Raw genomic sequence first — 72,089 nt, 5'->3', positions numbered from 1 at the left:
CATACGTGAAATATTAAAAAACATCTATAATCATAATTCTGAACTCATTTGTAAAAACTGAAACAGAAGTCATCACATAACTCTGACTGTAATTGAATGGTATCACTGTAGAACACAGAATAATAATCTCCCTGAGCGCTGCACACTGGAACTCTGTTCCTCCTGGAGTACACACTGCTGCACTGACTGTGTTTTTGTGTCTATCTTCAGGAATCAGAGGAGGGTGTAAATACTGAGAGTCTTTCCTCCAGAAAATCTCCATCCAGTCGACTGTGGCAGCTCACAGCTCAGAGTAACTGTGTCTCCAGTAAAGACTGTGCTCTGAGACTCCACTCTCAGTCTGGGTTTTACTGCTGATATGAAATGATGAAGTCAGTTAAATATCTGACATTTTGTTAGAACACAGTGTTAAAACAAACCTGAAAATGGACCCAGTTCACTCTGTAGACCCTTCATTGTGTTTATTGAGGTGCTATAAACAAATCCATCATTGGTAAATTATATCATTTGTTCCTTTTACATTTTAATAATGAATACATGCTCATACTGTCCTGAGTGAAAGACTGAACTGGAGTCTATTCCATATTTGTTTGTTAAAATCTTATATACTACTCTATCAATTTGTGGAAGGGATATTTTTCACTCTTCGACCTAAACATTTCCTCTTATTGGTATTTTCCACTTTGTGGCTGTGGATAAACATAGATCAGTGGTTCCCAAACTTTTGCTGCAGTGCCCCTTTTATAGATGACAATATTTTCGAGCACACACCCATACTCCAACACACACACACACACACACACACACACACACACACACACACACACACACACACACACACACACACACATCTAATGCTTCCAGACTCCACTGTAATTTAGTTTAAACTCTGAAATTCATACGATAAGATACACTTTACTCTCAGATTCCTCTGAGGTTTGTCTTACATCACAGTGGCTCCAATAACAAAGAAGGGGCTGGGAGTGAGAGCCATTTCACACACATCTACAAACATCTTACAACATGTTTTACAACAACACAGGACAATACACTTAAAAACCACACCAGAGATTCCCTTCATACAAAACCATGTTACTACATATGAGCAAATCTATATAGATCACACTTTTATTAAGTTTCCCACTCACTGAGGTATAAACCAGCTCCTTAACCTATTCAGTCTCGACTTCAGGATTCTAAAGCATCTATTTTAAGGCAAATTGTTACAAAACTACAACTTCTGTTTACAAACCTGCATCTCCTTGATGAACAAAACAAAATAAAGTCTCAAATCACATTTACAGTGGAATTATTACAAGTGATGTGCATTACTCCTCTCATACACTTGCCTTGCTGCACCCCCTTTCAAACATCTCTGTGCTCTCCCTAAAGGGCACCCCCCCACACACACACACTTTGCGAATCACTTGAAGCAGCTGTAATGAGATGAACTATGATGCTGTGAAAAAGTCAGCCATGTGCTTAAAGAAGGGGAGAGTCAAGCAATTAAATATTTAAAGAATAAAAACTTCTAAAAATGTTCTGGACCTGATAAACCACCAAACTGGTCTCTATCAGATAAACAACACTTAGAGAAACACTGGGTAAGATTTGGGTTTTTGCTGCTGGGGCGCCCCCTAGTGTAGTTCATTTTTACAGCACTTTACTGAGATCAGAGGTGGAGTGGTTTTCTACACTCCTCCAAAAGGTACATAGTGCAGTTTCTGCAGTGCTGAGCCTAGAACAGTAATCACAGAGGCTCCTAAAAGACTAATACCCTGATGCTAGAATAGATTTGTATATTTATAATGTACTTCTAGATTAATAAATCATACTCTAAACTGTAATAAAGACATCACACACACCTGGTACAGTTAGTGTAACAGCCTAACTAGTGTGTGTGTGTCTGTGTGTGTGTGTGTGTTACAGTTATAAACACTTGCATGATACAGATTAACTTCAGAGATTTGTTCTCCTTCCACTGTGGAGATTCACTGAGGGGGATGTCGTCCTTATACCACACACAGTTCTGAACTCAGGTTTTTAGTAAAATAGAAATCAGTAGCAGCCAATACATACCTCTGACTGTAACCTGGACGGTGTCACTGGAGTAATAAGAACTGTCACCTGGCCAGCGCGCTGCACACTGGAACTTTGTTTCTCCTGGAGTAGACACTGTTACACTGACTGTTTTGATGCGTCTATTTTCAGGAATCAGAGGATGTTGCAAATTCTGAGACATTTTATACCAGTAAAACTCCCATCCAGTCCAATATGGCGTCTCACAGCTCAGAGTAACTGTGTCTCCAGTAAAGACTGGGTCCTGAGGCTGCACTTTCAGTTTGGGTTTATATTCTGTTGATATGAAATGATGAATTACAATGTACAGTTTTCTTCAACATTTGTCCCCTGATCAAATGACATTGTTAAACATTATATCATTTCCTCTTCATGGACTGAATTTCTTTATATTTTAGTGAAAAGTAACTAGTTATTTGTTAGATGTAAAATATTGTACATGTTTTTTGTTTTAACATAAATATAGCAACATGCGATATTTAGTTTTTCTCTGTAGTGTGTTCCATATTTTCAACAAAACAGCTGATTTTTCTCCTCCAGAATACAACCATTTTAATAATTATAATTAATTACATAATTTTACTTATTTGTTTAAAAAGACACATACTGAATCATGTATTATTAAATTATTAATTCATTAATTGATTAATTTGTTCATTCATTGTTTGTAACCACAACCCTAAACTGTCCAGGGTGTGTTCCCACCTTACGCCCAATCCATCACAGGGCAACACACACTCACACACTCACACCTATGGACACTTCTGCACAACCACTCCATTTAACAACATGTGTTTCTGGACTGTGGGAGGAAAGCAGAGCACCTGGAGGAAGCCCACACAGACACAGGGAGAACACAACAAACACCTCACAGACAGTGACCTGAGGTGGGGCTCAAAACCACAACCCCAAGCCTGTACTAATCAAGTGATGATTTTACTCTGGTTTTGTCTGGGATTCATTTAATTCATTATTAATAAAAATGTATTAACAGAATGATCCGTTTTAAAGTAGTCCGTTTCAAAGGATGACAGTTTCTCTGTTTAAAGATCACAAGTACCTTTGTAATGTATATCGTCACAGGAACAAAACCTTCTGTGCAGAAATTGGCACAGCTGCTTCATATTTTTTAGCACATTTTATCACACCGCTACTATTTATTATTTTTTATTTATTTAACAAAGCAGAAGGATTTAAACTATATATTATATCGGCACTGGCTTGGGGTCTCACAGGAGAGCTCCCAGCATGCACTGCGGCCACCCCCGGTTTGTAGATTTAGGGCTAATTTTAGGGTTTATGTTGCAGTTGGTGGTTGTTCATATCAGGGAGGGTTTTCTCTTATGTTTTTGTGTGTTTGGGCGTGGTGTGTAGTGAGACGTGTTGTTGTTTGGGGGCTCACTGTCAGAATGAAGTGTGGTGGTTGTGATGTCCCTGAATCTGGCTACAGACCAAGTCTAGGCCAAACACAGCCTGTTCACTTGTGCCATTTTGCACTTTTTTGCTCTTTTAAGGCACTTAGTAAAACGTTGCTTGTTACAGCACGTCTGTGTCTCAATATCATCCCAGTGTCTGCCAAAATATAAATATAAACATTAAAAAATAGATGTCTATAAATGTGGAAAATGTACACTAAAACGTAAGTTATATTTCTTTAGTGGGTTTAGCAGAGGGTCTCCAAACTGCTGCATACAACTGTAAACAGTCACCGAGGCTATTAGTAATTTATAATAATTAGTAATGAACATGACTAATTACTAATAATGTAATTATAATGTCACTCTACTGTCCTAAAAGAATGAAAGTTTCTATGACTCTGAATGTTTCTGTGTTCTGTTTCTGTTCAGTCAGTCTACACTTCAAAAGCTCTCCCTAAAAAACCCTGAAATTTGATTTCTGATTTTTCTGCACTGTCAGTGTTAGTATTAGGTTCAAATACAGCCACAACTCACACTCCTCTCATAGAAAATGTACATGTTGTAACTGGTGTGGGAGTCTTCTTTTCATTTATTTCACCACTTAATTTCTCATTTATCCTATTTCTTTTCCCTCCATTCATCCACAGCAGAAACATGTTTCACACCAGCAGTTACAGCTAAAGCAACATTTTCCAACTGATTGTATTTATCAGCTGAATCTTTCAGATGTAAGAATGGAGAGAGGTTCACCACTCTGTAAAAGACTGCACAGACAAATAGTGACATAATTCCAGAATAAAGTTTCTCAGAATAAAACAGTAAAGAACTTGGTGATATCATCATCTTCAGTACATAAGTATCTTGAGTACGAGTGTCTTGAGTCTGAAAACTAATATGGAATGGCCATGATCTTTGGACCCTCATATGGCACTGTATTAAAAGAAGACATGATACTGCAGCAGAAATCACTGCACGAAATCAGGAACACTCCCCAAAACCACACACACTCCATCCACAAATACAAGTTAAAATTCTACCATAAAGAACAGAAACCATATAAAAACAAGATCAAGAAATGCAGCTGCCTTCTCAGCCCAAGAGCAGTTAAATTGCAGCATTTTGGAGGCAACAAATGGAGGTAAATTTGAAAACTTTCCTGTGGTTAAACAAATAATAATTAATTCCTTTTGGAAATCATGGAACCTTCCAGACTGAATGGAGAAGGGTAATCTGGCTTGTGTTCAGCACAGTTTCAATAAAAATACATAATCAGTTAAATGTATATTTTTTTAATTTTATAGAACAATATAAGTTCACAGTTCCAACATTTGTCTTCCATTTATGTTATTTCTAAATGAAAACAGGGTTTAAATCATTTGCAACATTTTACATGTTAAACCTAGTAGTTGAACACACTCCTACACAACTACTCTGATTTATTGTTGTTTTCCAGCCCTGAGAACTGTGTCCTAATCTGCTGTGTGGAGGTCAGTAGTGTCACCAAATATGGTGACCAACAACACAATCATCATCATATTTTAATATTTATTTGTGTGTGTGTGTGTATTGTTTTGTTTTCATAAACAAGAGGGAATCTGAACTTTTCTGCTTTTCAAGTGGGAAAACTCCATTTGAAAACCTGAGGCCACAGTCCCAACCTCAGAGCAGTTAAAGCTGTTCAGTGACTACTCTTTTATCCCATTTCAACACGGCGTGTCCACTGACGCAGGACTAATAAAATAGGCTTTTGATTCAAAGTTGAAGACAGATGTTTGCAACATTTCTGACCAAACAGCAGCCAAATCACCACAGCTTTTATACATTTTAATAATAAATTTAGCCAAAGCCCAAATAACTCAATATCTAGATTCAAATTTTATTCAGACAGCAGTCAAATCAGTGATAACTGAGTGGAAGTGTGCAATTTCCCATCTTCAGACTGTTGCATAAATCCTTTTTTTGCTGGAAGCTTGAATATTATGAGCTCTCAGCGTAAGTGTAATAATGATTCTCTTTGATGAATTTTTGTATGATTTTTCTTGCAGTTTTACACATCAGCTACATTCCATTATCAGGATTTATGCCTGAATTTATCATAATTTCTGATCACCGTGCAACAATAACACCACTCCAGGTTTCTATTTCTAACAATTTTAACACATGACTAAGCAGATTTTATAAAGCTTTTGTTAGAAAACAAACCACAGAGCTGGCTATAATACATTTACACAACAAATCTATTGATTTTAATTGATACTTAATTAATCATGTTAAAGTAGTCTTAATAAAGAAATTAATTTAGGGTTCATCTTGTTTCATATGTTCTTGCATGAACTCTCACATTTATAGCACTGCTGGAGCTTATACTGAAGCTGTGTTACAGTCAGTCTGGGTGGTGTTAACACACTTGCTGGTTGTTTGGTCTTAGAATGCAAGCTTGTTCACATTGTAGGCCACAGTCCCTCAAAACTCTACTTCAGCTCTGGGTACAGATTTTGTAACTAAATATTCATGGAAGAGAAAATAAACCTTCTGAACACAGTCCAAATGTCTGTGTCCTCACATGGCCATTTAAATACACAGAATACTCTGTAATACTCTGTGTATGTGAATGATAATGAGAGAGTTCAGTAGATACATGTAATGATTCACCTTGAGTTTGTCCACGGTGGAAGAGCAGAACCAGCACTGCAGCAGAGAGAGAAACAGAGGACATGACGTATTATTGTGAAACATCAGCAGGTAAAACACACAGAATGAAGAAATCTGAAAGAGCTGGAGCTCTTTTTATAAAGTAAAATATTCAGAATCACATGATTACAGTGAAAAACAAAACCAATCTAAAAGAACTTAAAAATGTAACTACGTAGAAATTAAGGCTCTGTAAATCAGCAGCTCAAATCACTGGCCTGCTTTTAGTTCAGTAAGACAACTAAAATACCCTTTCTGATCTTAAACCAGTTTAGTGGGGAACAACGTCTGACAAAACATGATTCAAAATGGAAAAAAAAAATGATGTAAAATCTGCTGTTGATCATCCACCTCATATTTCCACAGCAACATCATCTGTTAAACCTACAGTAATCTGACACACATTTCTCAGAACTGAATGTGTTTTTATCAGCAAATTAAAGAAATGTTTTCTAGTTTAATGCAGTAAAATTGTGGGACAAATAAGATGCATGCGTCCTTACTCTTTCTGAACATATTTCCTGCTAAAACTGAGAAGCGAGCGCAAATTTTAGAAGCGAGGAAAACAATGGAGCGTGCACTGAAAACAGTAAGCGAGCACAGTGGTTGTTTTTCTGCTCTCACTGTCGCTGTTTTCGTTTGGTTTTCTTGATTCTGTGCGCTCGCTGAGTCTGACTTGCTCAATTTAGTGTCGTTTTTGCCTCTCACACAAAAGACAGTAATCTCACTCCATATCAAAAGTATCTATATTTTGATTTGAGAATCGATTGTCTGGTATTGGGGTCTGGTACTGATATTTCAGTATGCATCTGCACATCAAAAATCAGCACTGACCACAGTAGCGACAAGTTCATCCGCTGTAGCTAAACTTTTGTTGTTAAAATATAATTCTTTATTGATAATAATTGGTTACATTTTGCTGGATTCTTTATTTATACAAACCGGATTCCAAAAAAGTTGGGACACTAAACAAATTGTGAATAAAAACTGATGTAGAGGTGCCAACATCTAATATTATATTCAGAATAGAACACAAATCACAGATCAAAAGTTTAAACTGAGAGAATGTATCATTTTAAGGGACAAAATATGTTGTTTCAAAATTTCATGGCGTCAACAAATCCCAAAAAAGTTGGGACAAGGCCATTTTTTTACCACTTCTTCTTACAACACTTAACAGACGTCTAGGGACAGAGGAGACCAGTTTCTCAAGTTTAGAAATAGGAATGCTCTCTCATTCATGTTTAATACAGGCCTCTAACTGTTCAATCGTCTTGGGGCTTCTTTGTCGCACCTTCCTCTTTATGATGCGGCAAATGTTCTCTATAGGTGAAAGATCTGGACTGCAGGCTGGCCATTTCAGTACCCGGATCCTTCTCCTACGTAGCCATGATGTTGTGATTGCTGCAGAATGTGGTCTGGCATTATCTTGTTGAAAAATGCAGGGTCTTCCCTGAAAGAGATGGCGTCTAGATGGGAGCATATGTTGTTCTAGAACCTGAACATAGTTCTCTGCATTAATGGTGCCTTTCCAGACATGCAAGCTGCTCATGCCACAAGCACTCATGCAACCCCATACTATCAGTGATGTAGGCTTCTGAACAGAGCATTGATAACAACTTGGAGTTATCCTTGTCCTCTCTGGTCCGGATGACATGGCGTCCCAGTGTTCCATAAAGAACTTCAAATCGTGACTCATCTGACCACAGAACAGTCTTCCATTTTGTCACACTCTATTTTAAAAGACCCCTGGCCCAGGGCAAAACGTCTGAGCTTGTGAGCTTGCTTAGAAATGGCTTCCTCTTTGCACTGTAGAGTTTCAGCTGGCAACGGCGGATGGCACGGTGGATTGTGTTCACTGACAATGCTTTCTGGAAGTATTCCTGAGACCATTCTGTTATTTCCTTGACAGTGGCATTCCTGTTTGAGGTGCAGTGACGTTTAAGGGCAGGGAGATCACGAGCATCCAGTAGAGTTTTACGGCCTTGACCCTTACGCACAGCAATTGTTCCAGATTCTCTGAATCTTTTGATGATGTTATGCATGGTTGATGATGATAACTTAAAAGTCTTTGCTATTTTACGCTGGGTAACACCATTCTGGTATTGCTGCACTATCTTTCTGCGCAACAATGGTGGAATTGGTGATCCTCTTACCATCTTGGCTTCAGAGAGACACTGACACTCTGAGAAGCTCTTTTTATACCCAATCATGTTGTCAATTGACCTAATTAGTGTTCATTGGTCTTCCAGCTGTTCGTTATATGCTCAATTTTCCTTTTTCCAGCCACTTATTGCTACTTGTCCCAACTTTTTTGGGATTTGTTGACGCTGAAATTTTGAATCAACATATTTTTCCTTAAAATGTTACATTTACTCAGATTAAACTTTTGATCTGTCATCTATGTTCTATTACGAATAAAATATTGACATTTGCCATCTCCACATTATTGCATTCAGTTTTTATTCACAATTTGTTTAGTGTCCCAACTTTTTTGGAATCCGGTTTGTAGTATTAGCCTATTTGTAATTATCTGATTAATTCAGAGACTTTTTTTACTGTGCTCTTTGCAGGAAAATACAACCTGTCGAATAAAAAGGTACTATAATTTTTGTCTTTGCACCCCGTGTAATAATAAGATAATGTCCAATCGCAACGGCATAGCCCAAACTGGTCCCCCTCAGCTAAATGCTAATTCCCCGCATAAGAGTTCACAGTACCTTCCCTGATTGTTGCACATTTCCATGAGTCAAACACGAAGTCAGAGCGCGAGGCACGTGGCAACCAGCTTTCTTTTTGTTTCCAAATGTGCTGCGCGAGGCAGAGCACAGTAATCTCCTTTATGTGTCAGTGTAGCCCGTCGCGTAAAGCGGAATTAAAAATCGCCCGCACAGACCTGTATTTACAGTAGTTTTAATTTTTCTTCAAACAGAAAAACATTAGGCAAGAGATGCTTCAGCTACAGCCAGGTAATAATGAGTCATAAATTATGCTAAATACAAACAGAAAATAATAGTTGAAATAAAATATTGCAAAATACAGTTGTTCACTTAAAGGTTGTGGGTTTCTACACATTTCACTGAAATATAATTTTAAAAGTGATCTGATCAGTTTACTGTAGTGTGTGCTAAAAATGACAGTACAGTACATGATTTAAAATCAAGAAAAAGCAATGCAGTCATGTGGTCTGGAACAAAGGCATTCATGGTTTTCAGCAAGAGACTTGAGACTCGATTTGGACTCGGGATGAGAGACTTGAGACTTGACTTGGACTTGTAAAAAATGACTTGTGAACATCTCTGTGGCCATGACCATAATTTAAAAAAGATTGGATTCCATCAAATACACTTTTAGTGCATCGACAAACTCAATGATCAGGACCCTCTCAGAGCCACAGGATCACCACAGAGCTGTATTATCAGGTGGTGGATCATGTGTCTAAAGCACTGGGAGGTGAGAGGCCACAGTGTTTTAAAACTCCAGCAGCTCTGCTTTTTTAATTCCATTAACTTATTTTATTTCTAAACTATAAAATGACAAACACCAAAAATCAGCAGCACTGTGAGTTAAAGAATAAACAGGTTCATGAATCAGTAAAAAGACGAGTGTCTGATTCACTCAAAACAGTGTACCACACACTAACACCACCTCCACCACGTCTGTGTCACTGAAGTGCTGACAATTGTCTATCACCCAAATAATACCAACTGTCCTATGGAGGTCCTCATTAATGAAGAACTGTGGGGAAGGGGTCTAACCGACTAGAAAATATGAGCAGAAATACAACAAACACTGTCCATGATATAATATGTTTCAGTTCTGTTATTGTGTTGATTGGAGTGTATAGTCTTTGTTTCAAATTTGTTTGTAATGTACATGTAGTGATTATATTATAGTTTATTCCCTAGAAGGATCATGTTACAACATATATTACATGTAGCAGTGTGAAACAGTCACAAGAAAAAAATTTGACGTGTGACACTTCAAGCAGTTACTGCAGACTGGAGCTGTTATGCTATCAGTCTGATTTAATATCTGTCATGTATCACCATACTGACACTGAAGCAAACACTCATACAATACAGCTTCAGTAATACAGACTTCATACAGGGCCGTAACTAGAATTAAAATTGTAGTGAGGTCCACCCTGAGGGAATGCAAACCCACTTCACTTCACAAAGCCAAATGGTTACAACTTCAAATGCTGACTTCTAATGTTCATACACTGCTTTGAGTCCACTTAGACTATGTATTTTGTTTTACATTTACCTCTCTCTCCCTCTCTGTCTGTGCTGAACCTCCTCTCTCACTTCTTCTTGTTGATGATTACTAAAAATATATTATAACATAATATATAATGTTATTAAAACATAAAATACTATGAATAATCACAAATAATCACATTCACTTTGGCAATACAGTTGAACCTCTACTAACGAACGCCTATACTAACCAACTTTCCAAGATACGAACTGGGCATTTGAATATTTTTTGCCTCCACCAACGAACCATGACTCTAGAAACGAACCTGAGCCTCCGCTGAACCAGTTAGTGTAAATAGCAGACATCGAAATTCGTGCTAAGTTAAGCCGTACCTACGCTTCGTCTCCCCACGTTCACCCGCCTACTCTCCGTTATTCCACCCACCCCCACCTCCCGTCATACAGCCAGTGCCTGTGTTACTCCTCCAGCCAGTCGTCACGTCGTCAAGGTAGCAATGTGTAACCACTTAAAACTTTTATATTTCTTTTTTATTACTGTTTCCACTGTATTTCTTTTTTTTATGTTTAGTAATGCTACATGTATTTTTTTTTACTAATTCGAGAGTGTTGTAAACATATATCAGTGCAAAGAGGGTGACTTTCGGGGTGGGGGCTGGAACACATTAATTGCTTTTCCATTATTTTAAATGGGGGAAATTGACTATATATATATATATATATATATGAACTAAGTTTTTAGTCCCTCATTAAAATAAACATACTGTAGTAATAAGAACTCTGACTGTTTTAATTACTGCATTAATACAGTTGTATTGATTGACCATGCAGTATATTAATAATAATATTAGTAATATTCTGCATGACCAATCAAAATGACTGTATTAATGCAGTAATTAAAACAGTTCATGTTCTTATATTGTACTAATGTACTGTATGGATTATGTCTTATCATGTTACTTTTAATAATAACTGTTTTAAAGCTGGAAGCAAGTTATTACGATACAGAAATGTGCAACTAATATAAATAACTGATGCTGGAATCATGTTTAGATAAATTACAAAATATACTACTTATAGTTTTATTTGTGTTGAACTTTTTAATAAAGTGATTTAAAATAAATTTAACGTTACTATAAAACATGTAACTACTGAAAGCATTTTGTATCATTCCCTTTTTATCCTGTGTTAAGATGTCTTTGTATTTTGGGAGTTAAACCTGTAAATACACACTAGTAGCAGGATCTGACAAGGTAGCAGAACTCGACAGGTATAAAGTCTGCTCAGCTAACGGTACTGCAGCTAGAGAACAGGTTTTAAACAGCAGTGCTACATGGAAGTTGTGTTTGTATTTTGCCATCTAGCGGCGACAGAATGCAACTACTGCACATTGAGAAAATCCTAATAAGAAACTGGCGAATAAGTAGCGAACTTCAGTGTGGTGGTTGGATGTTGGTTCGATTGGAGACAGAATCGATTGCTTATCCTTTGTATCCCGGATGTGTACTTTTTAACTCGTATTTTGGCATCTGAACTTGGCCTATCGAACTTGAGCAACTTCGAAATACATGTACATGTATATTGTTTGACTTTTTATTTAAGTTTTTTTTTTATGTATTTAAATTTGTTCTTATCTGAATGTATTAACCTTGAATAATAACAGTGAAAACGTGTTCCTGAAAATTCACGAGTTCAATTCAAGAGCAATTATATTCAGATGCATAATTGTGAAGCAAAATATTCAGAGGTGAAAATCTGAAGACTTCAATTCAAAAGCAAAAAAAAAATCAGCTGCATAATTTCAGTGCAAAAAAAATAAATAAAAATTCAGTGCTACAAATTCAAGTAATATTTCAATGTCTGAAGAGACGGATTTGCTTCTATAGCTACATACACATTTCTGACTAAACCTTCAGTTTGCCCTCACAAAGTCCTCACGTTTATGTCATAGCAGCGGTGTCGTAGTCTAGTCTACAATATATGTATAACATACCTCTCAACAAACACTTAATGACGGTTAGTATTTAAAAGGTCTTGTGAGAGCAGGAGGGCAATTCTAATTGAGAGCAGGGTTGCCAGGTCCAGCAAAAATATCCAGACCAGAGTCTGTTGAAAACCCGTGTCCTAGAAATATGGGAGATATAGAAAAGGTAAAAAATAAAACACCCGAGGTCCGGACCTCGATGTCCTCATAGCTAGTTACGGCCATGACTTCATATTAAAACATATTTCAATCTCCACACCTGATATTTCTGAACTACTTCATGATAAAATATTAATTTACTGGTGTTACCCATAAAATAAAGTACAATTAAACAAAATCAGAATTTTTACTAAATGCTACTAAAGCCCCTGTACCTGTTCAAACTAATCCTGCCTGTGAAATAAGTTTACACTTAAATAATGAGGTAAATTTCCATGTAAATCTATTCAATAACGTCAGATATACATTAAAGATTGTGTCAGATTCTCTCCTCTGCTGCACTCAGTGTTTATAAACAGAACTTTTACTACTTACAGAACATCACACACAGACGACTGAACTCCATACTGCTCCTGACGTGTCGGAGAAATTCACTGTGTGAAACACCACTTCCTCTTTAAAATAAGAAGAGAGAGAGAGAGAGAGAGAGAGAGAGAGAGAGAGAGAGAGAGAGGGTGTGTGTGTGTGTGTGTGTGTGTGTGTGTGTGTGTGTGAGAGAGAGAGAGAGAGAGAGAAAGGAAGCATACAATTTTCACTTTGTACACCATTAAATATGTGATCAACTTTGTAATCTCATCTGACTTTATCTGATATAAGAATAAGAATACATTCACATTGCCATTGACTGGTGTGACTCAAATCTGATCATTTCAGGGCTGTGTGGACATGTCAAATCCAATCCTTTCAAATTTGATTTGATCCTATAGGATGTCTACATCAGATATGTATGAGATTCATGGATATTTGTCATTAATGTGAACAGTCTGATCAAATTTCACGTGTCTTTTTCCCTGTACACTGCTGTTGACATATTGTGCAGCACTTTGGTGTAGATGCTGTTATTTATGACCTACATCCTGCACTACACAGGGCATAGGGACCCATTTGGGATGGAACCACACACACACACACACACACACACACACACACACACACACACACACACACACACACACACACACACACAGGGGCGTAGCACCAAATTCTGAGCCCAGTCCACAAGCAGTGCCCATGGGTCTATCTCAACCCCCAGATTCTTTCACATTACAAACAGATACAAGTCACTCACATTTATAATTGTGAACCATCAAGAGAAACAAATCCGATCTATAAATAAATCTGATTTTATTAAAGATGAAAAACATTTTATTTTGCTGCATATTTTATGTTTGTTCTTCTGACTTTGTGTTCTAAACAATAAAGTGCACAGGAAACTCTGGTGAGTGCTGCATCAATTCTCATACAGCCCCCTCTTCAGTGGCTTCAAGGTGTCCATGACATCACACTTCACCTGAATGTCCTTCACGACTCTGGTACATCTGAGAATTCTTATAGTGAACAATTCTTACATGACAAATTACAGAGAACCTCATGCATTTAACAGTTTCTCAGTTGCTGCTCCTTTGCCTCTGCGGTCTGTTGTGGGATTGGACATGTCCTGCACCCCCAGGGAATAGGGACTTATATTTGTGTTGTTGTTTATTGTTGTTCAGTTTAGTCTGGTAGTGAATTTAGTTGCTAAACCCTGTGTAATTAGCATTTTCTGGGGTATTTTCATTATTATTATTTTTATTGTCGGTCTAAAGAGAGTTTGAATTGCCTTTGTCAGTAAAGAGCATAAAAAGAGGATGGGGTGATTCCCCCAGCCTTTTACTGATTTAACTTCTTATTAAACTTCAGGAGGGTTCTCATCACATCAGCCACAGTCACAGACAGTGCTTCATCACCTGGGGGGAGGTGGGAGTCCACTGCCTCTGTGTTGTTTAAAGCATCTGAAAATGTAGAGTCATTGATGTGTATGAGATTATTCTTCCCTCTTGTTTTCTGTAACTGTTTGGATCCTCTGTTTTGTTCTCGACAATCACTGTTTACACGTTCTTCATTCCAACCGTGAGGTTGCTCTTTGTTGCAGAGTGCCACTCTCTCACCAGATCTAAAAGAGGCATCATGGGCTTTGAGCTAAGAATAATACTTTAGAACTCAGCCAGGGCCTGTGACTGTGTGGTAAGTTTCAGTGGCTACTACACCATCTACACACTTGTTGATGAAAGAGTAATAAAACACACTTCCCCAGGTCTGTGTGATTCTCACATACAGCAGCACCATAAATATGTTCCAGCCAGTGCAGCTAAAACAGACCTGCAGTGCTGAAACTGCCCCTTCCGGCCACAGTTTGATGGTTGCTGTTGATGTTTGTTCACTTGTGCTAATTTCAGCCGTGGTTGATATGTGAAGACCAGTGCTGCAGGATGTGATCTGACAGTTCAAGATGGGCCAGGGGGGGCTTTGTAAGTTCCTCTGAAAACGCAATGAAGGGTTGTACTACTATTTTTGATTGTATAGAAAGATATTGGTAGAATATGTCAAGTGCATCACCAGCATTTACTACTGGCTCAGTGTTGTTGCTCTCTTTGTTCACAAATACAATCACTAATGGAGAAAAAAATCTGACAAACCTTTTTCACAGATATCTGCAGATTTTCAGATAAAAATGTGGAGGCAGTGTTTACACACCCTGAATCCTCAGCACCTGCTGAACAAGACAAATTATGATATTTCTGCACCGTGCCACACTTGACCATTCCTGCTCTTCTCCACAGCTGACATCACATTGTAAAATAAGGATTTAACCTACACTTATTTAAATACTCGAGTACAGATAGTGTTTAAGGGAAGAATATGTTTGAACAGCGTTTCTGTTGTTTGTCTTTATGTGATTTTAATGCTGTTTTTAATCTATGAAAGAAAAGTGACTGGGTATATCATCAACTGTGTACATAAATATTCAGTGCACATGTATTTGTTTCATCGCACTATAAATCCACACAAGAAACCAGCTATGGGTCTCAGTGCTGTTTCTACAGGTGCAGTGGGTATGACTCCAGAAGTGGAGGAAGAGGAGAAAGAGGCTGGAGCAAGAGGCTGTGATTCTCACTAGAAGCTACGAGCACCAGTCTTTTGACTCCAGAGTCACACACAAAATACATATAATCTTTGCATAGGATCAAGTTCCAGAAAATACTTTCATGACTTTTCCCAGAAGTGTCCTTTTTATAACTTAGGATCCCTAAAGTCTTGAAGTCAATCATATGAATGTAGAAATAATATAAAATAGAAGAATAAGTAAAAAATGTAAACAAAAGTAATGAGCCTCTTTGGAAAATGTAGTGAGTAAAATGAAAAAGTATTAAGTGACAGAAATATTCAAATAATTTACAGATTTAAGTACAGTAAAAGAGTACATGTACTTCATTACTTTTCACCTCTGACAGCTGTGGGTATAAATACAGTCAGACATTTATGTAATTACTTCTTTATTAACTAACAGTCACTGATTTGGTTCACAAATTAAAATGTAGTTGGGATTCCACTAAAACATTACAAAAATTAATTAAAATTACCTACATGTTCTATACTATTGTCTATTTTGTTCAGCTCCATCGTATGTTGTATGTTTGAAGACAACAAATCACCACAGAGCAGATATTATTGTAAGTCTGGATCAATCTAAGTGCCGCAGTTACACTGAGGTTGTGGTGGGGTGTTAGTGTGTGTTGGGCTAGTGCAGTTGGCTCACAAAGCACTGCTGGAGTTTTTAACCCCCTCAGTGTCACTGCTGACAATACAACAGTCAACCAACCAATCTCCTGCCAACATTGTTCTGTGAGCAGCGTCCACTGCTGAAAGACTAGATGATAACTAACACAAACCGTGCAGCTGCAGGTGAGCTATTGTCTCTGATTTTACAGGTGTATGTTTAGGTGTAATATTTGAACAAAATTTCCAATAATATTCTTATACATTTTCATGGACGTTTGGCCTTTTCACATTGTTTTGCCCCATCCCCAAGGATCCAGATATTTTTAAAAACAAACATTTTTCTCACTCTTCTTCTTCTTCTTCACTCACTTTTCTGCTGCATTTCTTTGCTCTTGTGACTGAATCTAAGAAAGTTATTTATACACAGACCACATACAATCATCAGTAAGCATGTTATTTCAGATGATATCACCTGCTAACAAGGGAAATAATATGACCTCGCTGTCCCTGCGCTCTTAGAGTGTAACAGATTTTTGGAGGACCAAGTTTTATCGTGACTGTCTGCCTAAATTATTTCAGTTATTGTTATAGATGTATAGCTACTTGTCTGAAAATAAAAGTAACCTTGCCACAGCAAAGCTGAGGCTGAATCCCAGATGTGTCACTACACAGTTTATAGTCAAGTTTCACATTAACTTATCAAATTTATGTCAAATTATTGTTGGGGGCAGTATTTTTTAGTTTATTATCTGTGATGTGCACCATATAAAACAATTTAATTTTGATTGTTAATGTAATGACTTAGATATGCAAGAAATAGATAAATATATGTATATATATATATATTTTGCTTTATGCATTAATGTCAAAAATGATTCTGCTTAATCAATATTGTAAACACCAGTAAATCCTAACCTGGCATTTGAGGTCTACATAAGACATTTAACTGTAATTGAAAATGAGACAGAGATAGTACTTTCTGAAAATAAATAAATGAAATAATAATAATAATAATAATATTAATAATAATAATAATAATAATAATAATGTACTCCTAGGTTCTCGTTCATCATGGCATTGTTGTTGAATTTTCTTTGTTTGGCTGATATTTGAAGGCAGCGTAGAAGTAAACTTCACTACCTTGGAATTCCCTTAATCCAACATAAGACAACAACAGCATTTGTCACAATTTATAATTTGTTCATCATATATATTTATATAAACTGTCGCCCCTGGCTTCGTTTGGACAACACTGGAGAGGAACATCTTCCTCCTTCTCTCAGGAAGCCACTGGAGGGGAGACTGAAGAGCACACTGCAAAACAGAAATAGTGTAGAAAGTTAATAAGTCAAACTGCTTTTGTATCATTGTTGGTATTTTTAGGTAAAACTATAGATGAATCTTAAACTAAGTGCTGCTTATATCTGTTTAAAAGCAAAACAATAAATAAATAAATAAATTCTGAATTCCTTACATGCTGAAAGAGCATTGTGTGTTTGTGCCTTTTCCTCCCTCTAACTGAAACACTTGGAGAAAGCCCTACTGACTCTGGAGAGGAGGGTCTTTATTTGTGGTTCAGTAGAGGACTGGAGTGCACTGGGAGTCATTGGAGTAGAGAAAAACGCTGTCTGAAAAACTGAGAAACATGAAGAGTGTAGAAAGTTAGAATGGGAAACTGGCTCAAAGAAATCCTTCCACTTCAACCACTGTTAAACTCTGTTTTGAGACTTTCTAGTTTAACCTATAATTAGTTGGAGCTTAAGTTAACTGATAACTGTACTGGTAAATGTAGGATATCAAGTGTGAATTCTGACTTGTGCATGAGGTTTACTTACATGCTTGTGTATTTATGCATTTGTCTCTATCTGAAACATTTAGAGAAAGCCCTAGTGATTCTGGAGAAGAGGGTCTTTCTCAGTGAAAAAATGAAACCAGCTAAAAGAAATCATTGCCTGTTATTAATCCAATCCTAAGCTTGTGTGTGTGTGTACGTTGTGTGTGTTTGTGTGTGTATGTACACTTACCAGCAGGAACAGGTCTATTCAGGAGATAGTCCTCAGAGATAGCAGCCAGTGGTTCAATTGAAAAAGAAAGTTAAAATTAACATTACAACAACCCAAAAGATGCAATGAAACAACTGTATTTAAGAAAGAAATGACGACACTTCAATAACTTTGAACTCTGAGGGTCAGAAATAACATACTGTTACAATATAACTCCAGAAAAAGCTCTCTCACCTTGAATCTGAGTTTTGGGGTCTTGATCCTGGGAAAGCTGAACGGCAGGATTCGGTTCCCCGTGGATCGGCCTGGCTGACTCTCATCCTCCTCAGTGACGGAGAATAAGTCCTGAGTCATGTACACGATTTCTGTGCTGAACCTCTGAGGCGTGAGGGTGTTGTGGGCTTTTTTCTCTTCTTGATTTTTGCTGTAGAGGTGCCGGTCCTGAATGTAGTCTACCACAGAATCAGGCAGCAGGTACCGGACGCTCTGACCCCTGCAGACAGCTTGTCTCATGAGAGTGGAGGAGATGTCATTGGTCACCCATTCTGGGACGATGTGGATGTTCTCACGGTGCTGGTGGAGCAGCTCTGACTGAGTGATTAATTTTTCTTGGTCAGAGCCGCACCTGCTGATGACGACCACACCGTAGGAACCCACAATCTCTGCAATGTCTTCTGGACTCCAGAGGCTCGGCACACCAAAGGACTCCAGAAGATCAGCCCCACAGAGGAGATTCAGCTTGGGGACATCTGTGCTGTGTCCTAGGGACACACTCTCCCATTCTACGTCACTTCACTCCAGTGTTGTCTTCTCAGACTTCACAGTGTCCTGCTCTTCCTGGTTGTTTTCTCCCAGCAGTTTGTCGTGATGGTGCCAGAGGACCTTGGCTGTTTCCACCCACTCGGACTGCTGACTCTCCCAGTCATCCACAGTGATCCAGGGGGAGCTCTCTGTGGCTAATCTGGCCAATGAACGCTGATATATATATAGAATGAACTTTGATATATGGACATATAATGAAAATGGACATCTATGTTTTTGGACACTATCACACTATTTGCAGAACCTCAATATAGTGCATATATACTGCAGTCCCAGAAGGGGACTGAAGGACAGGGAACAAACCGGTGAGGAGACAGTGGTGATGCTTCGGCCTGTGGAAAGAAGTATCACTGGCAGGAAAAGCAATGCTGCACCTCGAGAACGCAGAGAAAGGAGCTGTTGGAGAGATAGCAGCTGAGAAGGCGCCAGCAGGAAGAGGGTTGTTTGCTGTTGATGGAGCACTTGCAACGGCACGGAGCACTTACATTCAGAACCCAACTGCCCAAAATTTATCATCAAAATGTATAATGTCATTTAGATAATTGCTGAGATAAAACCCTTACCTTCAAAGACATAAAACTGTGTGTAAAACATCAAATAAAAGTCTCATGAGTTATAAAGAGGCCAGAGAGCACAGAGGGATTAAAACGTAAGTGTGAAATGTTTCATGAGATATTCTGGTCTGATACTTACTCTAGTCTAATGAAGTCACATACTTTCCATTCTTTATTTAAATATGAGCTGCTAATAAGTTAAGAGATAAGAGTAAGGTTAAACTGGGGGTATTTTTATAGCTATCAGAGGTATTGGTGAAGATATTTTGAAACAGTAGTTACAAATTACAGAGCTACACTACGAGCTACTGAGGAAAAGTTGATGACACTGCAGCTACTTAGTGATATGAAATCTTGTATTTACCTGTGAAGGGCAATTTTATACAATGTTTTTTCAGTATTATTTCAGAAAAAAAACGTTGAGTCACAAAGATAAAGCGCAATGTGGAGAACTCTCAGCAGCTGCTCCATGATCCAACAACTAGTTAAAAAGTGTTTATGTAGTTATTTGATTTGTCTGAATACTTTGTACTTTAACACTTTTAAACTATTTTGTTTCTGGATGTAAGTAACTCCTTTGTTGTGTACAATTATGAGTACATAGTAAAAACCCAGTAATCATTTTATCAAAGTAGAAGCGCAGTTCTGACCATTTCCATAAAACATGCCTTCATTTATGCAGATGTTTCCATAGTGAGCCAATAACAGAAGAGCATTCAGCAGTTCCGGAGCCAATTATTGTCCTCGTGGGCGGAGTTTGGGGTCATGCAGTGAACGCACAGCCCCCTCTACTGGTCAGAGCTTATACAGATTTATAGTGAGAGGAATAAATGTGAAATGAGTAACATTTGAAATTGAAATATGAAATTAATCATTAATGAATTCATAAATGTAAGTTTAATGCAGATACAACAAAGATTTAATTTGGATGCTCTCGTTTTACTAATGGACTTTAGTGAATATCAGCCAGTGTTTGTGAAGGCAGAAACCTACATCAAAAAAAAAAAAAAGAAAAAAAAAGGCACTATTTTTGACCTCATTCTACAAACGTTCTCCTTTCAGCAGCAGCAGGTTTTACTCTAGACCTCATTCTGTTGGTTGAAGGAGACGGTTGTGTTTTGTTGTGAATCTCTAGGATCTCAGATGTTAAAGCAGTGATGTCACTTCTAACAAAATAGAAATAAATAGAACAAAATTTTAAAAAACCTAAAAAGAACTAAAATCCTCTAAAATCCACAGAGCACATGATGCTGAAATACTCTTACAGGTCCTGAACAGCCGTGACAAGAATCAGGATCTAAATCACATTATTTACCACAGCTTGGTCGTTCAGAATAAACACAACCCACACCATTAATTACTGACAGCAATCATTGATCTTTATTTGAACACTGACGATTACAAACCAGATACAAAACACAATCACACTATAATCATATTTATTCTATTACTGAAGAAAATACAGCTAATACTGCTGAAATATCATAAAATATTACACAAATGCTATTAATCTATAAGCGAGCCTTTTATTCATATTTAAACATTTTTATTATTAATAGATTAAAATAAAATTAATGCTAATATTTTAAATATTAGTTACATAAGAAAGTAAAAAGTAAGAGGTATCTCAGTGTACAGGTTACGATGTATCAAGAATACAAATGTGATTAGAAATGTTGTCTTTTCAATAAAATATTAAGCTTGAAAAGCCTTGGTGAAAATTTTTAAAGAGGGTTTAAAGAAGCAATCAGTCATTTGTACGCCACAAAATAACATAACATTTATGATTTTTTTTCTCGAATAAAGCTAAAGTCTCAGGAGTTGAATCACCTGCTTTTAATCCAACTGCACTCACTAACAGCAGAAATGAAGCTGCTGGACACTGAACTGCTGTTTAAAGCCACTTTTCTGACCTTTCTGTTTGAGTGTCTCTAAATGAGCCGTTGTACTACACATTATAATAACTCTGTATCAAACACTCAGTCAGATGCTCCAGCTTCTATCACTGCGTATGGTGTGTTCACCTCATCAGGTTTAACTGTGAAATACACAATAAACACAGCACATTAGTCTTTGATCAGATGTTCTGATTCAGTTAAAGATTGATAAAGAAATGTGTGATTCACAGAAACTGAGAGACGACTGAAAGACTGAGTTCTTACCTCGAGCTCTGTAGCATTTCACCCCCAGCACAATGGAGGTTATCAAATAAGGAGTCGCTACCATGAGACTACTGAGCACTCTGAGAACTGAGAATGGAGATTCTGAAACAGACACACCTGATACACACACACACACACACACACACACACACACACACACACACACACACACATTAAAACCACTATAAAATAGGACAGAGATTATTGTTTAATAAAATCATAAATCAGAAAGCAGCAAACCTCTGACTGAGATCCAGCTCTGAGGTGACTCTCCTTTCTCTGGGTGTTTACAGTGGTAGAGACCTTCATGAGACTTTGAGACTTTATGGATGGTCATCTCTCCTGTCGTCTGCTTCTGGAGAAGTACTCCATCTTTGTAGAAATCAGCTGGGAGGCGTGAGGAATTTGTGGAGCGATTTAAACAGCGGAGAGTCAGAGAATCTCCCTCAGACACAGAGTGGACAGGACTCTCCAGAATCACAGCACCATCTGCAGGACAGAAACAGGAGTCAGTAAAAGTATATTATGGTATTTATTGTGACTGTATTTGAATTTTATTACATTATGCTTGAAAAAATAAGCTAAATAATATCTTTTAACTCCTCAGTAGTCATCTGTATTGAGCCCCTATTATTGATGAGAATAGTGGAGACTCACTGTGCACTGTGATGTTGACAGGATCACTGCTCTCTCCAGATTCAGACTGACACCAGTAAACTCCAGTGTCTGATGTGGAGAGGGAGCTGATGTTGCAGGTAAACCCTGGAACTGAAGAACAGTTGAACACCTTCTCACTGTGTGTGTATCGTCTCACTCTCCATCCAGCAGAGTCTCTGTGTCCCTCACAGCTCAGTGAGAGAGAGTCAGTGCTGAAGTGTTGAGTTCTGCTGGGACTGATGATCAGAGACACTGGAGGAGAGTTACCTGAAAATACACAGAAGATGGATGTGTATCACGTTGCTGAATACTAACATAATGCTTCAGAAACACACTGTCCACAGAAAGAACTGGTTTAATAAATAAAACACATTGAGGAGGAAGATACATATTTATTTTAATAATAAATCACACTTCCAGTGCATATGTCCCCTTCAAACACACATAAAGCATTGTACTTTGTCGTAATACATGAACAGATATGTATTAATCTCTAAGGCACTGGTCAGAGAAATCAACTTGGAGGTGTGAGGAGAGTGGAGCGATTTAAACAGCGGAGAGTCAGAGAATCTCCCTCAGACACAGAGTGAACAGGAGTCTCCAGAATCACAGCACCATCTGCAGAACAACAGTGAAAACACTGTAGAGAACAGAGTAATGGTGTAAACACAGACTGTTATTCCTACAATCTTTATTCCTGCTTTGATAGTTTATAATGATTATACAGACTGACATTCCTGTGAAAAGCTGAAATTGTGGTTTGTGAAGTGTTTTGTCTAGAAGTTTTAAATGCTCTAAAACGTTACATACACTCGAAAGACTGCAAATTATTTTTGGGAATCCAGAGCAACATTTGTACAGTTTTTGATATTTTAACTTCTCTGAATTTATGAGCACGTTTGCTTCTTTCTTTTTCACTAAAGGCCCTCTGTCCGCACTCTGCGTTCATTTCGTCCGCATTTGTGCACGTTCTTGGAGAACTTACTTTACGTTCAGAACGGAGCAGTTATCGCTGGAAACCGCGGGGTCAGTGCAGCCGATTATACCAAAGAAACACGACCTCTGACAAAATAAGAGAAAATAATTCTCCATTTACACGCACAATATTTAATGGCCTCACAGACCACAGTTGTTTTAAATCGCTGTTGATTCTTTGACTTTGCTGCAGTAAGAACATTTATATTATCAGCACCTCCTCCACCGCCGCCATGTTTGTTGATGTCGTCACTTTTGACTCTGAACTGTATCTGTCTTCTGTTGCTTAACATCCGAGTAACATCCACACCAACGTAAAGGGCGCATAGGATTATAAAGGCAGTGAAAACTGCAAAGTTAGAAAGGAATATATATTTATTTACGCCTGTAAATGGAGTAAGTTAGCCTTAATAACGCAAACGTCTAACATTTTTACTGACGCTTGATATGGCCCTTGATCAACGCTGAGTCATTTCTCTGAATAATGAACAGAACAGAAGCAGTATTCTGGTTAGATTATATTTATTCATGTTAATTCTGGTCATTAGCTGAAAAGAATACATCACCATAGCTTTTATTACAGTGGATTAAATGCTCATGTTTGTAGAAAAAACAAATGTAAAATATTGTATAATTTCATGAAACTTCAGCTTGAATTAATTGATTTAAAAATGTTCATCCAACAGATTATAATACACTGAATATACGTAAATGTTTATAGAATAATTATGCTGTACTCTCATTGCCTTATTCTGACGTTTCACGTTCACAGAAGACCATGCCTTTATTAAATATCATACAGAGACAAGACTTTTTTAAAGGATGCAGTGATATACCTTTTCAGGCTTGTTATAATTTCTGATTCTCAGATCAAGGATATAATAATTTTCTACACATATAAAAGCTTGGTATTTGGTATTCCTCAAATAAATATAAATATTATTTCTTGTCTTTGGAAAGAGGCATGTCCAAATGTGAAGAACTTCTATAAACTGTTAGAAGTGAGCTGTAAAAAATACAAAAATAGACGAAAGAAGAAACTGAAATACAAAACACAATCCACCAGAAAAGACAAAGAGATGAATCAATGATAAAACTTTACATTTCTGTACATTGTTTTTCAGATGTAATTTAAGAAAATAATAAATGAAAATAAACTGCATTTAAATTCTAACCATTAAACCCCTCATTTGTTAAAAAATTATTTTATCCCAATGTTCTCCCCAATCATTAGTCATTTCTGATTAAAGATCTGTGATGTCAGTTCTGGCTGTTTCTGTGATTGGGGGAGACGGGGTGGTCATTCCACTCACACAGAGAGTGAGGCCAATCCTCTCTCACTGCCGGTATGGAAGCAAATCTGTCTCATCAGACTTTGAAATATTACCACCATTGAATTTGTAGCACTGATTTTTTTTGCTAAAAAAATTCAAACAATATATTTCGAAGTTGCTTTCGAATTCGACAGACGAAATTCAGATACCAAAATACGAGTTAAAAAATTCAGAGTACACATCCGATTTTCTCTTTCACCTTAAATGGTGCATTAGTTGCATTCTGTCGCCGCTAGATGATGAAATACGAACACAACTTCCATACCGTGGAAAAACTACACGTTTAGCTTCCTTCCGCGGATATTATCCACATTCTGTCAAATCACATGTTCTCATGGCCACTGCAAAAAAAAATCCAAAGTAAAATTTCAGGATATCAATAGTCTGTTATATTGTGTCTTTATTGAGCCTTTCAGATTTTTGAGACACTTTGAAAATAAAGAGATAATATCCGCGGAAGGAAGCTAAACGTGTGTTCTCCCCGTGTCCGCGTGGGTTTCCTCCGGGTGCTCCGGTTTCCTCCCACAGTCCAAAAACACACGTTGCAGGTGGATTGGCGACTCAAAAGTGTCCGTAGGTGTGAGTGTGTGAGTGAATGTGTGTGTGTCTGTGTTGCCCTGTGAAGGACTGGCGTCCCCTCCAGGGTGTATTCCCGCCTTGCGCCCAATGATTCCAGGTAGGCTCTGGACCCCCCGCGACCCTAAATTGGATAAGCGGTTACAGATAATGGATGGATGGATGGAAGCTAAACGTGTAGTTTTTCCACGGTATAGAAGTTGTGTTTATATTTCGCCATCTAGCGGCGACAGAATGCAACTAATGCAGCATTTAAGGTGAAAGAGAAAATCCAAAAGAATCGATTGCTCACCCTTGGTGTCCCGGATGTGTATCTGAAGTCTTTGTAACTCGTATTTTGGTATCGAGGGCGGCACGGTGGTGCAGCAGGTAGTGTCGCAGTCACACAGCTCCAGGGGCCTGGAGGTTGTGGGTTCGATTCCCGCTCCGGGTGACTGTCTGTGAGTTGGCGTGGGTTTCCTCCGGGTGCTCCGATTTCCTCCCACAGTCCAAAAACACACGTTGCAGGTGGATTGGCGCCTCGTAGGTGTGAGTGAATGTGTGTGTGTCTGTGTTGCCCGGTGAAGGACTGGAGTCCCCTCCAGGGTGTATTCCCGCCTTGCGCCCGATGATTCCAGGTAGGCTCTGGACCCCCCGCGACCCTAAATTGGATAAGCGGTTACAGATAATGAATGTATTTTGGTGTCGTCTACCGAATTTGAGCAACTTCGAAATATATTGTTTGAATTTTTTTGAGCTTGAATTTTTTTTATCTGAATTTATTAACCTTCAATAATAACAGTGAAAACGTGTTCTTGAAAATTCACGAGTTCTATTCAAGAGCAATTATATTTCAGATGCATAATTTCAGTGCAAAAAAAAAATAATTCGGTCCTACAAATTCAAAGGTGGTAATATTTCAAAGTCTGATGAGACAGATTTGCTTCCATACTGTCAGCCTCCAGAAGACTGAGGCATCACTGGGGATAGAACTGATCTCGTGATGAAAGGTCCAGTGACTATAATGCTGTACATTTTGGGAACCCCCTTAATTTTTATATTAATTTTACAAATAATAAAACACAAGCACAAAGGTTTCAAACAGAGCTTTGAATATATGATTATTTCTAAACTTCTGTAATTATTAAATAATAATAAAAAAAACCCTGAAAACATTTCACTTCATTAATATAAAATACAGAGAGAGCATTTGTTATAAAGATGGTACCAAAACTACTTTTAAAGTGTGAATATACTGATATCTTGACCTCTTCTGTCTGCGCTCCTAAAAACCTGGATCAGGAATTCTACAAAAGGTTGTTTGGAGTTTGGCACCAGCACAGGTTCCTTCAAAAACCTAAAAAGAGAAAACCACTTTAAACCACAGGTAAATCCCAACGTAACGTACAACCACCTCCACTCCCCGAGAGTGTCATTCAAACACAGTGGCCTTGTACTTAACAGCACTATTTTAAACTTGTCAGGCAGAACAGTGATAAACTTTATGATTTCATCTTACCTCAGTCTGTGGTGTGCTTCACGTCTGAGTAAATGGTGTCATCGTCTGCAGTGGTTTTCCCTGCAGCACACAGTCACTGAATTAGTATCAAGTATGTGTTCGTGTTAAATGCCATTTTTAACAAAGAAACTCAAACAGCACAGTTCTGCTCTTAATATGTTCAGATACTTTCTTTTAAACTCACCCTTAAACATAAAGCCTCTGTTCTGTTTTTTCTTTAACTCCTTCTTTGGCTTCAGTTCAATATCAGCGTAAGTCACATCACTGGGTTCAGCTTCGGTTTCTGAAAGAGAACAGAAGCTTTCTGTCACCACTGTCTTTCTTCTGTCAACATCCAAATGTCGCCCTCAACCAATTATTTATAATTATATTTAATTCACCTTTCTCTAAACCTTTCACTCTGTGTAAACAAAACTTGGAAGGTTTTGTGAGAATAATTGTATTTGAGTTTTTAATGAAGTGCTGTATACAATTCATACCTTTTCCATGGGGTTTTGGATTTTTCACCTTAATTTCAGAATATGTCGCATCACTTGTTTTTATCACTGCATCTGAAACAAAAAACATTTTATATAGAATACATATGAAAATAGTATTTTTTCATTTATTTTATTGCAAAGAACAACATAATCATTTAATATTTCCCTTACCTTTTTTTTTGTTTTTTTTCTTTTTACTAGTCACAATGTTGGCGTACATTACATCACTGGACATAGCTGCAGGATCGTCTACAACCGAAGATGCTGTTTATATGTGACTCAAATATATTTTCACATCACATTGTTAAAAAAAAATCTTACTGTTCTTTTAAATAAACAAAAACATTAAAACTCTAATATTGTTGAAAATGAGTTATTAAATTAATTAAATTTGGGGGGAAGGAGATTGACCAAAACCCCTCCTAAACTTGCTACACTCTACAAATCCTTCCTTCTCTCCTCAGTTTCTAGTGACAAATATATTCACATCCCACCCACCCCTTCAACTCTTCAGAGACTGCTTTACCCAGAACTATCTTCCAGCTTTCTCAGTGTTCACCTCCCTTTTCTCCAGCTCAGTTCTGGGTAGGGTCTGTATGTGTGAAATCCATCCATCCATTATCTGTAACCGCTTATCCAATTTAGGGTCGCGGGGGGTCCAGAGCCTACCTGGAATCATCGGGCGCAAGGCGGGAATACACCCTGGAGGGGACTCCAGTCCTTCACAGGGCAACACAGACACACATACATTCACTCACACACTCACACTTTCGAGTCGCCAATCCACCTACCAACGTGTGCTTTTGGACTGTGGGAGGAAACCGGAGCACCCGGAGGAAACCCACGCAGACACGGGGAGAACACACCAACTCCTCACAGACAGTCACCCAGAGCGGGAATCGAACCCACAACCTCCAGGCCCCTGGAGCTGTGTGACTGCGACACTACCTGCTGCACCACCGTGCCGCCCCATGTGTGAAATATAATTTATTAAATATATGAACTACAGCTGGGTCCTGTTTTATCAGTAATGCCATGAGACAAAAGGTAAATGATCTTCTACAGAGACTGTGTAACTAGTGTAAAAAGTGAACATTAGTGTGTATGCTGACACTGCAAACTGACCAGCCTGCTGTGGTGAGGATCCTGAGATCCACAGATTCTCACTCTGTTTGGTTTTCTGCTGATTTCCAAAGGGACAAAGAGGCCCTGCACCACAGTAAAAACAAACACATTTTTTCACTTGGGTTCATTAGTTACAATAAGCATGTGTTTGATGAAGGGATCCATATTATATCTTAATGTCAATAAATTATCTGTATTTTTTAACATGACTCTTAAAGCAACTCTTCAGGGTTTGACAACTTTTCTTTATGAACAATTTAAACATCCAAAATAAAAGCTTGTTAAATGAACCTACTACAACAGCCACAAAATACCAACCAGTCACATCTTCACAATACACTGACCATGAGGTCCAAAAATTGTTTTCAAACCTTTTTTTTTCTTGTAACAGCAGAACCAGCCCAGTATGATAATGAGGAGCAAGATAAAAGTCCCCCCCACTGACACTCCTATTATTATAATAGCAGATCCAGAACCTGAGAGTGGAGAAATATAGAGAATATCATTTAAAGTTAAATACTTTACTGTAGAGTTAGAGAAAGCATTAAATTACATGAAGCTGTTTCTCACTTCTGACTGAGATCCAGCTCCGTGGAGACTCTCCTTTCTCTGGGTGTTTACAGTGGTAGAGACCTTCATCAGATTTTGAGACTTTATGGATGGTCATCTCTCCTGTCGTCTGGTTCTGGAGAAGTACTCCATCTTTATAGAAATCAGTTGGGAGGTGTGAGGACTTTGTGGAGCGATGTAAACAGCGGAGAGTCAGAGAATATCCCTCAGACACAGAGTGGACAGGACTCTCCATAATCACATCACCATCTGCAGGATAGAAACAGGAGTAAAAGTGTGCTGTGGTATTTAGCGTGTCTGTATTTAAATTTTTATTACATTGTGCTTGAAAAATTAAGCTAAATAATATCTTTCAAAACCTCAGTAGTCATCTGTATTGAGCCCCTATTATTGATGAGAATAGTGGAGACTCACTGTGCACTGTGATGTTGACAGGATCACTGCTCTCTCCAGATTCAGACTGACACCAGTAAACTCCAGTGTCTGATGTGGAGAGGGAGCTGATGTTGCAGGTAAACCCTGGAACTGAAGAACAGTTGGACACCTTCTCACTGTGTGTGTATCGTCTCACTCTCCATCCAGCAGAGTCTCTGTGTCCCTCACAGCTCAGTGAGAGAGAGTCAGTGCTGAAGTGTTGAGTTCTGCTGGGACTGATGATCAGAGACACTGGAGGAGAGTTACCTGAAAATACACAGAAGACGGATGTGTATCACGTTGCTGAATATTAACATAATGCTTCAGAAACACACTGTCCACAGAAGGAACTGGTTTAATGAATAAAATACACTGAGGAGAAAGATACACATTTATTTTAATAATAAATCACACTTCCAGTGCATATGTCCCCTTCAAACACACATAAAGCACTTTACTTTGTCGTAATACATGACCAGATATGTGTTAATCTCTAAGGCACTGGCCAGAGCTCTGAACCTTCACATGCTCAACATTTCAACTCCTCTGTTGTGGAGCAGCTGGACAACAACATGCAGGAGTCTGGTGGGAATCTGACTTCACACAACTGACTACATGAGTCTCCCCGTCTAGTCTTCCTAGACTCTGTGTGTGTGTGTGTGTGTGTGTGTGTGTGTGTGTGTGTGTGTTTAATGTTTAAATATGTTTAAAATATGAATGTGTTAAAAACCAAAAAAATCTGAAGGTAAAAAATGAATAAGTTTAGTACATTGTTGTAAAGACATTGTTGGTGATGTACAGGAAGAAGTCATTATCTTTTGAAACAAGGCAGGAATACATCCTCCAGTGCTAGATAAACTCAAACAGTCCCTCATACACTTACACCTGTGGAGAGACTCACACAGCCAGTCCACCTACACTGTCAAAAACACGGTCACTGTGGTGGCACCATCAAGGGTTCATGTTCTGTACTTTTAATCAGGGAACATAATTGTAACTTATTGTAATGTAATTGTGGAAATTAAAATTGTGTTGATTTCATACGTTCCACTTCATCTCCAGGACTTATATGTCCTTTTATTTTTTTAATTTTTATAAGAGTGTATCAACATTTGCTCTGGGACTGTGGGAGAAAACCCAAGCACTCAGAGGAAACCCACACAGATACTGAGTGAACACACCAACTTGCCAAACTGGGTATTGGACCCAAAACCCCAGAACCCTGGAGCTGTGTTAGTGACTGATCCAAAATCACTTGGAGTAAAGTCATGTTTAGTTAACATCCACTGAAAATAGAAATGTCTTCTTCTGAAATGTTCCTATTTTAAAGGTACAACTTTTATGTCTGACATCAACAATATTTAATAAAGTGTCTGTATTTACTGTATTACTGATTACAGGTTTTTAGATTTTTACTTGTTAATTAATACTCATTTCTCATATTCATGTGTCAAAATTACATCATTTGTGTGCATGTGAATGAATATATGCACTGGATTTATATTAAATAACAGAAACAGAAGTGTCTGAGAGCTTGTGTCCCCTCACTGTAGACACAGGCAAAGAGTGTGAGCAGCTCTTTTAAAATCTAAATTAGTATAAACACACTTCCTCTACAGAGAACACACATTCACACATTTTAATGCACAGTTAATTATTAATTCTTATATCTGCTGAATTTAACAGAAAATGTGTCCTGAGCAATGTGTTTAGACTCAGTGTCGTAATAAAGTCTGTTTCCTGTAGAGGACATTAACTCATTTTCACTGTAAAAATCAACAGAAGTGTAGTGAGACTGTTCTGACTGTATATTCTTCACTGGCTCTAGTTCCTCACCAGTGATCCATAGCGGCTGTGGACTGCTGTACTGTGTGTGAAAGGCTGGTTCTCCTCTCTCTGCTCCACACACATAAACTCCTGTGTGATACAGAGCACCAGGACTGAGAGTGTAGGAGCCTCCAGCTCCTCTTCTGCTGTCTGACAGGAGCTCTACAGGATACACCACTTTACCATGAACATCTGTAATTTGGGTTAAACCTTGTCTGTAGGGAACAGCTCTGTACCAGCTGAACGTCCAGCCTTTAGAGGAGATATTAACCTCACAGCTTAGAGTCACTGAGTCTCCTTCAGTCAGCCAGCTCTGTGGAGACACACTCAATACTGCCTGGGCTTCACCTGACACAGACGACATGGAGAATAGAACAGACACAAACACGTTTATACAGAGGGAGAAGATTATTACATACAGTATAATTAACAAGAAAATACACCTCAAACCCACAGACTCACCAGACACAGTCAGTGTAACAGCAGCACTGATCTCTGACTTCTGAGAGTCACTTTTCCTCTCCCCTCTGCAGGTGTATTTACCGCTGTTAGACTCTGTAACAGAGCGGACTGTAATCTCCTGTGATCTACTGAACTGCTTTAGTTCATTATTATCTTTAAACCAGATGTAATTCCACTCAGTGTCTCCTCCTGCCTCTATGTCACATCTCAGAGTGACATTCTCTCCTTTAAACACATGGACATCAGGCTTTATACTGGACACCACAGCTGTAGGATTATCTGTAAAAATACAATATATGAAATCACAGTTCATGACACACTTATTGAAATGAGTTTGTTGTGAGATTATATTAAGAATTTACCTTTTTATAATCATTAATTAATTCATTTATTGTCTGTAACTGTTTATCCAGTTCAGGGTCAAAGTGGGTCTGAAGCCTACCCAGAACCACTGGGCGCAAGGCAGGAACACACCCTGGAGGGGGCGCCAGTCCATCGCAGGGTGACACACACTCACACATTTATACCTTTAGAAACCATTGAGCAGCCAGTTCACCTAGCAACGTGTGTTTTTGGACTGTGGAGGAAACCGGAGCACCCAGAGGAAACCCAAGTGGACACAGGGAGAACACACCAAACGCCTCAAAGACAGTCACATAATTATAATTAATTATTTTAAATAATATATTATTTAATTGGAATGGAAATGTTCAGTGGGAAATCTGTTAAATGTTAACATTAAATTTAAATAATATCAGGTTAAAGATTTACCCGTTATAATTTTGTGTGAAATATTTCTAGGCTTCGATAACAATTATAGAAAATACCTTTAACTGAAACATTGCCTTTAATCTGGATGTTCTTTAAAGTTAAAAAATGTGCATAGCTTTTTCACAAAATGATTCTCCAAAGAACCAACCAGTGAAAGGTGTTTTAGGGCGGACGTCCTCAACTCGGGTGCCGCTTTGTCGGGGTGCAGTCAAAAATATTCTTACGTTACTGACATAAAAATAAAAACGATAGGTACCAAAGTTAAAATCAAAATATATCTTACAACAACAGTTCCACCTATAAAGCTTCAACAATTAGTGTCCTCAGTTCCCAAACGCTTACTGAGCGTTGGTAAAAGGAAAGGTGATGTAACACAGTGGTGAACATGTCCCTGTCCCAACTCTTTTGGAACGTGCTGCAGGCCTCAAATTCAAAATGAGTGAATATTTGCAAAAAAACAATTAAATTTATCCCTTTGAACATTAAATATCTTGTCTTTGTAGTGTATTCAATTGATTATAGTTAGAAAAGGATTTGCAAATCATCGTATTCTGTTTTTATTTATGTTTTACACAATGCTTCAACTTCGTTGGAATTGGGGTTGTATTATCATCATAATCTGTCTCTCATGCCTTTTCCCTGCCGCGCTCAAACATGAGTAAGTAAAGTTTGACATAAATAGCCTGCAGTGTGTGTGTGTGTGTGTGTGTGTGTGTGTGAGAGAGAGAGAGAGAGAGAGAGAGAGAGAGAGAGAGAGTGTGTGGTCTCTCTCTCTCTCTCTCTCTCTCTCCCTTCATTACCTCGCGATGATTTATGAGAGTTGTGTTAAGCGTTTTTTTTAAAAGAACGGCTCCGTAATCAAACGGATAACTGAAAGTCTGGCGCTCATTTGTGGAACAGGGCGGGTATTAGATGTTTCCTTTGTGCAGTGAATATTTAAACAGCAGCACACTTTCTGAGCTTATCTCTCAGACGAGAGATTTAGTTACTATTGTCAGTCTGAGTCTTTTCCACAGTTTGACTGGGTCTGTGACCCTTGGAGTTCATGTGAACTGTAAACTCAAAAGACTGCGACCGGCAGAGATCAGTGAAGATCGCACATTAAAAAATGACATTTCAAGACATGGCTTTGGATAGGTTTTGGATCTCTCTGGAGAATGAGTACACAGTAGTTTCAAGTTGTGCCACTGAAATTCTGCTACACTTCTCTACAACGTATTTGTGTGAGCTGAGCTTTTCTCATCCATTCAGTCCCATGCTCAGATTTCCCATTGACTGTAAGTCATATTTACCACTCTCTCTCTCTCTCTCTCTCTCTCTCTCTCATGGTGTCAATAGTCACTTGTGGTGTGTGTAGGCTGTCAGACGGATGCAGAGAAAACGTTTCTAAATACATTTTAGATTGAAGTGACTTTTTACTGTGGAAAGGTGTAGAGACTGAAAAAAGTTTGATAAACGCTGTTTTAGGAAAAAAAACTGGCCTCATGTAAAGAATCCTATTCTCCACCTTTACACTGGAGTTAAACTGTAGATTTATTTATTCATTTTTTATCTCATTATGTAATAAATATATTTATGACGGGCGTCAGAGCTGTTTAGGTTTATGTTGTTTATAAAACTGGAGCCTCATGTTTTATTCATGTTTAAAGGAACACAGGTTTATTAAATGACAAACACAAATAAAATGCACTCACACATCACCTTTAAATAAATAAAATAAGAGCTGCTGCATTAAACTTGTTTAGTCGAGACACAGTCTAATTTAATCTTTCTTCCTCGTTTGTTCACTTCTCTAGTTTCATTAAAAGCAGTCATTTCTCTGTCATTTTCTTTCCTGTGTATTGTGTCTCTGTCTAAAATATGTTCTAATTTTTCTTTTCATAAACATATCCCACCCCGACCCCTGACATAAACTCACAGATAAATATGTGACGCTGTGGAAGGAAGATGTGTTATGAATTCTGAATAATGTTGACTATTTGTGTGTGTAGTGATGTAAATATAAATCATTACATGTTCAGTCCTAATAGCAATAAATATCATCACTTAGTGAAAGTCTCTTACTCACCAGTGACGTTTACCCAGAGTGCATCACTGTAGTGTGTGTAGTAGACTGGGTGTCCTCTGGCAGCTCTGCACCTGTACTGACCTCCATTAGAGTCACTAACTGAGCTGATGGTGTAGATGGAGGAGCTGGTGTTGATCTCAGGACTCTGTGTGTCTCTGGACCAGTAGAAGGTCCATCCAGCAGACTGACCCAGTGTACAGTACAGAGTCACTGGGTTTCCTCTCAGTACAGATCCACTACGGCTTGAAGTGAGTGTAGGTTGAGGTTTTACTTTAAAAAATAAAAAAAACAAAAACAAATGTCCATTCACTGTTTGTTTAAATAATTTTAGAGTAGTCTCCACTATTGTCAGAGTCTCAGAATCACTACACACTCTCAGACACAGTTCACTGCCTTTACTACTTTGAGAATTTCTGTTTCTCTACTGTGCAGAGCTTCTCCTATCACTGCTGCTCAGCTCTGTTTTATCTCTATTTAATTTTTCTGCTGTGCTCAGGCAAGAACAGTGAAAGTACAGAGGAACGTTTACTTTAAATTTACTATGTTTTATTTTGATTTTACCCCAAAAACATTGTTAGATTTGAGATGAATTTGTTTATACAGCGGAGCTAAAGACACAGGAACCAGGAAAGTTCCTGTTGATTTCCAAAGATTGCCTCTTCAGGTTCCAGAACACATGTGCTGTTTTGGAAAGAAGCTTTTGGACTTTGTTAGAGTTTAAGGCATTCCTGTGCTGTTCAAAGATTGTCAGCGTGTGTGAATGCTGACAGTGGACAGTGGACAGCAGCGGTCAGTAGAGACACACAGAGCAGGGGGAGCTCTTATTAACATTAGGTCACTTACAAATAAATCATTTATTGTCAGTGATTTATTGTCGGTGGCTTGTTCGCCTTCTGGCCACATTTGTGGATCAAACTGCATTTGTGTGTGGATCGGGTGAAATGCGAAAGGAAAGTCTCAAAATCCAAAAACACGCAAGAGAGTGTCACGCCCTCGTCTCGTCATGTCTGTTTTCCCCGGTCATGTGCTCTTTCTCAGCACATGGCTATGTTTGTTTATGTTCTAGTCTCCGCCTTTGTTCCGCCTCCTTGTCTGTCATCTGTTACCTTGCCCCCTTGTTATCTGTCTCAGGTGCGTCTCGTCAGTGTCTTGTATTTAAGTCCCCTTCCGGCACTTCCTGTTTGTTGGTCATTTGTTCTCTTGTACTTTGTCATGTCAGTCGTGTACTCAAGTCTGTCTGTCTCTGTAAGTTTCTCCGTTATTAGTTTCCAGTTTGTCGTTGTATTTCCTCTGTCGTTTAGTTCTTTAGTCTGTCTGTCCCGTTTGCCCTGCTTGGATCCCCGTTTCTTGTCTTTTTGTTAAAAGTCTCTTTGTTTTGTTATTATTTATTATTAAAAGTTTATCTGTGCTTTAGCGTGTGCGTCCACTCCGTCAGTCCGCCCCGCGTTCCTGACAGAATGAGCAACCGATATATGGACGCAGCTAGCACGGACTATTATCTTAAGGGGTGTGCCATTCGCCGGACTCCATTCCGTACAGGCCCCAAAGATCCTGTGGGGGAGGCTTTGAAAGCGGCCTCGGAATGGAGTCACCAGCTCCAGCTCCTGCCTGGCGCTGTTCCGATTCCTATACCGGAGGAGTCGACTCGTGAATCAAGTAGTTGCGCCAGCAGGAGTCGAAAGAGTCGGCGGAAGAAGCGTGCTGGAGTCCCCCCCTCGACGGTGGATTACCCCCTTAGGTCCGGGGAAATTTTTTGGGGGGGGTTAAGGGTAGGGGCTGTTAGCCTCCAACCTCAGGGCGACGGAGGTGGGGCTAACAGGGACGCACCTCTGAGGGATCTAATGGGTGCGCCTTTGAAAGCCCCTAAACCCTCTACAGCTCCAGCGTGAGCCCGGCGAGCAGCACAAACCCCTGTCCTCGTAAAAGCGGCGCCTCCAGCCGCTCCTGTCTTCATGAACGTGGCGCCAACGGCCGCTCCTGTCCTCGTAAAAGCGGTGCCTCCAGCCACTCCTGTCTTCGTGAACGCGGCGCCAACGGCCGCTCCTGTCTTCATGAACGCGGCGCCAACGGCCGCTCCTGTCTTCGTGAACGCGGCGTCTCCAGCCGCGCCTGTCCTCGAGAGCGCGGCGCCTCCAGCCGCGCCTATCTTCGTGAACGCGGCGCCACCTGCCGCGCCTGTCTTCGTGAGCACGGCGCGCGCCTCTCATGTCTCCGTGGAGGACGTCGCAGATTCCCCTGCCTCCGTGGACGACGTCGCAGGTTCCCCTGCCTCCGTGGACGTCGTCGCAGGTTCCCCTGCCTCCGTGGACGTCGTCGCAGGTTCCCCTGCCTCCGTGGACGTCGTCGCAGGTTCCCCTGTCTCCGTGGACGTCGTCTCAGGGCCTCCTGTCTTCGGAATGGCGGCTCCCTCCACCTGTGACTGTGGCTCCGGCCGCTCCTGGTCGTGTCCGAGGGACGGTCCCTAGGACTACGGGGCCGATCCCCAAAACTGTGCCCAGGCTGGTTCCTCAGACTGCCCCTCAGACATTTGCCAGTCCTGGGCACCCCCCTGTTATATTGGTTCCCCTGTCTGTCCCTGTTCTGGTTCCTGTCTCTGTCCTTGTCCCTGTACCTATGTCTGCCTTCGTCTCTGTCCCAGTCCCGGTCACTGTGTTTGTGTCAGTCCCTGTAAATGTTCTTGTCCCTGTTCCCCTGCCTAGTCCTGTCCAGTACCCTGTTAGTCCAGTCCAGTCCCTGTTTCAACCCTCTGTCCAGTCTCAAGTCCAGTCCCCGTTGCAGTCTAGTGTCATGTCACCTTTCCTGTCTTCTGTCAAGTCCCAGCATCCAGCCTCTGTCCAGTCACATACCCCTGTCCAGTCTAACGTTACTGTCCGGTCCAGTGTCTTGTCCCCTGTCTCGTCACCAGTCTCGTCACCAGTCTCTGCTCCCGTCCATTCCCAGTACCCAGTCCTGTCATCTGTCCTGTCTCATGTCCAGTCCCCTGTTAGTCCTGTCCAGTCCCCATTTCCACCCTCTGTCTTGTCTCCGGTCCAGTTCCCTGTCTTGTCTCCATTCCAGTCCCCTGTTCTGTCACCTGCCCATGTCCAGTCTCCGTATCCGTCCAGTGTTCGGTCACCTGCCTTGTCTCCACTCCAGTCCCCTGTCCTGTCACATGTCCAGTCTTCTGTCCCCAAACCTGTTCAGTTCCCTGTCTTGTCACAGTTCCTGTCTAATGTGCAACCCCAGTCTTTTGTCAAGTCTCATGTGTCCACTCCTGTCCTGTCCAGTCCGTTCCAATCTCTTGTTGCCACCCTTTGTCAGTCACCTGTCATGTCTCATGTCCCGTCTCAGATATTCGGTCCTGTCGTGTCCCCAGCTCCTGTGTCTGTTCCCGTCCTGTCCTGAGTCCTGTCTCCCATGGTTCGTTGTCTTAGTCTGTCTTGTTTTCCGTGCCCTCTCCTGTGCCAACTCCTGGGGGGTTTAGGTGTACGCGCCCCGGGAGTTGCGCGTTCATGGGGGGGGCATCTGTCACGCCCTCGTCTCGTCATGTCTGTTTTCCCCGGTCATGTGCTCTTTCTCAGCACATGGCTATGTTTGTTTATGGAAATGAACAAATGCACGTCACAGAAAACACGTGAGTGACTTGATTCACAAACGCAGATTCTACATTTTACAAATAAATTTTAAATTCGAGACTTCGATTTTACTAATATTTGCAATGTTAATTTAAATGTTTTAATAGATGTTTAAATCTATTTATTTTTGCATAAAATTGTGAAATATCTATGAAAACCAAAAAGATGTACTTATGAATGTAACTGTATTTGTACAAATTGCAGACTGTGAGACACAGATTGGGATGTGTTCATTTGTGAACAGTGAAACATATTGGTGACTTGTGTTTTATTTGTGGATTAACATTTACGCATTTAAAAAGTATTTTGAGACTGATCTCTCTCCATACACTTGGAGGAAGTCCTTCCAGGGGAAGAACACACCAAACTCCTCACAGACAGACACCTGGGGTGGGACCACAACCTTCAGGTCCCTGGAGCTGTGTGACTGTGACACTACCTGCTCCGTGGTATAACTTTTTTGGTGGGGATAAATGCAGTCGTTTCTAATTTTGTGGGAGACACATCCCCCCATCCCCGTGGTTCCTACGGCAATGATGCGGTAATATTTTGAGACAGTATGACAGTATGAATACCGCCCAACCCTATGCTTTTAATCCAGTTTAATATTTTAATGTAAGTTAATAAATACCTGCCAGAAAAGGCTTCTGGAACAAAATGTCTTGTTCCAGTCTGATTACTAATGTAATTACACATGTGTTATTACATGTGTGTAATTACATGAGAGAGAATATGCTGTTACAACTATGAAGATTCACTTGCGTAATTACAAAAGGCAAAACTGAAGTTGATACAGATACATATTTACGTAAGCTTTACTACTGTAGCCCAACTGTAACAGGTACTAATTCATCAGTAGTTACATTGTTGTTGCATATGTTGTTCATTTGTAACTACACAGTTATTACAGACACTAAATATAAATTGGGACCGAGAAATTCAATGTGTACAACTAGGAAATTAGAAAGACCAGATAATCCTACTTCTCATCAATACGTCTCTTAACAGCAGAGCTTTTCCTGCACAACCTCAAAATCAGAAATGTCCTCGGTCTGAATTCACTACATTCACTTCATTGATCAGAAGACCCTAGAGGAAACTGTCCAGCAGCTAAAGTCATCTACACAGATATTAGACATGTTTCCTACCCACTTTAAGAAGGAAGTGTCCTGTTGCCTCTCTGAGAACATACTGTAAATAGTGAATGGGTCGTTTCTTTTCTTCCCTTAAACACTAAACACTGCAGTAATTAAGCCTCTCTTTAAAAAAAGATCAGCTTATACAGCACAGTCCTGAATAACTACAGACCAGTCTCTAATTTTCTGTTCACAGGCAAAGTTAATGAGAAATAGTTTTTAATCGGCTCAGCAAACTTTTGAATAAACATTGTTATTATTCAAATATCTTATTCAGCTTATTCAAAATACAGCAGCTAGAACACTGACCAGAACAAAGAACCGAGCACATCTCCCCGATCCTCAGGTCACTGCACCGGCTCCTGATTAAACACAGGATTGATTTTAAACTGCTATTAATTGTTTATAAATCAGTAAACTGCCTCAGAACTAAATATATTTCAGATCTGCTTGAAGTGTATGAACCCAGTAGGGCCCTCAGATCACTCTGGACTGGTCAGTTAGTAGTGCCCCGGGTCAGAACCACACAGGGGGGGCAGGTTTCAGTCACTATGCTGTCTGCACCTGAATGTCAGATTTGCCCCAAATATTTCAATCTTCAGATCTACACTAAAGACCTTCCTGTGTCTTTGATTAACACTGCACTCAGCGTCACACTGCAGTCTGCATTTATTTGATTTTATATGATTTATGATCTGTCTCTGAATTCTGCTCCTGAAACAGCTGTTATGACATGAGCTTTGTTGCTGTAAAGGAGTTCGCTTCAGAGGCAAGCGTCAAGAAATACATTCGTCTGCTCTGAGTTATTGACAAGTACTTCTGAAATGTTTATCATAACACAACAAAACCCTGTATCTCCATTTCTGATTTGTTTCTCAATTTTAACTGAATCTGGAAATATCAGCTACATTTTGCTGTAACAGAATTTCTTCACAAATCAACCACAACATGGTCAAACACTACTTCAAAATAAAAAAATTTGTTACTCGTTACTTTTAAGAAAATAAACACAGAAGTCATCGATCACTGTACATCTTACGATTTAACAAAAATGTTATATTTTATCCTTTCATATATGTATATGTCCAATTAAATACTGCTGTACACCTTATCATGTTTGATTTTATCCATTCTTTTCTATCTATCTATCTATCTATCTATCTATCTGTCTGTCTGTCTGTCTGTCTGTCTGTCTGTCTATCTATCTGTCTATCTATCTATCTGTGTATCTGTCTATCTGTCTGTCTGTCTGTCTGTCTGTGTGTCTGTCTGTCTGTCTGTCTATCTATCTATCTATCTATCTATCTATCTATCTATGTGTCTATATGTCTGTCTGTCTGTATGTCTATCTGTCTATCTATCTATCTATCTATCTGTCTGTCTGTCTGTCTGTCTGTCTATCTATCTATCTGTCTGTCTATCTATCTGTCAATCTATCTATCTATCTATCTATCTATCTATCTATCTATCTATCTATCTATCTATCTATCTATCTATCTATCTATCTATCTATTCAAGGCTCAATAATCTCATGCACAAAAGAAAACTATTCCTCTAAAGCTGTGACAGAGGAAAAACAGCTGATATTTTCTCTCTCCAACAACCTGAACATTTCCTCTTATTTGTATCTTCCACTTTGTGGCGGTGGATAAACTCAGACTAAGCTTTACTTCAGTGGATCAGTGTGTTTTTTGTTCATGAAGCAGCTGTAATGAGGCGAGCTGTGGTGCTGTGAAAGAGTCAGATGTGTTTAAAAAAGGGGAGAGTCAAACAATTAAATATTTAAAAAAAAATATGAAACAAATCTAAATGATGTTCTGGACCTGATAAACCATCAGAACTGTCCCCATCAGATAAACAACACTTAAAGCTTTCATCTACACTCCTGAAAAATCCAAATCCATTCTCCTGCTGTGAGCTATGGGTCTCGAAGGATGTGTAAACATCAAGAATCAATCCACCCCAGAGTCCAGACCTCAACATCACTGAATGTGTTTGGACTTATTTGGATCTTTGAGAAGCAGAGAATGGAAACAACATGTAAAACTGAACTTTGGAGGAGTGGAGAAATCAAGGTTCAATAATCTCCTGAAAAAATACTAATCTCCTGAAGCTCTAATAGAGAAAATTAACAGATTTGTATAATTATATTTCATTTCTAAATGAATAACTCTAATAAAATAATATCACTCACCTGATACAGTCAGTGTAACAGCGGCACTGGTGTGTGTGGTTATTCGTCCTGAAAGTCCTCTACAGGAATAAGCTCCTCTATGATTCCCATCAGCTTTAAAGGTTTGGACTGAATTCCATTGTTGAGACTGCAGTGTTCTATCCTTATACCACTCATAACTCCAGGAACCTCCACTGTGTATTTCACATGTCAGAGTGACTCTCTCTCCGATGAAAACACTCAGATCTGGCTGGATCTTCACTGTAGGCGTTGGTTTCTCTGTTCAAAGATCACAAATGCTTTTAAATGTTTATCGTAACAGAACAAAACCCTGTATCTCCATTTTTGGTGTTTCTCAAGTTTTCTCTGACTCTGGAAACACCAACTGCATTTTTATTCTGGGACAGTTGATGTCATTCAGTCATTCATTCATTATCTGTAACCGCTTATCAAGTTCAGGGTCGCGGTGGGTCAAGAGCCTACCTGGAATCAACGGGCGCAAGGCGGGAATACACCCTGGAGGGGGCGCCAGTCCTTCACAGGGCAACACAGACACACACACGCCTACCAACATGTGTTTTTGGACTGTGGGAGGAAACCGGAGCACCCGGAGGAAACCCACGCAGACACGGGGAGAACACACAAACTCCTCACAGACAGTCACCTGGAGCGGGAATCGAACCCACAACCTCCAGGTCCCTGGAGCTGTGTGACTGCGACACTACCTGCTGCACCACCGTGCCACCCCACAGAAGATAATAATGAATTAAATATGTATAATACATTCATAAACTAATGTCTCTTAGAACAGAAATAATGTAACAATGGAGTCACACTCACCTGTGTGTCCATTCACTGTTTGTTTAAATAATTTCAGAGTGAAACAAAGCAGAGTCTACACTATTGTCAGAGTCTCAGAATCACTACACACTCTCAGACACAATTCACTGCCTTTACTACTTTGAGAATTTCTGTTTCTCTACTGTGCAGAGCTTCTCCTGTCACTGCTGCTCAGCTCTGTTTTATCTCTATTTTATTTTTCTGCTGTGCTCAGGCAAGAACAGTGAAAGTACAGAGGAACTTTTACTTTAAATTTACTATGTTTTATTTTGATTTTACCCCAAAAACATTGTTAGATTTGAGATGAATTTGTTTATACAGCGGAGCTAAAGACACAGGAACTAGGAAAGTTCCTGTTGATTTCCAAAGATTGCCTCTTCAGGTTCCAGAACACATGTGCTGTTTTGGAAAGAAGCTTTTGGACTTTGTTAGAGTTTAAGGCATTCCTGTGCTGTTCAAAGATTGTCAGCGTGTGTGAATGCTGACAGTGGACAGTGGACAGCAGCGGTCAGTAGAGACACACAGAGCAGGGGGAGCTCTTATTAACATTAGGTCACTTACAAATAAATCATTTATTGTCAGTGATTTATTGTCGGTGGCTTGTTCGCCTGCTGACAACATTTGTGGATCAAACTGCATTTGTGTGTGGATCGGGTGAAATGCTAAATGAAAGTCTCAAAATCCAAAAACCCGCGAGAGGAAATGAACAAATGCACGTCACGGAAAACACGTGAGTGACTTGATTCACAAACGCAGATTCTACATTTTACAAATAAATTTTAAATTCAAGACTTCGATTTTACAAATATTTGCAATGTTAATTTAAACAAATGTATTTATTTTTGCATAAAATTGTGAAATATCTATGAAAACCAAAAAGATGTACTTATGAATGTAACTGTATTTGTACAAATTGCAGACTGTGAGACACAGATTGGGATGTGTTCATTTGTGAACAGTGAAACATATTGGTGACTTGTGTTTTATTTGTGGATTAACATTTACGCATTTAAAAAGTATTTTGAGACTAATCTCTCTCCATACACTTGGAGGAAGTCCTTCCAGGGGAAGAACACACCAAACTCCTCACAGACAGACACCTAGAGTGGGACCACAACCTTCAGGTCCCTGGAGCTGTGTGACTGTGACACTACCTGCTCCGTGGTATAACTTTTTTGGTGGGGATAAATGCAGCCGTTTCCAATTTTGTGGGAGACACATCCCCCTATCCCCGTGGTTCCTACGGCAATGATGCGGTAATATTTTGAGACAGTATGACCAACCCTATGCTTTTAACCCAGTTTAATATTTTAATGTAAGTTAATAAATACCTGCCAGAAAAGGCTTCTGGAACAAAATGTCTTGTTCCAGTCTGATTACTAATGTAATTACACATGTGTTATTACATGTGTGTAATTACATGAGAGAGAATATGCTGTTACAACTATGAAGATTCACTTGCGTAATTACAAAAGGCAAAACTGAAGTTGATACAGATACATATTTACGTAAGCTTTACTACTGTAGCCCAACTGTAACAGGTACTAATTCATCAGTAGTTACATTGTTGTTGCATATGTTGTTCATTTGTAACTACACAGTTATTACAGACACTAAATATAAATTGGGACCGAGAAATTCAATGTGTACAACTAGGAAATTAGAAAGACCAGATAATCCTACTTCTCATCAATACGTCTCTTAACAGCAGAGCTTTTCCTGCACAACCTCAAAATCAGAAATGTCCTCGGTCTGAATTCACTACATTCACTTCATTGATCAGAAGACCCTAGAGGAAACTGTCCAGCAGCTAAAGTCATCTACACAGATATTAGACATGTTTCCTACCCACTTTAAGAAGGAAGTGTCCTGTTGCCTCTCTGAGAACATACTGTAAATAGTGAATGGGTCGTTTCTTTTCTTCCCTTAAACACTAAACACTGCAGTAATTAAGCCTCTCTTTAAAAAAAGATCAGCTTATACAGCACTGTCCTGAATAACTACAGACCAGTCTCTAATTTTCTGTTCACAGGCAAAGTTAATGAGAAATAGTTTTTAATCGGCTCAGCAAACTTTTGAATAAACATTGTTATTATTCAAATATCTTATTCAGCTTATTCAAAATACAGCAGCTAGAACACTGACCAGAACAAAGAACCGAGCACATCTCCCCGATCCTCAGGTCACTGCACCGGCTCCTGATTAAACACAGGATTGATTTTAAACTGCTATTAATTGTTTATAAATCAGTAAACTGCCTCAGAACCAAATATATTTCAGATCTGCTTGAAGTGTATGAACCCAGTAGGGCCCTCAGATCACTCTGGACTGGTCAGTTAGTAGTGCCCCGGGTCAGAACCACACAGGGGGGGCAGGTTTCAGTCACTATGCTGTCTGCACCTGAATGTCAGATTTGCCACAAATATTTCAATCTTCAGATCTACACTAAAGACCTTCCTGTGTCTTTGATTAACACTGCACTCAGCGTCACACTGCAGTCTGCATTTATTTGATTTTATATGATTTATGATCTGTCTCTGAATTCTGCTCCTGAAACAGCTGTTATGACATGAGCTTTGTTGCTGTAAAGGAGTTCGCTTCAGAGGCAAGCGTCAAGAAATACATTCGTCTGCTCTGAGTTATTGACAAGTACTTCTGAAATGTTTATCATAACACAACAAAACCCTGTATCTCCATTTCTGATTTGTTTCTCAATTTTAACTGAATCTGGAAATATCAGCTACATTTTGCTGTAACAGAATTTCTTCACAAATCAACCACAACATGGTCAAACACTACTTCAAAATAAAAAAATATCTTTTTTAATCTTCTGCTGTAAAGTTTGGAGATATGATGTTTTCCTTCTGAGACCAATGACATTTTTTACATATTAAAGGAAACCCAGAATTCTGAACTCGTTACTTTTAAGAAAATAAACACAGAAGTCATCGATCACTGTACATCTTACGATTTAACAAAAATGTTATATTTTATCCTTTCATATATGTATATGTCCAATTAAATACTGCTGTACACCTTATCATGTTTGATTTTATCCATTCTTTTCTATCTATCTATCTATCTATCTATCTATCTGTCTGTCAGTCTGTCTGTCTGTCTGTCTGTCTATCTATCTGTCTATCTATCTATCTGTGTATCTGTCTATCTGTCTGTCTGTCTGTCTGTCTGTGTGTCTGTCTGTCTGTCTGTCTATCTATCTATCTATCTATCTATCTATCTATCTATGTGTCTATATGTCTGTCTGTCTGTATGTCTATCTGTCTATCTATCTATCTATCTATCTGTCTGTCTGTCTGTCTGTCTGTCTATCTATCTATCTGTCTGTCTATCTATCTGTCAATCTATCTATCTATCTATCTATCTATCTATCTGTCTGTCTGTCTGTCTGTCTGTCTGTCTGTCTATCTATCTATCTATCTGTCTGTCTGTATGTCTATCTGTCTATCTATCTATCTATCTGTCTGTCTGTATGTCTATCTATCTATCTATCTATCTATCTGTCTGTCTGTCTGTCTGTCTGTCTGTCTGTCTATCTATCTGTCTATCTATCTATCTGTGTATCTGTCTATCTGTCTGTCTGTCTGTCTGTCTGTGTGTCTGTCTGTCTGTCTGTCTATCTATCTATCTATCTATCTATCTATCTATCTATCTATCTATCTATCTATGTGTCTATCTGTCTGTCTGTCTGTATGTCTATCTGTCTATCTATCTATCTATCTATCTATCTGTCTATCTATCTGTCTGTCTGTCTGTCTATCTATCTATCTGTCTGTCTATCTATCTGTCAATCTATCTATCTATCTATCTATCTATCTATCTATCTATCTATCTATTCAAGGCTCAATAATCTCATGCACAAAAGAAAACTATTCCTCTAAAGCTGTGACAGAGGAAAAACAGCTGATATTTTCTCTCTCCAACAACCTGAACATTTCCTCTTATTTGTATCTTCCACTTTGTGGCGGTGGATAAACTCAGACTAAGCTTTACTTCAGTGGATCAGTGTGTTTTTTGTTCATGAAGCAGCTGTAATGAGGCGAGCTGTGGTGCTGTGAAAGAGTCAGATGTGTTTAAAAAAGGGGAGAGTCAAACAATTAAATATTTAAAAAAAAATATGAAACAAATCTAAATGATGTTCTGGACCTGATAAACCATCAGAACTGTCCCCATCAGATAAACAACACTTAAAGCTTTCATCTACACTCCTGAAAAATCCAAATCCATTCTCCTGCTGTGAGCTATGGGTCTCGAAGGATGTGTAAACATCAAGAATCAATCCACCCCAGAGTCCAGACCTCAACATCACTGAATGTGTTTGGACTTATTTGGATCTTTGAGAAGCAGAGAATGGAAACAACATGTAAAACTGAACTTTGGAGGAGTGGAGAAATCAAGGTTCAATAATCTCCTGAAAAAATACTAATCTCCTGAAGCTCTAATAGAGAAAATTAACAGATTTGTATAATTATATTTCATTTCTAAATGAATAACTCTAATAAAATAATATCACTCACCTGATACAGTCAGTGTAACAGCGGCACTGGTGTGTGTGGTTATTCGTCCTGAAAGTCCTCTACAGGAATAAGCTCCTCTATGATTCCCATCAGCTTTAAAGGTTTGGACTGAATTCCATTGTTGAGACTGCAGTGTTCTATCCTTATTCCACTCATAACTCCAGGAACCTCCACTGTGTATTTCACATGTCAGAGTGACTCTCTCTCCGATGAAAACATTCAGATCTGGCTGGATCTTCACTGTAGGCGTTGGTTTCTCTGTTCAAAGATCACAAATGCTTTTAAATGTTTATCGTAACAGAACAAAACCCTGTATCTCCATTTTTGGTGTTTCTCAAGTTTTCTCTGACTCTGGAAACACCAACTGCATTTTTATTCTGGGACAGTTGATGTCATTCAGTCATTCATTCATTATCTGTAACCGCTTATCAAGTTCAGGGTCGCGGTGGGTCAAGAGCCTACCAGGAATCAACGGGCGCAAGGCGGGAATGCACCCTGGAGGGGGCGCCAGTCCTTCACAGGGCAACACAGACACACACACGCCTACCAACATGTGTTTTTGGACTGTGGGAGGAAACCGGAGCACCCGGAGGAAACCCACGCAGACACGGGGAGAACACACAAACTCCTCACAGACAGTCACCCGGAGCGGGAATCGAACCCACAACCTCCAGGTCCCTGGAGCTGTGTGACTGCGACACTACCTGCTGCACCACCGTGCCGCCCCACAGAAGATAATAATGAATTAAATATGTATAATACATTCATAAACTAATGTCTCTTAGAACAGAAATAATGTAACAATGGAGTCACACTCACCTGTGTGTCCATTCACTGTTTGTTTAAATAATTTCAGAGTGAAACAAAGCAGAGTCTACACTATTGTCAGAGTCTCAGAATCACTACACACTCTCAGACACAATTCACTGCCTTTACTACTTTGAGAATTTCTGTTTCTCTACTGTGCAGAGCTTCTCCTGTCACTGCTGCTCAGCTCTGTTTTATCTCTATTTTATTTTTCTGCTGTGCTCAGGCAAGAACAGTGAAAGTACAGAGGAACTTTTACTTTAAATTTACTATGTTTTATTTTGATTTTACCCCAAAAACATTGTTAGATTTGAGATGAATTTGTTTATACAGCGGAGCTAAAGACACAGGAACCAGGAAAGTTCCTGTTGATTTCCAAAGATTGCCTCTTCAGGTTCCAGAACACATGTGCTGTTTTGGAAAGAAGCTTTTGGACTTTGTTAGAGTTTAAGGCATTCCTGTGCTGTTCAAAGATTGTCAGCGTGTGTGAATGCTGACAGTGGACAGTGGACAGCAGCGGTCAGTAGAGACACACAGAGCAGGGGGAGCTCTTATTAACATTAGGTCACTTACAAATAAATCATTTATTGTCAGTGATTTATTGTCAGTGGCTTGTTCGCCTGCTGACCACATTTGTGGATCAAACTGCATTTGTGTGTGGATCGGGTGAAATGCTAAATGAAAGTCTCAAAATCCAAAAACCCGCGAGAGGAAATGAACAAATGCACGTCACGGAAAATACGTGAGTGACTTGATTCACAAACGCAGATTCTACATTTTACAAATAAATTTTAAATTCAAGACTTCGATTTTACAAATATTTGCAATGTTAATTTAAACAAATGTATTTATTTTTGCATAAAATTGTGAAATATCTATGAAAACCAAAAAGATGTACTTATGAATGTAACTGTATTTGTACAAATTGCAGACTGTGAGACACAGATTGGGATGTGTTCATTTGTGAACAGTGAAACATATTGGTGACTTGTGTTTTATTTGTGGATTAACATTTACGCATTTAAAAAGTATTTTGAGACTAATCTCTCTCCATACACTTGGAGGAAGTCCTTCCAGGGGAAGAACACACCAAACTCCTCACAGACAGACACCTAGAGTGGGACCACAACCTTCAGGTCCCTGGAGCTGTGTGACTGTGACACTACCTGCTCCGTGGTATAACTTTTTTGGTGGGGATAAATGCAGCCGTTTCCAATTTTGTGGGAGACACATCCCCCTATCCCCGTGGTTCCTACGGCAATGATGCGGTAATATTTTGAGACAGTATGACCAACCCTATGCTTTTAACCCAGTTTAATATTTTAATGTAAGTTAATAAATACCTGCCAGAAAAGGCTTCTGGAACAAAATGTCTTGTTCCAGTCTGATTACTAATGTAATTACACATGTGTTATTACATGTGTGTAATTACATGAGAGAGAATATGCTGTTACAACTATGAAGATTCACTTGCGTAATTACAAAAGGCAAAACTGAAGTTGATACAGATATATATTTACATAAGCTTTACTACTGTAGCCCATCTGTAACAGGTACTAATTCATCAGTAGTTACATTGTTGTTGCATATGTTGTTCATGTGTAACTACACAGTTATTACAGACACTAAATATAAATTGGGACCGAGAAATTCATTGTGTGCAACTAGGAAATTAGAAAGACCAGACAATCCTTCTTCTCATCAATACGTCTCTTAACAGCAGAGCTTTTCCTGCACAGCCTCAAAATCAGAAATGTCCTCGGTCTAAATTCACTACATTCACTTCATTGATCAGAAGACCCTAGAGGAAACTGTCCAGCAGCTAAAGTCATCTACACAGATATTAGACATGTTTCCTACCCACTTTAAGAAGGAAGTGTCCTGCTGCCTCTCTGAGAACATACTGTAAATAGTGAATGGGTCGTTTCTTTTCTTCCCTTAAACACTAAACACTGCAGTAATTAAGCCTCTCTTTAAAAAAAGATCAGCTTATACAGCACTGTCCTGAATAGCTACAGACCAGTCTCTAATTTTCTGTTCACAGGCAAAGTTAATGAGAAATAGTTTTTAATCATCTCAGCAAACTCTTAAATAAACATTGTTATTATTCAAATATCTTATTCAGCTTATTCAAAATACGGCAGCTAGAACACTGACCAGAACAAAGAACCGAGCACATCTCCCCGATCCTCAGGTCACTGCACTGGCTCCTGATTAAACACAGGATTGATTTTAAACTGCTATTAATTGTTTATAAATCAATAAACTGCCTCAGAACTAAATATATTTCAGATCTGCTTGAAGTGTATGAACCCAGTAGAGCCCTCAGATCACTCTGGACTGGTCATTTAGTAGTGCCCCGGGTCAGAACCACACAGGGGGGGCAGGTTTCAGTCACTATGCTGTCTGCACCTGAATGTCAGATTTGCCCCAAATATTTCAATCTTCAGATCTACACTAAAGACCTTCCTGTGTCTTTGATTAACACTGCACTCAGCGTCACACTGCAGTCTGCATTTATTTGATTTTATATGATTTATGATCTGTCTCTGAATTTTGCTCCTGAAACAGCTGTTATGACATGAGCTTTGTTGCTGTAAAGGAGTTCGCTTCAGAGGCAAGCGTCAAGAAATACATTCGTCTGCTCTGAGTTATTGACAAGTACTTCTGAAATGTTTATCATAACACAACAAAACCCTGTATCTCCATTTCTGATTTGTTTCTCAATTTTAACTGAATCTGGAAATATCAGCTACATTTTGCTGTAACAGAATTTCTTCACAAATCAACCACAACATGGTCAAACACTACTTTGAAATATAAACATATCTTTTTTAATCTTCTGCTGTAAAGTTTGGAGATATGATGTTTTCCTTCTGAGACCAATGACATTCTTTACATATTAAAGGAAACCCAGAATTCTGAACTCGTTACTTTTAAGAAAATAAACCCAGAAGTCATCGATCACAGTACATCTTACGATTTAACAAATATTTTATATTTTATCCTTTCATATATGTATATGTCCAGTTAAATACATGCATGTCTAATTGTTTAATTAAGGACCTTCAAGTCTCAGCTTTTAAGAATTACATCAGAAATATTATTACTCTTACACATACCTGCTTTACTGCTTTTTGAATTTGTAAATTTGGCCAAACATTTTTACTGCTGTACACCTTATCATGTTACAGTTTTTTATATTAGATTTTATCCATTCTTTTCTATCTATCTATCTATCTATCTATCTATCTATCTATCTATCTATCTATCTGTCTGTCTGTCTGTCTGTCTATCTGTCTATCTATCTATCTATCTATCTATCTATCTATCTATCTATCTATCTATCTATCTATCTATCTATCTGTCTGTCTGTCTGTCTGCCTCCCTGTATGTCTGTCTGTCTGTCTGTCTATGTCTATCTATCTATCTATCTGTCTGTCTGTCTGTCTGTCTGTCTGTCTGTCTGTCTGTCTATCTATCTATCTATCTATCTATCTATCTATCTGTCTGTCTGTCTGTCTGTCTGTCTGTCTGTCTATCTATCTGTCTATCTATCTATCTGTGTATCTGTCTATCTGTCTGTCTGTCTGTCTGTCTGTGTGTCTGTCTGTCTGTCTGTCTATCTATCTATCTATCTATGTGTCTATCTGTCTGTCTGTCTGTCTGTCTGTCTGTCTGTCTGTCTGTCTATCTATCTATCTATCTATCTATCTATCTATCTATCTATCTATCTATCTATTCAAGGCTCAATAATCTCATGCACAAAAGAAAACTATTCCTCTAAAGCTGTGACAGAGGAAAAACAGCTGATATTTTCTCTCTCCAACAACCTGAACATTTCCTCTTATTTGTATCTTCCACTTTGTGGCGGTGGATAAACTCAGACTAAGCTTTACTTCAGTGGATCAGTGTATTTTTTGTTCATGAAGCAGCTGTAATGAGGCGAGCTGTGGTGCTGTGAAAGAGTCAGATGTGTTTAAAAAAGGGGAGAGTCAAACAATTAAATATTTAAAAAAATATGAAACAAATCTAAATGATGTTCTGGACCTGATAAACCATCAGAACTGTCCCCATCAGATAAACAACACTTAAAGCTTTCATCTACACTCCTGAAAAATCCAAATCCATTCTCCTGCTGTGAGCTATGGGTCTGAAAGAATGTGTAAACATCAAGAATCAATCCACCCCAGAATCCAGACCTCAACATCACTGAATGTGTTTGGACTTATTTGGATCTTTGAGAAGCAGAGAATGGAAACAACATGTAAAACTGAACTTTGGAAGAGTGGAGAAATCAAGGCTCAATAATCTCCTGAAAAAACTAATCTCCTGAAGCTATAAGAGAGAAAATTAACAGATTTATATATTTATATTTCATTTCTAAATGAATAACTCTAATTAAATAATATCACTCACCTGATACAGTCAGTGTAACAGCGGCACTGGTGTGTGTGGTTATTCGTCCTGAAAGTCCTCCTCTACAGGAATAAGCTCCTCTATGATTCCCATCAGCTTTAAAGGTTTGGACTGAATTCCGTTGTTGAGACTGCAGTGTTCTATCCTTATACCACTCATAACTCCAGGAACCTCCACTGTGTATTTCACACGTCAGAGTGACTGTCTCTCCGATGAAAACACTCGGATCTGGTTGGATCTTCACTGTAGGCGTTGGTTTCTCTGTTCAAAGATCACAAATGCTTTTAAATGTTTATCGTAACAGAACAAAACCCTGTATCTCCATTTTTGGTGTTTCTCAAGTTTTCTCTGACTCTGGAAACACCAACTGCATTTTTATTCTGGGACAGTTGATGTCATTCAGTCATTCATTCATTATCTGTAACCGCTTATCAAGTTCAGGGTCGCGGTGGGTCAAGAGCCTACCTGGAATCATTGGGCGCAAAGGCGGGAATACACCCTGGAGGGGGCGCCCGTCCTTCACAGGGCAACACAGACACACACACATTCACTCACACACTTGAGTCTCCAATTCACCTACCAACATGTGTTTTTGGACTGTGGGAGGAAACCGGAGCACCCGGAGGAAACCCACGCAGACACGGGGAGAACACACAAACTCCTCACAGACAGTCACCCGGAGCGGGAATCGAACCCACAACCTCCAGGTCCCTGGAGCTGTGTGACTGCGACACTACCTGCTGCACCACCGTGCCGCCCCACAGAAGATAATAATGAATTAAATATGTATAATACATTCATAAACTAATGTCTCTTAGAACAGAAATAATGTAACAATGGAGTCACACTCACCTGTGTGTCCATTCACTGTTTGTTTAAATAATTTCAGAGTGAAACAAAGCAGAGTCTACACTATTGTCAGAGTCTCAGAATCACTACACACTCTCAGACACAATTCACTGCTTTTACTACTTTGAGAATTTCTGTTTCTCTACTGTGCAGAGCTTCTCCTGTCACTGCTGCTCAGCTCTGTTTTATCTCTATTTTATTTTTCTGCTGTGCTCAGGCAAGAACAGTGAAAGTACAGAGGAACTTTTACTTTAAATTTACTGTTTTATTTTGATTTTACCCCAAAAACATTGTTAGATTTGAGATGAACTTGTTTATACAGCGGAGCTAAAGACACAGGAACCAGGAAAGTTCCTTTTGATTTCCAAAGATTGCCTCTTCAGGTTCCAGAACACATGTGCTGTTTTGGAAAGAAGCTTTTGGACTTTGTTAGAGTTTAAGGCATTCCTGTGCTGTTCAAAGATTGTCAGCGTGTGTGAATGCTGACAGTGGACAGTGGACAGCAGCGGTCAGTAGAGACACACAGAGCAGGAGGAGCTCTTATTAACATTAGGTCACTTACAAATAAATCATTTATTGTCAGTGATTTATTGTCGGTGGCTTGTTCGCCTTCTGGCCACATTTGTGGATCAAACTGCATTTGTATGTGCATCGGGTGAAATGCTAAATGAAAGTCTCAAAATCCAAAAACCCGCGAGAGGAAATGAACAAATGCACGTCACTGAAAACACGTGAGTGACTTGATTCACAAACGCAGATTCTACATTTTACAAATAAATTTTAAATTCAAGACTTCGATTTTATAAATATTTTCAATGTTAATTTAAACAAATGTATTTATTTTTGCATAAATTTGTGATATATCTATGAAAACCAAAAAGATGTACTTATGAATGTAACTGTATTTGTACAAATTGCAGACTGTGAGACACAGATTGGGATGTGTTCATTTGTGAACAGTGAAACATATTGGTGACTTGTGTTTTATTTGTGGATTAACATTTACGCATTTGTAATGTATTTTGAGACTAATCTCTCTCCATACACTTGGAGGAAGTCCTTCCAGGGGAAGAACACACCAAATTCCTCACAGACAGACACCTGGAGTGGGACCACAACCTTCAGGTCCCTGGAGCTGTGTGACTGTGACACTACCTGCTCCGTGGTATAAGTTTTTTGGTGGGGATAAATGCAGTCGTTTCCAATTTTGTGGGAGACACATCCCCCTATCCCCGTGGTTCCTACGGCAATGATGCGGTAATATTTTGAGACAGTATGACCAACCCTATGCTTTTAACCCAGTTTAATATTTTAATGTAAGTTAATAAATACCTGCCAGAAAAGGCTTCTGGAACAAAATGTCTTGTTCCAGTCTGATTACTAATGTAATTACACATGTGTTATTACATGTGTGTAATTACATGAGAGAGAATATGCTGTTACAACTATGAAGATTCACTTGCGTAATTACAAAAGGCAAAACTGAAGTTGATACAGATATATATTTACATAAGCTTTACTACTGTAGCCCATCTGTAACAGGTACTAATTCATCAGTAGTTACATTGTTGTTGCATATGTTGTTCATGTGTAACTACACAGTTATTACAGACACTAAATATAAATTGGGACAGAGAAATTCAATGTGTACAACTAGGAAATTAGAAAGACCAGACAATCCTTCTTCTCATCAATACGTCTCTTAACAGCAGAGCTTTTCCTGCACAGCCTCAAAATCAGAAATGTCCTCGGTCTAAATTCACTACATTCACTTCATTGATCAGAAGACCCTAGAGGAAACTGTCCAGCAGCTAAAGTCATCTACACAGATATTAGACATGTTTCCTACCCACTTTAAGAAGGAAGTGTCCTGCTGCCTCTCTGAGAACATACTGTAAATAGTGAATGGGTCGTTTCTTTTCTTCCCTTAAACACTAAACACTGCAGTAATTAAGCCTCTCTTTAAAAAAAGATCAGCTTATACAGCACTGTCCTGAATAACTACAGACCAGTCTCTAATTTTCTGTTCACAGGCAAAGTTAATGAGAAATAGTTTTTAATCAGCTCAGCAAACTCTTAAATAAACATTGTTATTATTCAAATATCTTATTCAGCTTATTCAAAATACAGCAGCTAGAACACTGACCAGAACAAAGAACCGAGCACATCTCCCCGATCCCCAGGTCACTGCACTGGCTCCTGATTAAACACAGGATTGATTTTAAACTGCTATTAATTGTTTATAAATCAGTAAACTGCCTCAGAACTAAATATATTTCAGATCTGCTTGAAGTGTATGAACCCAGTAGAGCCCTCAGATCACTCTGGACTGGTCAGTTAGTAGTGCCCCGGGTCAGAACCACACAGGGGGGGCAGGTTTCAGTCACTATGCTGTCTGCACCTGAATGTCAGATTTGCCCCAAATATTTCAATCTCAGATCTACACTAAAGACCTTCCTGTGTCTTTGATTAACACTGCACTCAGTGTCACACTACAGTCTGCATTTATTTGATTTTATATGATTTATGATCTGTCTCTGAATTTTGCTCCTGAAACAGCTGTTATGACATAAGCTTTGTTGCTGTAAAGGAGTTCGCTTCAGAGGCAAGCGTCAAGAAATACATTCGTCTGCTCTGAGTTATTGACAAGTACTTCTGAAATGTTTATCATAACACAACAAAACCCTGTATCTCCATTTCTGATTTGTTTCTCAATTTTAACTGAATCTGGAAATATCAGCTACATTTTGCTGTAACAGAATTTCTTCACAAATCAACCACAACATGGTCAAACACTACTTTGAAATATAAACATATCTTTTTTAATCTTCTGCTGTAAAGTTTGGAGATATGATGTTTTCCTTCTGAGAGCAATGACATTCTTTACATATTAAAGGAAACCCAGAATTCTGAACTCGTTACTTTTAAGAAAATAAACCCAGAAGTCATCGATCACAGTACATCTTACGATTTAACAAATATTTTATATTTTATCCTTTCATATATGTATATGTCCAGTTAAATACATGCATGTCTAATTGTTTAATTAAGGACCTTCAAGTCTCAGCTTTTAAGAATTACATCAGAAATATTATTACTCTTACACATACCTGCTTTACTGCTTTTTGAATTTGTAAATTTGGCCAAACATTTTTACTGCTGTACACCTTATCATGTTACAGTTTTTTATATTAGATTTTATCCATTCTTTTCTATCTATCTATCTATCTATCTATCTATCTATCTATCTATCTATCTATCTATCTATATGTCTATCTGTCTGTCTGTCTGTCTATCTATTCAAGGCTCAATTAACTCATGAACAAAAGAAAACTATTCCTCTAAATCTGTGACAGAGGAAAAACAGAAATGATTTTCATAAAATATTTTTAGATTAATAACTCTAATACACACTTAATGTAATAAATGTGTCACACTCACCTGATACACTCAGCCAAACAGAGTCACTGGTGTGTGTGTATATTCGGTCTGAGTGTGATCCTTTACAGGTATAATCACCTGCATGAGACCGATCAACTCTAGAGATGAGGTACTGATTCAGTCGCTGAGATCCACGGAGCTGGACACCGGCCTTTTTCCACTCATAACTCCAGGGATATGTACTTTGTATTTCACATGTCAGAGTGACGCTCTCTCCCATGAAAACACTCTGAGCTGGAAGGACATTCACTGTAGGCTTTGGTCTCTCTGTTCAAACATCACAAATACTTTAGAAATGTTTATCATAACAGAAGATAATTCATTCATTATCTGTAACCGCTTATCCAGTTCAGGGTCGCGGTGGGTCCAGAGCCTACCTGGAATTATTGGGCGCAAGGCGGGAATACACCCTGGGGGGGGCGCCAGTCTTTCACAGGGCAACACACACATTCACTCACACACTCACACCTACGGACAGTTTTGAGTCGCCAATCCACCTACCAATGTGTGTTTTTGGACTGTGGGAGGAAACCGGAGCACCTGGAGGAAACCCACATGGACACGGGGAGAACACATCAGCTCCTCACAATCACCCGGAGCGGGAATCGAACCCACAACCTCCAGGTCCCTGGAGCTGTGTGACTGCGACACTACCTGCTGCACCACCGTGCCGCCCCACAGAAGATAATAATGAATTTAAATATTTATAATACATTCATAAACTAATGTCTCTTAGAACAGAAATAATGTAACAATGGAGTCACACTCACCTGTGTGTCCATTCACTGTTTGTTTAAATAATTTCAGAGTGAAACAAAGCAGAGTCTACACTATTGTCAGAGTCTCAGAATCACTACACACTCTCAGACACAGTTCACTGCTTTTACTACTTTGAGAATTTCTGTTTCTCTACTGTGCAGAGCTTCTCCTGTCACTGCTGCTCAGCTCTGTTTTATCTCTATTTTATTTTTCTGCTGAGCTCAGGCAAGAACAGTGAAAGTACAGAGGAACGTTTACTTTAAATTTACTATGTTTTATTTTGATTTTACCCCAAAAACATTGTTAGATTTGAGATGAATTTGTTTATACAGCGGAGCTAAAGACACAGGAACCAGGAAAGTTCCTGTTGATTTCCAAAGATTGCCTCTTCAGGTTCCAGAACACATGTGCTGTTTTGGAAAGAAGTTTTTGGACTTTGTTAGAGTTTAAGGCATTCCTGTGCTGTTCAAAGATTGTCAGCGTGTGTGAATGCTGACAGTGGACAGTGGACAGCAGCGGTCAGTAGAGACACACAGAGCAGGAGGAGCTCTTATTAACATTAGGTCACTTACAAATAAATCATTTATTGTCAGTGATTTATTGTCGGTGGCTTGTTCGCCTTCTGGCCACATTTGTGGATCAAACTGCATTTGTGTGTGGATCGGGTGAAATGCGAAAGGAAAGTCTCAAAATCCAAAAACCCGCGAGAGGAAATGAACAAATGCACGTCACTGAAAACACGTGAGTGACTTGATTCACAAACGCAGATTCTACATTTTACAAATAAATTTTAAATTCAAGACTTCGATTTTGCTCCGGTTTCCTCCCACAGTCCAAAAAACACACGTTGCAGGTAGATTGGCGACTCGAAATTGTCCGTAGGTGTGAGTGTGTGAGTGAATGTGTGTGTGTCTGTGTTGCCCTGTGAAGGACTGGCGTCCCCTCCAGGGTGTATTCCCGCCTTGCGCCCGATGATTCCAGGTAGGCTCTGGACCCCCCGCGACCCTAAATTAGATAAGCGGTTACAGATAATGGATGGATGGATGGACTTCGATTTTACAAATATTTTCAATGTAAATTTAAACAAATGTATTTATTTTTGCATAAAATTGTGAAATATCTATGAAAAACAAAAAGATGTACTTATGAATGTAACTGTATTTGTACAAATTGCAGACTGTGAGACACAGATTGGGATGTGTTCATTTGTGAACAGTGAAACATATTTGTGACTTGTGTTTTATTTGTGGATTAACATTTACGCATTTGTAAAGTATTTTGAGACTGATCTCTCTCCATACACTTGGAGGAAGTCCTTCCAGGGGAAGAACACACCAAACTCCTCACAGACAGACACCTGGAGTGGGACCACAACCTTCAGGTCCCTGGAGCTGTGTGACTGTGACACTACCTGCTCCTTGGTATAAGATTTTTGGTGGGGATAAATGCAGCCGTTTCCAATTTTGTGGGAGACACATCCCCCCATCCCCGTGGTTCCTACGGCAATGATGCGGTAATATTTTGAGACAGTATGACAGTATGAATACCGCCCAACCCTAATGCTTTTAATCCAGTTTAATATTTTAATGTAAGTTAATAAATACCTTCCGGAAAAGGCTTCTGGAACAAAATATCTTGTTCCAGTCTGATTACTAATGTAATTACACATGTGTTATTACATGTGTGTAATTACATGAGAGAGAATATGCTGTTACAACTATGAAGATTCACTTGCATAATTACAAAAGGAAAAACTGAAGTTGATACAGATATATATTTACATAAGCTTTACTACTGTAGCCCATCTGTAACAGGTACTACTTCACCAGTAGTTACATTGTTGTTGCATATGCTGTTCATGTGTAACTACACAGTTATTACAGACACTAAATATAAATTGGGACCGAGAAATTCAATGTGTACAACTAGGAAATTAGAAAGACCAGACAATCCTACTTCTCATCAATACGTCTCTTAACAGCAGAGCTTTTCCTGCACAACCTCAAAATCAGAAATGTCCTCGGTCTAAATTCACTACATTCACTTCATTGATCAGAAGACCCTAGAACACTGACCAGAACAAAGAGAACTGAGCACATCTCCCCGATCCTCAGGTCACTGCACTGGCTCCTGATTAAACACAGGATTGATTTTAAACTGCTATTAATTGTTTATAAATCAGTAAACTGCCTCAGAACTAAATATATTTCAGATCTGCTTGAAGTGTATGAACCCAGTAGAGCCCTCAGATCACTCTGGACTGGTCAGTTAGTAGTGCCCCGGGTCAGAACCACACAGGGGGGGCAGGTTTCAGTCACTATGCTGTCTGCACCTGAATGTCAGATTTGCCACAAATATTTCAATCTCAGATCTACACTAAAGACCTTCCTGTGTCTTTGATTAACACTGCACTCAGTGTCACACTACAGTCTGCATTTATTTGATTTTATATGATTTATGATCTGTCTCTGAATTTTGCTCCTGAAACAGCTGTTATGACATAAGCTTTGTTGCTGTAAAGGAGTTCGCTTCAGAGGCAAGCGTCAAGAAATACATTCGTCTGCTCTGAGTTATTGACAAGTACTTCTGAAATGTTTATCATAACACAACAAAACCCTGTATCTCCATTTCTGATTTGTTTCTCAATTTTAACTGAATCTGGAAATATCAGCTACATTTTGCTGTAACAGAATTTCTTCACAAATCAACCACAACATGGTCAAACACTACTTTGAAATATAAACATATCTTTTTTAATCTTCTGCTGTAAAGTTTGGAGATATGATGTTTTCCTTCTGAGAGCAATGACATTTTTTACATATTAAAGGAAACCCAGAATTCTGAACTCGTTACTTTTAAGAAAATAAACACAGAAGTCATCGATCACTGTACATCTTACGATTTAACAAAAATGTTATATTTTATCCTTTCATATATGTATATGTCCAATTAAATACATGCATGTCTAATTGTTTAATTAAGGACCTTCAAGTCTAACTTTTAAGAATTACATCAGAAATATTATTACTCTTACACATACCTGCTTTACTGCTTTTTGAATTTGTAAATTTGGCCAAACATTTTTACTGCTGTACACCTTATCATGTTACAGTTTTCTATATTTGATTTTATCCATTCTTTTCTATCTATCTATCTATCTATCTATCTATCTATCTATCTGTCTGTCTGTCTATCTATATATCTATCTATCTATCTGTCTGTCTCTGTCTGTCTGTCTATCTATCTATCTATCTATCTATCTATCTATCTGCCTGTCTGTCTGACTGTCTATCTATCTATCTATCTATCTATCTATCTATCTATCTATCTGTCTGTCTCTGTCTGTCTATCTATCTATCTATCTATCTATCTATCTATCTATCTATCTATCTATCTATCTATCTATTCAAGGCTCAATAATCTCATGCACAAAAGAAAACTATTCCTCTAAAGCTGTGACAGAGGAAAAACAGCTGATATTTTCTCTCTCCAACAACCTGAACATTTGCTCTTATTTGTATCTTCCACTTTGTGGCGGTGGATAAACTCAGACTAAGCTTTACTTCAGTGGATCAGTGTGTTTTTTGTTCATGAAGCAGCTGTAATGAGGCGAGCTGTGGTGCTGTGAAAGAGTCAGATGTGTTTAAAAAAGGGGAGAGTCAAACAATTAAATATTTAAAAAAATATGAAACAAATCTAAATGATGTTCTGGACCTGATAAACCATCAGAACTGTCCCCATCAGATAAACAACACTTAAAGCTTTCATCTACACTCCTGAAAAATCCAAATCCATTCTCCTGCTGTGAGCTATGGGTCTGAAAGGATGTGTAAACATCAAGAATCAATCCACCCCAGAGTCCAGACCTCAACATCACTGAATGTGTTTGGACTTATTTGGATCTTTGAGAAGCAGAGAATGGAAACAACGTGTAAAACTGAACTTTGGAAGAGTGGAGAAATCAAGGCTCAATAATCTCCTGAAAAAACTAATCTCCTGAAGCTATAAGAGAGAAAATTAACAGATTTGTATATTTATATTTCATTTCTAAATGAATAACTCTAATAAAATAATATCACTCACCTGATACAGTCAGTGTAACAGCGGCACTGGTGTGTGTGGTTATTCGTCCTGAAAGTCCTCTACAGGAATAAGCTCCTCTATGATTCCCATCAGCTTTAAAGGTTTGGACTGAATTCCGTTGTTGAGACGGCAGTGTTCTATCCTTATACCACTCATAACTCCAGGAACCTCCACTGTGTATTTCACACGTCAGAGTGACTGTCTCTCCGATGAAAACACTCGGATCTGGTTGGATCTTCACTGTAGGCGTTGGTTTCTCTGTTCAAAGATCACAAATGCTTTTAAATGTTTATCGTAACAGAACAAAACCCTGTATCTCCATTTTTGGTGTTTCTCAAGTTTTCTCTGACTCTGGAAACACCAACTGCATTTTTATTCTGGGACAGTTGATGTCATTCAGTCATTCATTCATTATCTGTAACCGCTTATCCAGTTCAGGGTCGCGGTGGGTCAAGAGCCTACCTGGAATCATTGGGCGCAAGGCGGGAATACACCCTGGAGGGGGCGCCCGTCCTTCACAGGGCAACACAGACACACACACATTCACTCACACACTTGAGTCTCCAATTCACCTACCAACGTGTGCTTTTGGACTGTGGGAGGAAACCGGAGCACCCGGAGGAAACCCACGCAGACACGGGGAGAACACACCAACTCCTCACAGACAGTCACCCGGAGCGGGAATCGAACCCACAACCTCCAGGTCCCTGGAGCTGTGTGACTGCGACACTACCTGCTGCACCACCGTGATTTTAAATAATGAAAATGAAAACTTCTAAAACTGTGCTGGACCTGATAAACCCCTGAAACAATCTGTTCTCCTGCTGTGAGCTATGAGTCTGAAAGGATGTGTAAATGTCAAGAATCAATCCACCCCAGAGTCCAGGAGCTGGATTTACCAAAGTGTCTTAAGAAAGAAATTCTTCTTAAATGTGATTGTTTTTTCTTAACTTCACACAAAAGATAAAAGTTCAGATAAATAATTATTCTTTATAAATCTTCTTAAGAATTGTCCCATTCTTAACTTTTCTCTTAAGAAAAATTCTAAGAACATTTAGCATTCTTTAAAAAATATAGGTTCTTAATTATTCTCTTAACTTTATAAAAACCTCACACTGTTTTTAGAGTTGAGTAGAGTTCAGGTAAATCTCTAAAATGATCCGTTTAAAGAGCTGAATCACTACTAATAGAAGACAATAACCTGTTAGTCTCTAGCTACTTTTAAAAATTTCCGAAATATAGCTAATTGACAAATTTGAATCATTATTACTTTCTAAATCATTGGAATAAATGAATATAGTTGGGTTTTTGTGTAAAGGGACACTTTAAAGTAGAAAAATATGTTTTTTAACCTAAAAAAGTTTACATATGCTTCCAATTGACTCCTAAATGCCAAAAAATGTAGACGCTCATAGTTTATTATTATTATAATTTTTTTAAACTACAAATAACTTTAGAGACATCAACTGGGATCCACAGATATGGATTTATGTGTAGAACTTCACCAGAAAAGGTTCTGAGTGTTCCAGATATATTTATATTTATATTTATATTTATTCAAGTCTAAATAAAGGATCACACGTGGTGTCTCTGTTTTTCTGGGCATCAAAATCTGTTTTTTGGTGAAAAAATAAAAAGTTCTATGAATTACTACAAATATACATTGCATGGTTTATGTTGCGCTGTGAAAACCCATTTTGGGAAACATTAGGTTCTAACAAGCAATAACTGGAGTGTAACTATTAGTCCTTTTTGAAAAATTGGTGCAATAAATATCCAAAGTGTCATAAATTGTTTTCAAACACTTCTCAATTACTTTGAATAAGGCGTTAAATGAATGGCCTCTTCTGGCCGTTCCATGGTATTGCATGATAATGTGCAATTCGCCTTATAATACAGAAGATGAAATACGAGTATATATTTTTTATATGATATATATATATAGATTGCACATGGGTTGCTTCAGGCAGATTCCTCATTATTGTCTTTATATTTACATAAACCACACCACTCCAATGGAAAGAAGACAGTTCCAGCTTTCATATGACACCTTAATCATGCAAATATCTTAAAACCAAAAAATGTTAAGAAGCAGAGAATGTGAAAATTACAAGTCTGAAGCCACCAGTGGTTCAGCGGAGCTGATTAAAAGATTTCCTTCACCCTCACTTCTAGTTCTAGTTTATTTACATGTTTCTAATGCTCATCTAGTCTGATTATTCTTTTCCTCCATTTCTCCATCAGCTGCAGAGATTTAACTGAATACTGGGAATAATGGTCGATTCATTTTTTAAAATGCGTCTCACAGCATTTATAAACTGTAAAATGATTAAGAAATAAAGAAAATAATGAAGACTATCAGAAGACTAAATTTGAGAAATTACTTTTTTTAATATTGCGTTTAACTACTAACTACTTCGTGTTTATCTTAAGATCCTTTGTACTTTGTTCTTAGGAAAACTTTTGTGAATCCAGCCCCTGATCTCACTGAATGTGTTGGGATTATTTGGATCTTTGAGAAGCAGAGAATGTAAACAACATGTAACTGAACTTCAGAGATGGCTCCATAATCTTCTGAATAAAACTAATCTCCTGTAGCTACAATAGAGGTAAAGGACAGATGTATATATTTATAATGCAGTTCTATATCACTGACTCTAATAATAGAATAATGTAATAAAGGTGTTACACTCACCTGATACAGTCAGTGTAACAGCGGCACTGGTGTGTGTGTTTATTCGTCCTGAAAGTCCTCTACAGGAATAAGCTCCTCTATGATTCCCATCAGCTTTAAAGGTTTGGACTGAATTCCATTGTTGAGTCTGCAGTGTTCTATCCTTATACCACTCATAACTCCAGGAACCTCCACTGTGTATTTCACACGTCAGAGTGACTGTCTCTCCGATGAAAACACTCAGATCTGGCTGGACCTTCACTGTAGGCGTTGGTTTCTCTGTTCAAAGATCACAAATGCTTTTAAATGTTTATCATAACAGAACAAAACCTTGTATCTCCATTTTTGATGATTCTCAATTTCTCTCTGACTCTGGAAACACCAACTGCACTTTTATTCTGGGACAGTTTTCTTCACAAAGGACCTAGAAAAATCCTCAAAACATTCATTTTCATGCTCCTGTAAACTTACGGCTTTGAAGATAAAAGGTTTCCTTCTGAGAGCAATGACATACTTTAAATATGTAAATTAGACAAAAAACAACCCACATATTTCTGAACTCATGTTATTTGTAAATTAGGAAACAGAAGTCGTCACATAACTCTGACTGTAATTGAATGGTATCACTGTAGAACACAGAATAATAATCTCCCTGAGCGCTGCACACTGGAACTCTGTTCCTCCTGGAGTACACACTGCTGCACTGACTGTGTTGTTGTGTCTATCTTCAGGAATCAGAGGAGGGTGTAAATACTGAGAGTCTTTCCTCCAGAAAATCTCCATCCAGTCGACTGTGGCAGCTCACAGCTCAGAGTAACTGTGTCTCCAGTAAAGACTGTGCTCTGAGACTCCACTCTCAGTCTGGGTTTTACTGCTGATATGAAATGATGAAGTCAGCACAGAGGCTTTTCTTTTCACAACAAAAGAAAGTTACACTGAGTTCTGTCTGAAAGAGTAAGTTACTAATTTTCTCAGTTACAGCTACAACAATTAAATATGAATCTTCATCTGTTCATGATCAGCTCGTCTACAGAAGACCCTGAGTGGTGTTTTATTTAGTCACACAACGTCAGAATAAACACAAAGCTGGAGAATGTCATTTTACACCATTTATCATCTGATCTATTAGGTTTTATCTAGAAAAATGTACATAAAAATTGGAAAACAATCAAAATCCAACCAGTCTGTTCCAGTACACCACAAAAATGCATCAAAAAAAAAGAAAAGTTTTTTTTGTTCTGGAGGCAGCGCTGGTTTGAGGCAGAACAGATGTAATTGATACCAGCCAAAAGACAGTGATGAACCTGATCAGCACACACTGGGTGGAGATTTTCAAACACCATGCCATTAACCTGTAAAACTCCACCTAGACCCCGTGTGTGTGTCTGCTCTGACTGTCAGACATGTCTCTGGAAGAAATAAATGCAATATAATTTTGTTTTTTGTTGTTGTATAATTCTGTTTCATAATTTGATGGAAGTGCTGCAAATAAATCTCTGTATTTTGGTTTGTTTCAATGGAGTATGATGTAACTGCCTCAGAGGAAGCAGCAGAACGTTATAATCCTCTGCTGCCTCTGAGGCAGATTCTGAAAAGTACTTTCCTACACATTAGAGTTATGACTGTGGTCTGTGGAGGAGCTACAGAGTGTTATGCTTTGCTGCTTTGCATTTATGCTTTGTTTATTTACCTGATAAACACACACACATCACTGGGAAATTAGGACATTATTTGTACCTTTTATTACATTTTAAAAACACATAAATGTGCTCATAATGTGCTGTTTGAAAGACATAAGAAATAAAGAAAATAATGAAGATTATCTGAAGACTATATTTGAGAATTTAAGGGTTTTTGTAAATTGCATTTAACCACTAACTACTTAGTGTTTATCTTAAGATCCTTTGTACGTTTCTTCTTGGGAAAGCTTTTGTGAATCCAGCCCCTGATCTCACTGAATGTGTTGGGATTTATTTGGATCTTTGAGAAACAGAGAATGTAAACAACATGTAACTGAACTTCAGAGGTGAGGAAAAGTCAAGGATCCTAAAAAAACTAATCTCCTGCAGCTGTAATAGGAGAGAAGCACAGATTAATAAAAACATCCTGATATAGTTTTATATGAACTCTAATAATAGAATAATATAATAAAGGTGTCACACTCACCTGATACAGTCAGTGTAACAGAGGCACTGGTGTGTGTGGTTATTCGGCCTGAAAGTCCTCCTCTACAGGAATAAGTGTCTCCGTGATTCCAATCAACTGTAGAGATTTGGTACGTCTTTGAGTATTGAGACTGCACTGTGCCACCCTTTTTCCACTCATAACTCCAGGAATATTCACTTCCTATTTCACACGTCAGAGTGACTGTCTCTTCGATGAAAACACTCAGAGCTGGATGGACCTTCACTGTCGGCGTTGGTATTCCTGTTCACAAAGATCACAAATGCTTTTAAATGTTTATCATAACAGAAAAGATCATCATTTCTCCATTTTTGATGTTCCTCTGGTTTTCACTGACCCTGGAAACACCGACTGCAGTTTTTAAAAATTTTTATGGAGCAGCTCGTCTACAGAGGACACTGAATATTGTCTTATTTATTCACACAGTTAGTTGTTTAAGGGGGAGACAGAGCCATTTAGGTTTGTGTTATTTATAAAACTGGACTTTCATGTTGGATTAATGTTTAGGGAAACAACCAGCTTTATACAAAAACTGACAAAAACAACTGAGAATTTTACACACCGCTCTCAGAGTCTCAGAATCACTACACACTCTCAGACGCATGTCACTACATTTATTATTTTGAGCATTCTCTAATTACTGTAATTTACAAAGTGTGGAGAAACATGAGCTAATTTAAATTGTGGTCTATTTGTGAACATTTCCTTTACGCACCAGCTCATCTACAGAGGAGAATGTAGTTTTATCTTTCACTCTGTGGCTGTGGATAAACTCAGACTAAGGTTTAATTCAGTGGATCAGTGTATTTTTTGCTCATGAAGCAGCTGTTCTGAGATCAGCTGTGGTGCTGTGAAAAAGAGTCAAACATTTAAACAATAAAAGATGAATTTATATAAACTACTGAACCTGATAAACCATCAAAACTGTCTCCAACAGATAAACAACACTTAACACTTTCATCTACACTCCTGAGAATACACCCATTCCCCTGCTGTGAGCTATGGGTCTGAAAGGATGTGTAAATGTCAAGAATCAACCCACCCCACTGTTTCTGTAAATAAAAATGCATTTACAACTTTAAACGTGTCTGCAGAGATTCTTCTTCATCATCTTTCTCCACAATATTGAAAATAAACAACACCAGACCTCAACATCACTGAATGTGTTTGAATTTATTTGGATCTTTGAGAAGCAGAGAATGGAAACAACATGTAAAACTGAACTTTGGAGGAGTGGAAAAACCAAGGCTCAATAATCTCCTGAAAAAACTCATCTCCTGAAACACATTTCTAAATGAATAAGTCTAATAATAGAAATAATGTAATAAAGGTGTCACACTCACCTGATACTCTCAGTGTAACAGTGTTACTGGACGGTGTGTTTATTCGGCCTGGCTGTGTTCCTTCACAGGTATATTCACCTTGGTGAGACTGATCAACATTAGGGAATTTGTATTCTTCTTCAGATTCATGGAGCTGTTGACCATTCTTTTTCCACACGTACTTCCAGGAATCTCCACTTCCTATTTTACACTTCAGAGAGACACTCTCTCCGATGAACACACTCTCAGCTGGGTCAACCTCCAATGAAGGCTTTGGTTTCTCTGTTCAAAGATCACAAATAGTTTTGAGATGTTTATCATAACAGAACAAAACCTTGTATCTCCATTCTTGATGTTTTTTCAATATTTGACTGAATTCTGGAATCTGGAAACTACTAACTGCACTTTTTGCTGTGAGAGTATTTCTTTAAAAAAAACAAACTAAGAATTGGTCAAACACTAGGCCTACTTTAAAATATCAACATATTTTTATTTTCTTTTGATGAAAAGCTATTTAAAGAGCAATGATATTCTGTAAATATTAAAACACGGCCGCTGTTAGATGTCCACTGGACTACATTTCTTAGTGAACTCACTGATGATAAACTCCAAAACACCATAGCACCACAATAAATAGTTAAAAATATTGATCATCAGATGAATTAAACATACATGACCTCAGCATGTAATTCTAAATAAAAGATAAAAGGTCAGTAATTACTTTACCTATAAACATTTTCTTACTGAAGTTTACAATTAAACATAAATATTAATCTGTTTTACAGAGCAGCTCGTCTACAGAGGACCCTGAATGTTGTCTTATTTATTCACACAGTGTCAGAACAAACATTCATTCATTGTCTGTAAATGTTTATCCAGTTTTTTATGGGGGAGAAAGAGCCATTTAAGTTTTTGTTATTTATAAAACTGGACCTTTATGGTGAATTAATGTTTTAATCCAACACAACTATGTTTATAGAAAATCTGTCAAAAAACAACTGTAAGTTTTACACACAGCTTTCAGAGTCTCAGAATCACTACACTCTCAGACGCATGTGTCACTACCTTTATTATTCTGAGCACTCTATTTAATACTGTAATTTACAAAATGTAGATGAACATGAGCTAATTTAGACTGTGTTCTATGTATGAAAATATGAGCTCATTTACTCAGTTGCAGTTACAAATATTAAACATGAATCTTCATCTGGGGCGGCACGGTGGCGCAGCAGCTAGTGTCGCAGTCACACAGCTCCAGGGACCTGGAGGTTGTGGGTTCGATTCCCGGGTGACTGTCTGTGAGGAGTTGGTGTGTTCTCCCCGTGTCCGCGTGGGTTTCCTCCGGGTGCTCCGGTTTCCTCCCACAGTCCAAAAACACACGTTGCAGGTGGATTGGCGACTCAAAAGTGTGAGTGAATGTGTGTGTGTGTTGCCCTGTGAAGGACTGGCGCCCCCTCCAGGGTGTATTCCCACCTTGCGCCCAATGATTCCAGGTAGGCTCTGGACCCACCGCGACCCTGAACTGGATAAGCGGTTATAGATAATGAATGAATGAATCTTCATCTGTTTTATGCATCAGTTTGACTACAGAAGACCCTGAATATAGTTTATTTTCCACTTTGTGGCTGTGGATAAACTCAGACTAAGCTTTATTTCAGTGGATCAGTGTATATTTTGTTCATGAAGCAGCTGTTCAGAGATGAGCTGTAGTTCTGTGGAAAAGAGTGAAACATTTAAATAATAAAAGAAAAGCTTATATAAACTACTGAACTACTAATAAACCACCAAAACTGTCTACATCAGATAAACAACATTTAAAGCTTTTATCTACACTCCTGAAAACAATCAGTTTTTCTGCTGTGAGCTATGGTTCTGAAAGGGTCTGATGCTATAACAGAGGCAAAGAATAGATTTTTGATATTTATAATTTAATGTAATACAGGCATCGCACACTTGATACAGATTCATTTCAGAGATTTGTTCTCCTTCCACTGTGGAGATTCACTGAGGGGGATGTCGTCCTTATACCACACACAGTTCTGAACTCAGGGTTTTAGTAAAATAGAAATCTGTACTTAAAAAACTGGTGATGTGTTCAATAATTATTTCACCCACTGTAAACTCAGACTAAGCTATTCTTCAGTTTGTTAGTGTTCATAGTCTAATAATACTAGCGTTCATATGTTGTGTGTTGTTTTCAACATGTGCAGAGTCAGCCCTGAACTACTAATAAGTTAAATGCAACACCAACAAAACTGAAATACAGCAATCAGTTGATTAATGCAGGCTTCAGTGACTTTTTGTGAAAAAAAGCTACATACAAATAAATAATTAATTAAAATGATAAAACTATTGTAACATGGAGGTGAAAAATCTCTTCTTTTGTTTACACTAAGTAGAAATATTCTTATAATAAGAAATCAATAATTTACATCTTGGACATAAACAGTTATTTTTCAATAAAATGTAAAGATTGATGTTGAGGAAGTTTAACAACACAGAGCCGACCCTGATCAACTTGGTGACACGGTTTTTGGCTGCTGTCCCTTGCAGCCTTCATTCATTGACTGTGTTTATAAACTCTTTAAATACTGGCTGACGGCTGCTATGATGAATCTATGCATCTGTCACTCTTTCAAATCTTGCTACCTGTCTTCAAACACACCCTGTAAATAATCAAAACTACAGTTCCCAGAATAAAGCAGTGAAGCTGAAACCTCCTTCAGCCAATCAGAACAGACTACAGAGATCTGCGTCTTCAAATTACTAACTCACGTCACATGTTTTCTGATTAGGGCCAATAAGAAAGATTAATAGATTTACTTGGCTATTAAAATCATTATAAGATTAAAAAAACATTGCTACTTACGCAAATAAAGCTTGTAGTGTGTAAGGAATAAATACACTGCTCAAGAAAATAAAGGGAACACTAAAATAACATCTAATTTAACTAAATATTCCAGTTGAAAATATTTATTCGTTACATAGTGGAGTGCATTGAGAACAAAATAACATAAAAATGTAAATCTAAATTATTATCCTATGGGGGTCTGGATTTGGAATCATACTCAAAATAAAAAATGGAAATCAAATTACAGGCAGAACCAACTTCAGTGAAAATTCTTTAAGACAAGTTCAAATGAGGCTCAGTAGTGTGTGTGGCCTCCACGTGCCGTATGACCTTCCTACAACACCTGGACATGCTCCTGATGAGGCGATGGATGTTCTCCTGAGGGATCTCCTTCCAGACCTGGATTAAAGCATCAGTCAACTCCTGGACTGTCTGTGGTGCAACTGTCGGTGGATGGAATGAGACATGATGTCCCAGATGTGCTCGATTGGATTCAGGTCTGGGGAAGGGGCAGGCCAGTCCATAGCATCAGTGCCTTCATCATGCAGGAACTGCTGACACACTTCAGCCACATGAGGCCTAGCATTGTCATGCATCAGAAGGAACCCAGGGCCCACTGCACCAGCTTATGGTCTCGCAATGGGTCTGAGGATCTCAACCCAGTACCTAATGGCAGTCAGGGTACCTCTGGCTAGCACATGGAGGCCCTCCAAAGAAACGCCTCCCCACAGCATTACTGACCCACTGCGAAACTGGTCATGCTGGAGGATGTTGCAGGCAGCAGAACATTCTCCATGGCATATCTAAGCTCTGGCATTTCTCCTCCTATTCCTCTTTGCACAGGAGGTAGTGGTCCTGCTGCTGGGTTGTTGCCCTCCTACAGCCCCTTCCACGTCTCCTGGTGTCCTGGCCTGTTTCCTGATATCTCCTCCAAGCTCTGGACAGTGTGCTGACAGACATAGCAAACCTTCTCACCACAGCTCGCATTGATGTGCCATCCTGGATGAGCTGCACTACCTGAGCAACTTCTGTGGGTTGTAGACACCGCCTCATGCTTCCTCTAGGGGTGAGAGCACTAACAAAATGCAAAAGTGACCAAAATATCAGAAAGAAAGGATGAGAACAGAGAAACGGTCTGTGGTCACCACCTGCAGAACCACTCCTTTATAGGGGTTGCCTCTCATTTCTATCTGTTGTGTGTTCCGTTTGCACAACAGCAGGTGAAATTGATTCACAATCAGTGCTGCTTCCTAACTGGACAGGTTGATTTCACAGAAGTGTGATTGACTTGGAGTTACATTGTGTGTTTCCATTATTTTTTGGAGCAGTGTATCTATCTTTCCATGTTTGTCTGGCATTATTAGGTCCAGTAAAAAAAAGACTTAATAGCTTTATAATAGCTATAATAGTTATAATAGCTTTATTTGGGTATTAGAATTATTATAACATAAATATATTCTCCAAAATAAGCATTTTAATATTCATGGAATGAATTTCTAGTTGTTTACTTTGTTTTCTTACATGGTTAAGTTACAGAAGGTGGATGCACTGTTAAGACTCCTTTCCAAGGACACCAGGAATTTTTTTCCCCAGCCCCAGCTGAGAACTGAGCTCTAATCACCTGTGTGGAGGGCAGCAGTGTCACACAATTTGCTACAAGAACAGTACAATCATCATCTGCTGTTGAAAACAAAGTGAAAAGAAATCTAAATCTTTTGAAATCTTATTTATACACTGTGCATTCATGACCAAGAGGAAATTGGAAATTTCTGATTCTCTAGTGGGAAAAATCCATCAAAAATCTGATCTTGTTGAAATGAGGTCACAGACGTTAACTCTGAGAAACTGAAGCTCTTTGTTTATTTTGTGATCACATTTCCTCATGGTGTGTCCGCTGACACAGAATTAATAACACAGCTTTCTATGTGTGAATCCAAACTTGTGTAAGATCTCG

The 72,089-nt window shown here is 38.7% G+C and overlaps 2 protein-coding genes and 1 pseudogene across 2 annotated transcripts; all 3 read right to left on the bottom strand.

Annotated features, from left to right (window-relative positions):
- Positions 1-19,551, bottom strand: part of LOC136666280 (nicotinamide/nicotinic acid mononucleotide adenylyltransferase 1 pseudogene) — a 20,962-nt pseudogene extending 1,411 nt beyond the window's left edge.
- Positions 19,552-21,509: 1,958 nt separating this feature from the next.
- On the bottom strand, positions 21,510-56,482 carry LOC136666277 (Fc receptor-like protein 5). The gene is made up of 14 exons (XM_066644377.1): positions 56,341-56,482; positions 46,747-47,004; positions 34,449-34,718; positions 31,610-31,888; positions 31,157-31,495; positions 29,321-29,587; positions 28,900-29,155; positions 28,708-28,817; positions 28,337-28,420; positions 22,869-22,967; positions 22,350-22,616; positions 21,933-22,181; positions 21,693-21,779; positions 21,510-21,568 (listed from the first exon to the last, which is right to left on the bottom strand). Exons 1-14 carry the CDS (start codon positions 56,480-56,482, stop codon positions 21,510-21,512), a joined length of 2,766 nt encoding a protein of 921 aa, XP_066500474.1.
- A 4,527-nt stretch (positions 56,483-61,009) lies between these two features.
- Positions 61,010-68,020, bottom strand: LOC136666276 (carcinoembryonic antigen-related cell adhesion molecule 5-like). The gene is made up of 6 exons (XM_066644376.1): positions 68,011-68,020; positions 67,306-67,566; positions 65,945-66,205; positions 63,800-64,057; positions 61,105-61,362; positions 61,010-61,023 (listed from the first exon to the last, which is right to left on the bottom strand). Exons 1-6 carry the CDS (start codon positions 68,018-68,020, stop codon positions 61,010-61,012), a joined length of 1,062 nt encoding a protein of 353 aa, XP_066500473.1.
- Positions 68,021-72,089: the final 4,069 nt, after the last annotated feature.

This window comes from Hoplias malabaricus, chromosome 14 (genome assembly GCF_029633855.1).
Source record: "Hoplias malabaricus isolate fHopMal1 chromosome 14, fHopMal1.hap1, whole genome shotgun sequence".
NCBI lineage: Eukaryota > Metazoa > Chordata > Actinopteri > Characiformes > Erythrinidae > Hoplias > Hoplias malabaricus.
The sequence above is the reverse complement of the archived record's forward strand: the minus strand, read 5'-3'. Positions and strand labels throughout refer to the sequence as shown.

Coding starts and splice junctions, on each gene's coding strand:
- LOC136666277 (XM_066644377.1), bottom strand. CDS start 56,482: ATGGGAGAGAGCGTCACTCTGACATGTGAAATACAAAGTACATATCCC. Junction 31,889..34,448: donor ACTCTGGGTAAACGTCACTG/GTGAGTAAGAGA, acceptor GTATTTTTACAG/ATAATCCTACAGCTGTGGTG. Junction 29,588..31,156: donor ACAGCCGCTATGGATCACTG/GTGAGGAACTAG, acceptor GTGTATTTTCAG/GTAACTCTCCTCCAGTGTCT.
- LOC136666276 (XM_066644376.1), bottom strand. Junction 64,058..65,944: donor TGTTACACTGACTGTATCAG/GTGAGTGTGACA, acceptor ATCTTTGAACAG/AGAAACCAACGCCTACAGTG. Junction 61,363..63,799: donor TGTTACACTGACTGTATCAG/GTGAGTGTAACA, acceptor ATCTTTGAACAG/AGAAACCAACGCCTACAGTG.